Source organism: Pseudorca crassidens, chromosome 17, assembly GCF_039906515.1.
Source record: "Pseudorca crassidens isolate mPseCra1 chromosome 17, mPseCra1.hap1, whole genome shotgun sequence".
Taxonomy (NCBI): domain Eukaryota; kingdom Metazoa; phylum Chordata; class Mammalia; order Artiodactyla; family Delphinidae; genus Pseudorca; species Pseudorca crassidens.
The window spans coordinates 66,652,934-66,725,022 of record NC_090312.1 but is presented as its reverse complement, the minus strand read 5'-3'; the positions used below and the strand labels follow the sequence as shown (position 1 = coordinate 66,725,022).

The following is a 72,089-nucleotide window of genomic DNA, read 5'->3' as shown; positions in this document are numbered from 1 at the left end:
TACCATTTTAGTATACACTGAATTTTCCAGGGATGTGACTACTATATAAAATGAGGGAAGGTTTTGATCAGAACTTAATGAAGACTTATCTTTTTTACCATGTTTTTGTGTGAATTGATAGCTTGTTTCCTTTTATTGCCAGTGAGTATCCCATATCATTTAAGAGTAACTTGAAAATTTAATGATTAAAAAATAAATGTGATATTCTCATTATAACAGCAATGAGAAATAAAAGGAAAATAATTTATAATGAAATTATGCCTTTCTATCCATAAAAATTCTTGAGTTGAATACACTGGGAGACGAAATGAAGTAATCTGATGATTGTTGAACATATTCATAATAAAACACTTGGAATGAAAAGCATAAAGACAATCAGAAGAAATAGGAAAGTGTTAGGACAAATAGTAACAAATCAGTGAGTAATTTGTATGTAATAAGAGAAAGATGGAAATAACCTTAATTGAAGTAAGAATATTGTGCCAAGAAAAGTTACTGACTGTTGAATGAGAGACATAAGGAAGCATGATTGATATTCCTGTAAATAAGCTGAACTTTATTTTAAAATGTAGCATCAAACTAACTCTTGATATGATGTTAGAAATGTTTGCCATTTCAAAAGAAGTGTTTGTCATACAAACAGGCTTTTGATAAGTAAAATAGAAAATGTTTTTCTCCTATCTAAAATTCCACCATATGTCAAGGCAACCATTAAGTCTCTAGTTCTCAAAAGTAACCTGAAAAGGCTACCTTCAGTATTTGATAGGAAACAGATATCAGGTTGTAACAAGGACAAAACAATAAATGATTCTATATCCAAGTAGTATCTCAATCCTTTGCAGACTGTATCAGAAGATAATTAAAAAACAATAGATAAGACAAAAATAAATTCAGGTTTTAAATATGAAATTTCAACAAAATAAATTACTTACCATTGTGCTATACTAAAATATTTAGTATAACAATGCTATGGTATTTTTAAACACTTATTAACTTCATTAATAATGAATTAATAATAATGAAATCATTAATAATGAAATCCTCATGAAATCTTTGCATTTTCCATGTCTCTGATAACTTAAGATTTCATTCACATAAAGAAAGGAGTCTGAAATCACCTCTATGATACATACTTAGTTTCATTACTTTTGCTGTAATTGCACTATTCAGTGAAAGACTCTTCAGCTACTGTTCAATTGAAAAAGCTATAATAATTATTCTTCTCTCCAAAAACCGTGTGCATGAACGCCTTCACTAGATTCAAACGTTTGGTAATTCAACTTTGCTCTCAAGGTCATCTTTTATTTTCAATTAAATCTTTCTTCAAAAGTTGGCTAGGGCTTCCCTGGTGGCGCACTGGTTGAGAGTCCTCCTGCCGATGCAGGGGACACGGGTTCGCGACCCGGTCCGGGAATATCCCACATGCCGCGAAGCGGCTGGGCCCGTGAGCCATGGCCGCTGAGCCTGTGCGTCCGGAGCCTGTGTTCCGCAACGGGAGAGGCCACAGTAGTGAGAGGCCCGCGTACCACAAAAAAAGAAGTTACCTAGTGCATTCCATCTTTATTTCAAATTAATTAATATACCAATCTCCAATATTAAATTCATAAGAATTTTAAAGTCCAAGCAGCATATTTATTTAATAGCCTCCAAATAAGTACAAGATATTTATATATATATATAATCTAACTATCTCAAAAGACAAACACTATGAAAGCTCTAGGTCAGCAAGGAAACTTTTAAAGTAACTTTAATTGGTTGATGAACCAGATAATTCTATTCACTTTAATGAAATCTAGTGCACATCATTACAGATTTAGAGGAAACAACTTTTAAAATGCATAAAAACCTTTGTCATACCATTTAATATTTTAATTCTGTTGTTTAATTTTTATGGAATCCAAAATTAACAATAATATCAAATATTTAACAAAACACTATAAAAGAAACATAGAAATTGTATCACTGGTGTTTCTCTCCAACATGGTATAATAACCTCGCTTACAATTGTAATATTAAAATTTCTCCAGCAGTGCATGGCTCCTGACAGCGTTATCATCTGTGCTATTCTGTAATTGTCAACCAGAACTTTATTCTTTTAATGAGTTTCTTTTTAATACTCCAGTTACTGTGTTTACAATTTTCAAACTTTTCCTTAAAATCTTAGAAGTGTAATATATTTTTGCCAACTCCAAAACTGTTTCTTTGTAGAATGTTTATTTAATTGTGACGGTTTTCTTCGTTTCATTAGGGGAAAAAAATGTATTGACAGAGTAGGTACACTATGAACGGTCCATTTGCGAGCTAATTTTACTTTCAAGTATTCAGTTGAGTGTTTTCTTTACCACAGTTTTATATTTGACATTTGAAAATAATGGCTAAAGGCATACATATGTATATATACACATACAAACACACAAACACATATATATATTTGAAATTCATATTCCTTTCTTCTTGTCTTTCTCCCCTTCCCCTTTCGCCTCGCTCTTCTCCCCTGTCTCTTTCACCTCTCCCTGCCCCTTCTCCCCCTCCTTCTCCGTGGTTGTCCAGTATCACTGGCCACGGGCTACACCAGGCCACAAACATCTTCCCCACTCCCCAAACAAACCTTGAAACTAAATAATTCCCCAAACGCAAAACTCTAACAAATTTCAAGAATGGTCCTCTAGAGGGCGCCAGCTTTCTCGCTACTTTAGAACAAGGTTGGAGAAGACAACGGGGTTTTACAAAATAAGACGTCGCTTTCTCAGAAATTCTTTATTCTGCTGACTCTGGGATGGTCACTTAGATCACCTTTCCCCAAGGTTCTGGTCTTCTGCCATGCTGCCTGGGCTTTCTCTTATTATTCTCTCAGTGTCCTTATTTCTCAGCATACAGCACACTTCCAATCTGGTGCTTCCTTGCAAACTAAATCCTCGGGGCTATAGCTTTTCCTCCTTCAAAGGAGTCTCTCAAGGTATTCCCTGAATGACTTTCCCTCTTTATACTAGATGGTAAAGTACTAATTTATCTTTTCTCCTACATTACATGTTTTTTAGACTTTTTAATAACTAGGAAAGGGACTAACAACTAACAATTGACAGCCTTGGTTCTCTGGAAGAAAAAAAAAAAACTTACAAATTCCAAATCAATGATTTACAAATTGACTTTAGACACAATCCATTTATAAATAAATGACTCTCAGTAATGACCAAGTGGAATAAGACAGAGGAAGAAGAAAATAACAAAATTTTATTTTCATCATTTGTACCAAAGTGCCTGGTTTGCTTTCCTTTGATTGTAACATGTTCTGTCACCTGATCCCCACTCCCTAATATGCCCTGTTGACCAAGAGGCAAAATTAAACAAACAAAACCAAAGAGGAAAGTGAATCTTCATATAGTACCTTCTTTTGGACCTCTTTAAAAATGAGCCGAAAAGCATATTTCTGCTTCAGTGGGTTCCTCCCTCCACCCCAATACAGTGCTTACCAGACATCTCAAATTTCAATCTGAATAGTAATTATACACAAGTGTAGTGGTCAGGGAATACTTGAAGTGTTTTTAGGGTAAAAGAATTTCACTACTTACCAAAGGCAAAAAAATACAAAAAAAAAAAAACTTTAGCCCTCAGAGATCCTATTTTAAATCTGTCATCTAAGGTCTTAGCTTGGGAACTCTTCTAATTAATCATAATCTATTTTAAATAGTTTATAGTAACATTTATTTCTCTCAAAGATTAAAACTACCCTAAACCAAATGCCACATGTTCAACATTTTATGTTTGAAATATACTGAGTTACCAGAAGAGGGAGCAATCTATCTAGTCTCTAAATGTTTCATCTGTCTACCTTTCTAGAATTTGTATAAGCATGAAAGCTTTGAAAACTCAGTACAGTTTTACGTGAATGTGTTTGGTATTTTAAATTTTATTATGTATTTAAATAAAAGGTAAGAAAAATTAGAGTTTCTAAATTGTATTAAGAAACTGCAATACATTTTGAGAACAAATCACTTTTCAATTACCTCCCTTTTGTGAAGAAACTAAATAAGTTATTCTTAAAATTAAGATGGAACCATAGAAGAAAGAGAATGTCAAAAGATAGTTTAATGACCTTAAAGTAGTTGTTGCTCGTCATTTCTTTTTTCCACTGCCCGGATGCAATTTTTATTATTTAACTATTCACAGATTAAGCAATGTTGGACCATGTTTTTGATATTTACTTCTTGTTTTTGCAGTATCTTAAAAGTATAACAAAAATATAATGGATTAATGGCTGATGTAAACTTATTTTGGACTAGCCATTCAAAGATTAGAAGAAAGGGATGATATCAGATATAAGTTTTCCCTTCTTTTTTCACTTTTCATTGCCAATTATAATATTCAACATTTTTTCTTAGATGACCTTGTCCAAAAATGTGTCAACAATTATTTTTCAACTTGAATGATGAGGAAAATATTTATTTCAGATGGTTTGCTTCATACCTAGACTGTTGTCCCTGGTAGATAAGATGCTTTTGAGATTAAATTTCTCTGTTTATGCCCTTAAAATAAGGAATTGCCTATGTTACATATTAGAATTATGGAAAACATATGAAATATAGAATCATGAATATACAGGAGTAACATAAACTGCACCTGTTATATTTAAATGCAGAACTGAGTTTTTCAGAGGCTCTACTCTATTGAGGAAAGGTGAATTTTGGTGACTCGATATCATGGATAAACTATCAACCTAAGGCCTGTGAACCAGGAAGGACTAATCTCCCCTTTATAGCTGTTCACGGGGCTCCTCTGTCCACAGGAATATGCTTTGCCATATTGCTGAATCTGTTCTTCAGTGTCTCTTTTGAGCAAAAAGTCTCTCCTCCACTCATTCAGTCTTGGGAGAGAGCCTTGGGAAGAATGGATACGATCCAAGGGTGTTACTGGAATTAGAGGTCCACAGGGCCAGGTTAGTGTGAGCATGGCTGTGGTTTGGTTTTAAGGGTTTTTTATTTTATTTTTTTGGTTGCCTTTTGAAGCTGTCCCCATCTGAACCTCCAGCTCCCTCTTCCTCGTGGCCTAGATGGAAAGGCAATAAGCTGAATTTCACATTAAGCCCTGTTTTCTTCTATGCCAAATATGCCCTCTGGTTAAACAGCCTATATGTTATGTCACTCCAGGAGGGTAACCTAGGCAGGCAATGATTCTTTGAACTGCCAGGGTTCCATGTAGCACATGCAAAGAAATATTAATGGTGACCCAACAGTCAATCGAATTCACACATGTTACATTCATAGCTCCCCTTCAGCGTGCAGTTTAGTAACACAGAGCTTTCATAGTGCCAGTCAGATCTTTCTAGTCTCAGTGTTGAAGCATCTTCCTAATACCTTATTGTGGAGTAATGAAATTCTCTCCAAAGATAATAAAAGCCGTTTCTGTCAGGCTAAGTTACTTTAAACATCAATGAAATGCCATTTGGAGTCTAATTTCTTTAACAGTGAAAGAGCATGAGCTTTGGCGGGAAGGTGGAGTTCTTTTCTACAATTTCCACTGGCGAGGAAACTTGAAATTCTGGCCAGTTTTCAGGGAGGCTTGACAACTAAGGTTATTACAATGCCAACAGGAACTCACAGGACAGGGAGGGAAGCTCCTCCTCTCCCCAGCCCTTTATTACCAACTTCCTGACTTTGAACTCCCTTGGCATGTCTTAGTGGGCGGAGGGTAAACTGAGTAGAGGCAGATTAGCTGGAGTGGATGAAGATCAAGCTTCAGGGTCCATCATCCGCACGGGCCTTTGCCGTACCTCAGAAAAGGCACTAGCAATATGTTCACAGGGTACTGTGTTTCTGTAAAATTTGCAAAATCTTGTATTTTGATGAGTTAAGAACTCACCTAGATCACACTTCACCTCCTGCAGGGTGATGTGCACCTGCATCATTTTTTTTAATATTCCACACATAAGCAACATCACGTGACACTTGTCTTTCTCTGCCGGACCCACCCCACTCAGCATGGTAATCTCCAGGTCTACCCATGCTGCCACAAATGGCATCATTCCTTTCTTCCTAATGGCTGAGCAATATTCTGTTGTATATATGCACCACATCCCCTCCAACCATCCATCTGTTGATGGACATCTAGGTTGCTCATCATCTAGGGTGATGTTGAAATGGCCCCAGGGAGTGTTGGGTAAGGAGAACTTGAGTTGAGCAGTCATCCATCTAGTTTAGTATAGGCAGGGTAGATTTATGTCGCTCAGGATCTCTTCTAGATATAGTTGTTATTGCTAGCTGTCTGTATTAGAAATGGCTTCTTTGATCAACCATGCTGGAGGAAAGACTAAATATCTTTCTATTATGTCTTTAGGAAATATTGAAAGTTTGCTGTCATATGAAGAGGCAATCAAAGACTATGCATCCAGTGGCTAAAAGATTATGTATTGAAAGGTTTCATGTAGTAATTGATAAATACATCATGATATTTTCCTAGATTTTGTGATATTAGTGTTTGTTAGCTTTTTTTAAGTTGCATTTTGCTGTCTTCTACTTTATTTTCTCATTTTGAAGAAAATATGCAACATTGAATTATTTTCTTTCATAATTTTGTTTTCCTTTTCTTAAAGAGGGTCTTGATATTTGCCTAAGCTGATACCTTTTTCACAAAAGCTGACTTGGGCCCTGACTCAGAGTACAGATAGACTCCTGACTATAGCTGGTGAACCAGATGCTTCCTGTCAGAACCTGGACATCTTTTACCAAGCGTCTTTTCATAGCTAAGTCATTTTTTCCTGCCCACAACTTTATAGACTGCATTTTCTCCAATCAGGAGTAGGCAAGAAGTAAAGCACATAAGTGCCTGATATGCATATTCTTCTGGTCTTGTTTTTGCTTCTCTCTCTGGGACCCTAAGAGTCTCCCTGCAAGACATCCTAGTGTGCTTCTACTTCCTTTCCATTAGAATGACTATTAATAACAAACCCATATATGTCAGCCTGGGATCCTCTACTCCTTTGTAGGGTAACACATTTACAGGAACTTCCATAGAGAGCTGTCAGTTCTGGTTGGCTTCTAGGTTTCTGTGTGGACCAGTCAACATCCCCATCAACAAGCACTCATTGAATGCTTAGAAAATGCATACACTGTGCTAGGCCATGGGGATGTGGGGAATTCCTAATCAGAAATTGTTCCTTATTCTAAAGGACATTGTCCATCTCTTAGTACTGATAAAGTTCATTGTATTTAGCATCACATTTGACTCTCACAACTCTTTGCAATAGGTGGATCTTTTTTTAGAGATGGATAAACTAAGATTCAGAGAGCCTCAGGGAGCTTCTGCGACTCTTCTGAGTTCATGCTGCTCAAAAATGGCAGCGCTTGGACTGGACTTCTTTGTCTGAACTCCACACCACGCCTTTGCACTGTGCCACAGATGTTGCCTACAAGTGTGTCCCCTGGCTCCTTGTTAGTTGGTAGAACGCCTTGCCAAAGAAAGTTTGGAACATATCAGATCTGGGTTCTAATCATGGCTCCCCCCAGTTGCTAGCTATGAGTCCATTAACATCTTCTAGTTTCTGTTTTATTGTACGTTAAGTAGAATAATAATTATCTCAACTTGCTGAGAGCATTTATAGAGATACTAAGAACGTGAGTCCTGGGATATGACTGCTAAAGGACAGAGGTAAGGAGGCTACAGAAGGCACACAATCTACCAACTACCGTCTTGACTCATATCTCTCTGTCTCTCTCTGTTTCTCTCTCTGTCTTTCCTTCTCTCTGTCTCTCTCTTTCAATTTAAAAGGTAACAGACAGAGGCAAACAAACCTTCTTTGGAACTGTATTCCCTGATTACATTCTCCTAACATCATTCCTAAAGGCAACCTCTACTCTAAGCTGGTATATGTCATTCCCATGCATGTTTTATAATTTCTTTACCCATATTTAAATTTGTATCAGTAATGGTATGTGCTCAGCAGAGTTTCTGGCATACAGTAAGTCCCAATAGTGTCAGTATAACAGTCCCTCTTTTTCTGCATCCTGGTCAAATATTAATATTGTCAACATGATGGTTTAAAACTGGTATTTATTATTTTAATTTGCATTTTCCTCATTACTAATGAGGTAATAAAATTCATAAGTTTATTATCCACTCAATTTTTAAATTCTGTTCCTTGGTCATTTTCTCTGGTTGGGTGGTTTGTGTTTTTATTAATAATTTTTGAGTTTCTTTGCTTATTCTGAATACAAATCTGTCAGGTATATGAGTTACAATCACCTTCTTTGAATCTGTGGTTTGTTTCTAAATTTTTTAATTGTTCTTTTATCATACCAAAGCTATTAGTTATTATCGTTAGTAAATACATCAAGTTTTCTTTTGGGTATTGTGGTTTTTCTATTTCGTTTAAGAAATTCTTTCCTCACCTGGTATTAAAAAGCTATTTCACTTATATTTATTCTACAAGTTTCAAGCCCCCCTCATGTCTTTAATAAAACTGACACTGTTTTTGTTTGTGATATGAAATAAGTATAGAATTTCATTTTTTCACAATGAAAATGATTTTTCACAATGAAAATGATTTTTCACAGTGCAATTTATTGAATGATCCAGTCCCACCCCTTTATAATACCACACTTGCTATATACCAAGTTTCCAAATAGGTGTGGTTTTATTGTGTTCTAACCCATTGGTCAAACAGTCAATCCCTGAACCAGAAAGCATTTTTAATGACAGGTAGAAAGGACTTTGTTAATAGCATGTAATTAACAAGAGGCTCTGTAGCCAACCACGTGAACAACATTTGCTACTTTTCCTTTAGGCCACACTTAGAGATCTTTAGCTTCCTAACTTCCATTGTGCATAAATCATCATGGGTTGCTATTTATAAAGATTGGCTCCTTGTCCAACTTAGTGAATGACTTCTTGACTTACTGACCACTCTAATGGGTATTTAAATCTTTTAAAAAAGACACATGACAAGGATCCAGCTGAGCTTCCACATTACTAATCCTGGTGTGCACTTATGGATGTGATCCCTGAAAAAAAAAAAAGGTGAACTTGGAGAGATAGAATCGTAGAAAACCTACTGGAAGTGTTCCTTTTTAAAACAAATTCCACCAAGCTTTGCCAACCATGCTGCTCCAACATGTGGTAGTAAGCATTGCTTTTTCTAATACCTCATCTTTTTGTGTCTTGAGCAGAAGAGAAAAGCTCACTCAAGTTATCTCCTTTGGGTCATGACTAGAATTGTTTGCTACTTTTTCCAAGATCCAAAATTCCAAAATCTTTTGAATTTGCAGCTAGAACCATTTCACTTCTTCAAGGTTTATTAGAGAGTTAGTTTGGGAGAGTTAGTGTCTGTGTAGATGTACTTTATCATGCTTTGGGTTCAGAAATGAAAAAGAATATGATTTTGCTATATGGAAAGAATTGAAATCCTCATACATTCATGAAATTTTTACCCTCATAAACTAGGCTCAGTAAAAAAACAGTTAAAATATATCTGAAAGCCTTCCACCTAGATAGAGTAATAAAGTGGAACCCATTGGCTCCAGTTTTATAGTCAGACAGTTCAACCATCCATCTCATTAAAAACTGTATTTCCCAGTGATGTTTCCCTGCCTTCTCCTTATACTATGAGCACCTGTGGCAGGTGAGTTGTCTGGTTTTGATAATCGTCAAAAGGCCATCACTGTCAAGGCATGCCTGAGAACCTCATCTGATGCAGCTTTGAGGACCAATACTTAGATTTCATCCAATTAGCGTAATAATTCCTTTAGAAGCTCAATCACGTGGAAGGGGCACTGTTTAGAGTTCTAACCATTCAACTTTTACACAGAATAAAAACAATGTTGATTGACTGGATTTTATTTGTAAATGTATTCCTCTTTTAGAAAAGGGATACTTCATCTATAAAAAATGACAAGGTATAGAAAATGTCCATGTGTACTGAGCCCTCCATTCTTTTGAACTCATTCTTATACATCAGTTAAACTATGACTCTATCAGACTTGAATCCAGAAGAAAAGATTATTTATTGTACTAGAAATCTGGAAATAGCTATGAATTAAAAAGAAAATAGTCTTAGTAAAGTTGACAAAATAGGTGGAAATATTATCTCAGAATACGGAACCAATGTCGTTAGTTGTCCTTAGCAGGCATGATGGCCTTTAAGTTTGCCATATTTAAGTAAATGAGTATAATACTGAAATGAAGTCTTGAACCCTTTTGTCTTCTGAGATATTATCTCCAGGGGTTAAACCTCAAGCCTAGACTGACCTCCGGCTTCCAGTCTTTTCTCATAGTCATGAAAGACATGATTCTTGCATTTGAGAACAGACCAAATTATGACATTTTCCTGGCAGAAAACTCTTTTAAGTTAGAGAATTTTAATTTTAAAAAATTGACAAAGTTTTGCCAATAATTTGGCTTAGTAAATGTATATGCATAAACAATAGTGAATGGTTATTTCTTTTACTTTTCAATAAACACAAGTAAAGAAAATTCTTTTAATATGCTTTTTAATTATCATTAGGGCAGTAATAATTTGAATTACTCATTTTTATAATCACCCGAAGGTATTTACCACTGTATAATAAAACACATGGGTAAGTGAAAACTAAACTAATGAATAAAATACATTTCAGGGGTTTGTTGAAGCTCTCTGTAGGTATTTTCATGATGTTGATTACCAATGGAAAGCAACCAAAGTCATGTATACTTATGAATCAGTAAGTCATAATTACTGAGTATTCATGAAATGCCAAGACAGAGCTACTTCTGTTTAAGGATATTATATTCTCCCTTAGACAGCCACAGTAGTACAGTGACGCCAGGGTTGTGCCACAATAGTAAGGTATATTTTACCAAGGTAAATAGCTAAAAAAATTCCCCCCAAGAATGATTCTTAACTAAATGCATGTTTAAAATATAAACACATTAATGTTAAAAGTAAAATGGAACTTCACAAAAAGAAGTTGTCTTTTAAAAGAGATAGTAAAAAAGGGAAGACTGGATAGAATTGTAAAAAGGCAAACAGTGGAAGAAAAGGTATATTGTATAACTTTGAATTCTTTTTCTTCGTGTTTGCATCCCTTCAATTCTGTTCCTATCCTTTGGTTTAACAAAGCAAGCCAAGGGCAGACTTAAAACAAATTGTCAGAAGCCAAAAGTGGAGCAGGAAACCTGGTCTGATAAAGCAAAGGCAATTTGTTCAACATGTGGGAGCAGTGCTTCATCTTATTAATAGATGGTCTGTGAGCTGAATTGTCACTAACAGATAAGCTATTAATTTAAAATAGAAATTGAATCCGTCTTATGGGATTTGCAGAAGTAACATTTTTTTCTTACATATTCCTTTCCAGGTGTTCTTCTTATAACTACAGGCAATCTTAATTTTCAAATATTCCAAATGTATAATTAAAGTTACAGTTTCAGCTCACATTTAAAGTATTAGATCTTGAATAAACTTGGAGAGACTGCTACTTTGGCAAAACGAGAAACGTGTCTTGAATTCTTCTGATTCCTTCTTCAGCCGCCCTGCCTGCCATCTGGACAACAGCCATTCTTCACATCTCAAAACATGCACACCTACTTCTTCCTTCCTGGCACAAGCATGACCCTGCTTTTCAGGACATAACTTCCTTTATATAATACTGTTGAGGGCAGAAAGCCTTTGTACTTCATTTTCCCTTTTCCAGTATCAAGAAATATGCCTTACCTTGTATTTGAGCCTATACACTTCCTGTTGTTCATTTCTTCATTCAAGTGAATATACTTTTTTCCACCATCAGTCCCTTCCAAACTCAAGAATCCCACTCAGGATTGAAACAGTCTTTCAAGGTTGTTTTTCTATCATGGACAAAACTATGATATTTAAAATATATATAACATTATTATTTCTTAAAATATAAGATTATCCTGGAGTTGACTGAAACAGAAATTTACCTAGCAATTTTTTTTTTTTTTTTTTTTTTTTTTTGCATTACACGGGCCTCTCACTGTTGTGGCCTCTCCCGTTGTGGAGCACAGGCTCCGGACGTGCAGACTCAGCGGCCATGGCTCACGGGCCCAGCCGCTCCGCGGCATGTGGGATCTTCCTGGACCGGGGCACGAACCCATGTCCCCTGCATCGGCAGGCGGACTCTCAACCACTGCACCACCAGGGAAGCCCACCTAGCAAATTTTTAAGTCAAGAAATTGTTTAGAGAAGTGATACGATTTTTCAAAGGAAGAGCAATCTCTCACTCTAGATAATTATGGAATATCATGATACATTTCATCCTTATTTACTCCTACTGGTCAGATCATGTAGACATGGATCATGTTAAGATACATCAATCAGCATTTTGCCAAGGCTCATAGAAATGTTCTCAAATGTTAAAAGTCACAGATGAGGGTATTTAGCCATGAACAAAATTTAGAAACTTCAAAACAAAATGCTTGGCACACATGTTTTCTATTAGTTTGCTACTTCTTAACTCCTGTTCCCTACTTCCAATTTTTGCATTTTCTAAAGATTCTTTACTTGCACTGGAAAGAGAAAGAAGCAGTGTGCTGGGGCAGAAGTGGTGGCAGACAGAGAGATGTCATGGTAAGCACATTAGCTCTGAGGAAAAGATTTACCATCAAATGCTGTGCAGGTCACTTTATCTTTCTGAACATCAGTAATATGTGTTTCACAGGGTCGTTATAATGTTGATATGTTAAATATAAAGGTATGTATCAGTCAGTCTTTTGTTGTGATAGTTTTGTGAAGCACTCAACATTAAAATCTTGGGGATTATAGAAATATTTATTGAGTGTCTAGGGAGTCTGACAAGTTGGCTCTGGTCTCAGCTGGATCTCAGGGTTTAGACTGGTTCAGTCCTACCTGAACTAAAGGACCAATGGCCACCTGGCCACGCTCTCCTCATGACAAGAGGCAGAAACTCCAAGAAGATGCCTCCAAAAGTCTTAGCTTTTACTCATAAAAGTATGAGTCTGTTGAGCAAAGCAAGTCACATGGCCAAGGTCAAAGTCAATGGTAAGAGAAAGATTTGTAGGCAAATACAGTTGACCCTTGAACAACTTGGGGCTTAAGGCCCCGCAACCCCACTTCACATAGTCAAAAATCCTTGTGTAACTTTCCAGTCGGCCCTTCCAATCCACAATTCAACCAACCCTGATTGTGTGGTATGTAATATTTATTGAAAAAAGCTGTGTATAAGTGGACTGGTACTTATTGTTTAGGGTCAACTGTAATTCAATATAACACCAGCTGGAATATGTGTGTTTTCAATGAATGTTTAAAACATAATGAAAACCCACTTCCATTTTTATACCTAAAATGTCACATTTTTATACCTAAACTCTAGAAAGTATATATGAAATTAAATTCTATATTATAAGCTTCTTCTGAATATAGTTTGCTATGTATTTCTTTTATATAAAAGAGTTTATATTTTAAAAGATCCAAATATCTGGATCATCAGTATAATTAAACCTTCCACTTTAAGAATAGTGTCTTCTCAAGTCTAAAAAACATGTTCTTACTCTCAACCTTCATTTTCTTTCCATGTTTTAGGGTCTACGGAAATCTAAGAGTATAGCTAGAACACTTCTATATAAGGACAATTAGGACAATTTCTTGAAAGAGTTAGGATTTGTGATGAAAACTTGAAAGGAAGGGGCAGAGAGGTACATGCAGCAATTGAGGATGATGTTATAATTTGGGGCAGAATTTGGGCAAAGAGCACAAGGACAGGAATATTCAGGAGGCAGTGAAATGCCAAGAGTTAGTACCCCAGTTAAGGGAACAGCACGAAGCAAGACAGGACCAGAATACCTTCTGTGAACAGTGCAGTTACACAGTGTTGAGGTTATGAACGTTTCAGATCTGTTTGTGAATGCTGTTTATTTAAGTATATTTCCTATTTGTCCATGTGCTCTGTTTATTATTTATAAAGTTATGATTTACAAAAACCGGTATTTGGTAGTTATTTCATTTTCTTTTCTTTTAATTCCAAAGCATTTTGAAAATCTCTGTTAATTCTTGTGCTTATTCTAGCAGAATACCTAAAGGTAACATATAGCAAGTAAACAGTAGCACATTTTCTTCCATATTTGCAGTGTGTTTCCCTACAACTTACCTAACTAAAATTAAATTTTCTTAATCTCTCTTGTTATCTAGTGAAATAATGCTTAACATTCAATTACTATCTACACATTTACATATATATAATTTTTATATTTTATAATTATATAAAAATCATTTAATTGTGGATGTTGTATTTGCAGAAAAACATCAGGGATTTTCATTTTTCCACTTTTGTTAAATATGGTTCCTTAAAATTGCCATTAAAAGTGGGCTGCAGGGTTTTTGCCAACTATTTCTTCATGGGTTAGCTAATGGTAGTTGAGAAAGTTTTTATCCTCCTTTTATTAGGATGAAAAGCCTGTCTCTGACATTAATGCTGTAGATGAAAGGGTAGATACTTTTCCTTTTATCATGCCTGCCTTTCAACAGCCCTTCCCAGTAAACCTGAAAGGCAACCTCTAACCCAGGCACATTGTGAAGCACTTCTGCAGATCTAGAAAGAGAAGTGATCATCAAAAGATGAAGCTGCAGCCAGAGTCCTCATGCCACCCTGAATGTACTTCAGAGACACTTCTTCAATTTAAAACGTTTCTAGCATTGCCTACTGTTGTGGATATTCTGATTTACAGAAATTAAAATATAATATTTCAACCGGGATGGAGTTTTTTATATCAATGAATAGCTCTTTTCAGTTTTGCATCTACAGCTGAAGCTGTAATCTGCAATGCTGCAGATGCTAACAATACACACGTGCCAGATCTTCATAAAAAGACATGCAGGGTATTCCCTGGTGGCGCAGTGGTTGAGAGTCCGCCTGCCGATGCAGGGGACACGGGTTCGTGCCCCGGTCCGGGAAGATCCCACGTGCCGCGGAGCGGCTGGGCCCGCGAGCCATGGCCGCTGAGCCTGTGTGTCCGGAGCCTGTGCTCCGCAACGGGAGAGGCCACAACAGTGAGAGTCCCGCGTACCGCAAAAAAAAAAGAAAAATCTCTAGGTGAAAGTCATCTCCAGCATGATGTGGAGTTTTGTTTGCATTGTGTATTCTTGTGTTCCTGCCTACAAGCTTGTACATCCAGAGACATGTGTGTACTTTTCTGGTCAATAAGAATATTTCAAAAATCCAAATTCAATTGTTCATTTAACATATATTGTAAGTAATACAGAGGTCACATAAACATGATCTGTTTTCTCAAGGAGGTTTTAGCATTGTTGGAGAGCTAAGAAAATATAGGACTAGCCATAATTTATATAATAGAAATTGATAAGATTTAGAGGAAAATAAAATAGAGAAAATGGTTGACTGGATCAGTGATTTTCTTTGTGGAGAATGGTTAGAGTGTGAATATTCAGAAGAGAATGAATGGAAGAAACTTCAACCAGTGAGAACTTTACCAAGAAAGGCACAGAAGCGTGCACAGAAATTATTGAACATGTTTTTTTCAAACGCGTAGAAGCAGTATTGGTGGTAGTAGATAACTTAAAAATGAATCATTGCATTTAGTGACTGCAGATCAGTCAAACTTCAAATGGATGACAAAATAGGTCCTCTGCAAATCTAAAAAGAAGCTTAAAATAATTACTTTCCTTTACATCAGGGGACAGATTAAGGAATTTTCAGGTTATGGCATCAACATGGATCTCAGCACTTGCATCTCTAAATAATCTGATTAAAGCATCGTAACTCTAGATTAAAGAACAAAGACATTTTTCTATCCCTTAATTCTGAAATTTACCTCTTTTCCAGAACAAATTCACGAAGAGTTTATAGTGATGCTTATAAGATATGCAAGCTTTTAATATAATCTCTGAAATCTTTCTATAAAAACTCAATTACTCCCTTGTCATAACATAAAAACCCATTCCAGATGGATCAAAGACCTTACAGTAAAACATAAAATAATAAAGCTAGAAGATAACATAGGAGATTTTTCTTCATGACTTTGGGATAGGCAAATATTTATCCAACAGGTCTTACACATCACTAACCATAAAGGAAAAGATTGAAAAATTGAACTTCATTAAAATTAGGACATTCTGTTCATCAAGAGACATGATTAACAGAGTGAAAAGGCAAAAAAATGAAATGAATAAGAAATTTATAATATACTTTACATTTAAAAAGGACATGTTCACAACACTTACAAAAGATTCTTACAATTCAATAAGAAAAATGTATACAACTCAATTTACCTACTTAAATTGTACATAAGTATATGTTAGTACCCAGAAGTTCTACTCCAAGCTATACAGCCAATAAAAAAGGTGTGAATATGTGTACAAAAAGGCATGTACAGGAATGTCCTTAGCAGCATTAAGTCCTAAACAGGACTATTAAAATTCAACAACAGAATGGGTAGAAAAATTGTAGAAGGCTCATAAAAAATAAGTAAAAGAACAAAGTATTGCTATGTACAACAACATGGATGAATCTTGCGGATATATTGAATGAAAGAAACAAGATACAAAAGAAGCCAGACAATGGGGGCTTCCCTGGTGGCGCAGTGGTTGAGAGTCTGCCTGCCGATGGGTTCGTGCCCCGGTCCGGGAAGATCCCACATGCCACGGAGCGGCTGGGCCCGTGAGCCATGGCCGCTGAGCCTGCGCGTCCGGAGCCTGTGCTCCGCAACGGGAGAGACCACAACAGTGAGAGGCCCGCGTACCGCAAAAAAAAAAAAAAAAAAAAAAAGAAGCCAGACAATGAAATTGTCTCCTGTATGATTCCATGCACATAAAGATTAAAACCAATTTTGGGTAAGAAATTAGAATATTACTTACCTTTGGGGAGAATGCACCAAGAAGGAGGCACAAAGGAAACTTCTAGAAGATGGTTATGTTCTCTATCTGGATCCCAGTGGTTTTCACACAGTGTGTTAACTTTGTAAAATTTCATTGAGCTGTACACTTAAGATTTTTGCACTTTAATGCATGTATGTTACATTTCAAAAATAAGGTTATAATGATTGAACACTTGTAGTTAGAGTAGAAGGACTTATATGTGACTATCTTGAGGTAGAGACAAATGGCTGCTTTGGAGAAAAATGGAAACTGTGTTCTACTGTAAACAGAACAGCTGTGAGAGGAAAATTCACTAAGCACTGCAAGAAACATTATAGATTGTTTTTATCACGTGTATGGCCAGTTATTTCTATCTTCTACTTAAAAATTAAACTCTTATACTGCACAATACTTTGATTAAAGCCCATTGAGTTTATAAAATAGCAACTATAAATCCTCTACTTTAGTTCTCATAATAATAATATTTAACTCTTATTGGGTACTTTCTGTTTATCTGTTTTAAGTGCTTCCATGTATTAACTAATCTTAATACACAAAGTGAAAAAGTGAGATAGCTACAGTTATTATTTTCTTTAAAGGGAAAAGGATCCAGGGCTGGTAGAGGCCAAGTAGCATAATCAAGGTCCAAGGACTAGTGACACGTCATGAAACTAACTCGGGCATCTTAATTTAAAATTACATGCTTTAAAACATTGTACTACACTGATTCCACCTCACGAAACATAACACAAATTCTATTCTTACATCCTCCAGTGGAAGATGGAGGATGTAAGAATATGTAACGATATGGTGATAGAAGAGTCAGTGTGCCTCAGTTTTTGTTTTTTGTTTTTGTTTTTTTGCGGTACGCGGGCCTCTCACTGTTGTGGCCTCTCCCGTTGTGGCACACAGGCTCCGGACGCGCAGGCTCAGCGGCCATGGCTCACGGGCCCAGCCGCTCCACGGCATGTGGGATCTTCCCGGACCGGGGCAGGAACCCGTGTCCCCTGCATCGGCAGGCGGACTCTCAACCACTGCGCCACCAGGGAAGCCCAGTGTGCCTCAGTTTGAGATTGAGGTTTGGGGTCATGAAACTATACAGTGGGTGAAATACCCAGAGATGAATATATACCCGAGTTTGCAATCATGGGGATAGAAAAAACACATAAGAATATACTTAAAGATAATTCCTAAGTATGCACATGAGCAGAACATAATAGCAGCAGCAGCATGGAGAAAACATGACATTGCCAGAGGAAGGTATCTTCTTTGTAGAAATGTATCTATTAGAATGCTTTAAGCTGCAAGTAACTGAATTCCCAAGTCAGTGTGGCTTAAACAATACATTTACTGCTTTTTATGGCTAGAAAAACAGAGGCTAGGTGTTCAATGATTGTTCAGTGTCAGGGAGACTCAGGCACTATCTGCCTTTCTGCTCAGCCAAGGTGATAAGTCTGTCTTAGGCTTGTCCCTCTTTGCACAACAACAGGTGCATCTTTCAATTTCACAAACTGATACATCAGTGCCTGAAGGGACATTTCCTCTTTTTGCATCTTTTTATCACAAAAGAAAACCTTGCCAACCTTCTCTTCACCCCCAAGCAGATTTCTTCCTTTTTTTCAGTAGCCAAGGTTGCAAGGCAAGCCCATGCTAAGTCAATTACTGGTAGCATAGATGGAGTGTGATGATTGCCTTTGACCAATCAACATTCACCTCCTAAGGATGCCAGTTTGAGAGGATGTGAGAGGGCAAACACCCCCAGTAAATTGGAGGCTATGGGCTTGGAAGAAAGGGGGTGGGAGTCTGGTTTTGAGTTAGGCAACCAACAGTGTCTGCCACAAGAAAGTAGTAATGCTAAAAGCGACTGTGGCTTTATAAGTAACAGCCTTAGCCACAAACCAGAGTGCCCCTTTTACATGAATTCTGTGACATTTTCTTCTGTCTACACACAGATTTCTCAACAACAAATTAAAAAGTGAACACTATCATCTATGAGTATACCAGGATATTGTGTTTGATTACTCTTGAAGATGACATTTTCAGCATATATATTAAATCAGACATGACACGATGTATTATTGAAGTGTTAATATTGTGAATGTTTAATTCTTTTATATAAAAATATGACCTGCAGTACCAAATTGGAAGCCGACAGAAACACTGAGACAAGGAATACAAACTTTTTTTTTTCCTTACCTGGAGAAAGTTTTGGAATTAAAACCTTAAAACCAAATCTAATTTTCTTTAATGTAAGCCTTTAGGTGTCTGATTTGTATATTGTGTGGAAAGGTTTATGATAGAAACATTCAAGAGTCAGTGCATTTTTCATTTCTTAGCATCTCAATTCCCTTCTTCACAACTTAAATTCTCTTTGAACATGTTACAAGTAATGTTATTACTTTTAACTGTTTTTTATTTGATACTCAGTATACTTTTCAATACCACATTAAAATTTCAGTATATAAACGTGTTCTTCATCCGATGTGACAAATGACAGTTCTTTTACCACATACTTTGGGGTCTTCCATCAGTTTCCAGGAAGGAAAACCAATGCATGAGAGTTATAAGTAACTCTGAAAAGTGCAAATGTCAGTCATTTTTTGTGCTTAAGCTGCTACAAAATTGCAAAATTACACCTTCTATGAAAGTGGTACATGCACCAAAACTTCACTTTCTGTGCCCTTCTGATAGGTCATGTTTCCCTTTTGTCTCTTTTCTGTATTGTGAGATGAAGGAAGGTCTCACATTCACCAGGGGCTTAGATTTGAATTTTTTGATCTGATAAAGTGTAAACGGGTGGTGTGGAAAGAGACAGGTTGCAACTTGGGATGATTTGGGAATTACTATCAGAATGTTTTACTTTCTTTGACCATAGGCCATAGACGCTAGCATTTAGAGAAAAAGAAATTGAGTTCATGGCTCACTACAGAAGGGAAGCAAAGGTAAGTAAATTAAATAAATGCTTAATAAAAAACATACCTGTAGAAGAGCACCACATTAATTAGGGTGAGCCTTTGTGAATTTAAAATGAGTAATTTTCCTACTTCCAAGTATAGCATGAACAACAGCGAAACTGACTCAGTTCACTATCAGTTCTAGGTTTGGATTTTGAATTCCTGTCAAGGTAGCGCTGATAAATTAACTGAGGCTACCCTTCATATCAACTCCATAAATGATTACATCATTAGGAAAAAAAAAAGTTCTGTGGTCACCTTAGGACCCGAATGCAACGCATTTTATGCATGAAGTGGAGCTCTCAACTGTCAGGTAATCCTGAGTCACAGATCACCCACCATTCTATGAAACCTCTTCCCCATTTGGTCATCATCATCAAGGTTTTAACGGAGCCAAAAAGAACAACTTCCCAATTCTAGACAATGGGTCTTGATAATGGAAGTGATGCCCTGGAGAAAATAAAAGGAAAAGACTTCTGCTCCCCAGGCTACCTTCTCCCCAGTCCCCTCTTCCCGCCCCAGTTCTCCTTCTAGATCTCCAAAACCCAACGTGTTAACCCCACCTCCACCCTCTCCGCAGGCCCTCTAGGGGGCAGCTCCTTTTCTGTAAGGGTTGTTAGAGCCATTTTAGCATCGAGTCAGGAAGGAACTAGGAGAAGGACCTCTGAAAGCAGGGGAGCTGTGAGGGGCGGAAGGACTTGGGGGCCTGCTTGCATACGCCTCCCACAGGGTCCAGACCTTCCACGCCCGGGTCCCTGAAGCCCAAAGCACACGCACAAAGGCCAAGTGTCCCGGCTTCGCTGGGCCGAGGGGTGAGGGGCGTGGGGAGAAGCAGGGCGGCCTCTCGTCGCTCCCGCCGCGGGCCCCCGTCCAGGGCCGGGCAGAGGTGGGGTGGGCGAGGAGGGGGAGCTCACGTCACGTGCGCGCGCGCTAGGACCGCAATAAATGCCCGGGAGCTCGAGGAAGCGGCGGAAGCGCTCGGCGCCTGGCTCTGCGCGGGGCGGCTGCACCGAGCGGGGGAGCGAGGTCTTCTCCAGCCTTCGCCGCCCAGCCCGGCCCGGGTCCCCGCCCCTCGCGCCGACTGATAAGGCTCCGAGAAGCTCGGGCGCCCACCCTGGAGAGCTAACCGGGCAGCCGCTGTTCCGCCCCAGCCTCGGGCTCTTAACTTTGGAGCACTTTTTGCCTGCTCCTCCTTCCAGGTCCAGGGAGGAGCCGCGGAGGCCAGGGCCCACGTCCCCCTGCAGGCAGCGCCCCCGTCGCCCGAGGACGCGCCGTGCCCGGGTCCTGCCCGAACCGGGCTGTCTATGTGCAGTCGTGCGTGCGGGCTGCGGGAAGCCGGCCGTCTTGTTCGGCTCAGCTCTCGTAGGGAACTTCACGCTGGAGAGGTAAGGGCATTTCTAAAACCGCACCGCCTTCTCCAATCTACTTTTGGCTTCTTAAACTCTACTTAAAAAAAATAAAAAATCAACGTGCAGAGAATGGTCGGTCACTGAGGGTGGGTGGGCTGCTCGGAAAGCCACGGTGGAGATTTGTGGGAGCTCCTTCTGAGTTTGTGAGTTTCACCTCCTCCCGTCGCGCCCTTTGGTTTAGGTTAAGTGAACAGTGCGCGCCTGCGGCGGGTGGGAGGAGAGGCTGTGAAGCTGCCCGCGTACTGCTGGCTTTATCGGGTGCGGACCACAGGTTAGGCACACACTTTCTAGGAAATAAAGATTTTCTTCTTGACCTGTGGCTGTATAAGAAGAGACTTCCCCCAGCGACCGTAACTATTCACTCGCATTAATTCAGGGGTCCCTCTAGAAGTACCCATGGATATATGTGTGAATAACAGTTTGTACCTCTTTACAACATTCACCCTCAATTTCATAATTTCGTTGACATTCTGAACCAGAGATGGGACACTTGAGATAATACCTTAAAACAGAGAGAGAAACGTGAAGCTCTGGATTGATTGATAAAACATTCTAGGGACATCATACCCTTTGCAGGCTGTATGTAATATCTAGCCATTTAAAGCTTTGTAATTCAGAAATTATTTTCAAGCTTTGGCTCCTCTCGGTTACTTTTGCCATTTATTTTTGGCGTCATGCACATTATCTTGGAAAATGTTGCTGTCTATTTTGTGGAAACAATTGTGAAAAGTCCTCTGGAGGAAAAATGGATGGGAGAAAATTTATTTCAAAAAGTGCATGTCCATTTGCTGGCATTGTATAAACAAATCAAACTGGCTCCATCCCTTTGTAACTGTTGGATTAGTTTTGTTATTAGAAAATTAATATCTGCTGGGATTTTCACCCTAATTACACTGCATGTCCTTATAGCCAGACGGAGTGGAAGAACCTTTCTTGGAGCTTTTCCCGGGGACATCCTGAGATCATTCATTATGAAGTGTACTGCGCGGGAGTGGCTCAGAGTAACCACAGTGCTATTCATGGCCAGAGCAATTCCAGCCATGGTGGTTCCTAATGCCACTTTATTGGACAAACTTTTGGAAAAGTACATGGATGAGGATGGTGAGTGGTGGATGGCAAAGCAAAGAGGGAAAAGGGCCATCACGGACAATGACATGCAGAGTATCCTGGACCTTCATAATAAGTTACGAAGTCAGGTGTATCCAGCAGCCTCTAATATGGAGTATATGGTAAGAAAAATTTTCAAATGGTATGTACATAGAAATGTTTAATAATGCTTTTAGCTTCCATGGTTAAATTCCATCATGCTAGTATTTAACCTTTTACTATTCGTCCTCTATAAAATTTCAAAAAAAAAAAAAGATTTTCTTCAAGAGTCTCTTCTTCCGCATACTCTTTTATTAGTGCTCCTTTCATTCTAAGAGCTCTTTGAATTTCAGAGTAGAAGTAAATACCTTTAGGTCTAATGTTCCTACTAAGTACTTTAAATTCTACTCTTAGGAGAAAGATTCCTATCCTGAAAGTGCTGATGGTTGGTGTATTTGCTTTTAAGTGACTTAGAATAATTGTTTCCTAATTCCTAACCGATGGAATCTTCTTATGAATGGTGGATCTGAAAAAAATCAAGGATCAGTAATTTGAAGATGCTTTCCAGATGGCTGATATACATATATGGATAGATAGGTAGATAGATATAGATATATGTCATTTCTTTTTTTTTCTAGAAAAGAGTATTTTTATTAACTGTCTAATGCCCCCATATTACCTTTTTTCCCTACATTTTTTTGAATTTTATTTTATTATTTTTTTATACAGCAGGTTGTTATTAATTATCCATTTTATACATATTAGTGTATATATATCAATCCCAATCTCCCAGTTCATCACACCACCACCACACCACCCCCTAATTTACCCCCTTTGGTGTCCATACGTTTGTTCTCTCCATCTGTATCTCTATTTCTGCCTTGCAAACTATATCATTTCTAATGGTCCATTGTTTCTTAGAAGTATGTAAATGACATATTGTAAAGTGTACATTTCTGTGGTTGCTTTTTGTTAAGGAATACTTTGGCAATGGCTTTTTTTTCTTCTTCTGGATTTGTTTGTGAACTTTGACGTGTGAAAATAAGCCTGGGTGAAGGATTAAATAAAAATATGTGACTTATCCATAATAACCTTATATTCACTCAGAGTAAATTAGCAAGTTGGGGAAACAAAATTACTTTTTAAAGACTATTAGTTATTACTCTTGTAAGACTATAACTCATTAATATTAGCATACTTCATACCCTAAATATGCAGAAAAAAATTCAAAAATCTATACTACTTGCATGAATTAGGAATGCACTAGCAAAGGCTGATAATAATCATTGGTGACCGGAAACTTAAGGAACAGTGGTGCTAACATTTCTCCTTTGGACACATTGCAGGGTACAGTTAATTTGAACACATTCTGGTTTTTACTTTTATTTTTGCACTTACATTAGTTTTGATAGGTATTCTCTATTTAGGTAACTTTCATGAAACATGGAAATTCTAAGGTAACATTACCCATTACAGAATATTTCATTATATTATTTTAACTTTTTCTAGCAAAATATTTTACCCTAAAGAAAGTAGGTAGCACTCAAGAGAACTCATCAGAGATTAAGAATCAGGGCCCAAACATCAGGCCATCAGGGTTTAAATTCTGGCACTGATACTAGCTAGGTGACTGTAGGCAACTTATAAATTTCCCTCTACTTCAGTTTCTTCATGTCTAGCACATGCACTCACCTCAGAGGGTTGTTGTGAGGATTATGTGAGGAATGAGATGACCTGTGTAAAGTTTAGCTCATTATCAGGCGTATTGCAATTACAAGGTCCCAGTACATGTTACTAAGACATATAACCAATTTTATGTCTCCTTATACTGTTTAAATAGAATATCTGACGAACTTGTTCGCTCTTTTCAAAATTCTGTGCACGATATGACATCTCTAATGTCTCACATTTCTGATTTTTGTGTATTTTAAAGTGTTTGTTCAAAGTACAAAATTCTATGACTTCTTCATCTGTGAGCTTTCAAACAGAGAGAGCCAGTTATGGAGCTTTTCCAAGTAGGCCACTGTATGCTTATTCCATGTGGATAGGTATTCAGTTGCTTTTTATTTAAAATAAGGAAGAACTTGAGAGTTTAAACCCGCAAAAAGAAATCTGAGAATATTTGTGTGTGTTTTAAGTAATATGGGAATAATGAAAGAACATTCTGTGATTTGTTTTCATGTCTGACTTCCAAAGAAAATAACTGCCTATTGTATGATGTCTGGTCTAAGATGTTTATATGAGTTTCTTTTTAGTTTCACTGGTTTCATTCTGTCCTTGAAATGTAGATTCAGAAACCAGCCAGGGTTTATGTTGTGTTGCCCTTAGATACTGTTAGTACTGGAACTATGTCCTGGCCAATAACTGGGCTGCAGAGGAGTTTATTTCCCAGTGGTAGTACTGGAACACATTTTCTAGAAAACATATTTATGGGAAATGAACAATACTGTTTTATTTGAAATACTGTTGGTTTATATCTTACATATTAATAATGGAAGTACAGATGTAGATCAACCCGTGAAAACAAAATTTGTTCAAATAGTTGTTTAAAGTGTATTTATTTTGATAAAACAAAATTAAAAACTAACTAAAGAGCCACTTCCTATAAAATCTGCAATGCCCTATGATAAGTGCCACCACTTTTGGCCACTTACACTCTATGTGTCATATTATGTTAAAAATTTGCATAGCCAGTTACCTTATTTACATTTGGTGCTTATTTTAGTGTACTCTTTGTGCTTGAACTCCGGCAGCCAAGTCACATCCACGTTTATTAACATCACAATGCTACCCGTACTCTAATGCTCATTTAATAGGGTTAAAAATGGCTTCTGCAAGGTCACCTCTTCCCTTGAAGAGCTTATAGGCTGATTGAGAAGAAAGAATAGACGTATTTGAAAATTTTCAAGTGAGCAAGGACACAGAGTTCTTTGTTCACATGTATGAATAATGCCAGGGGAGCACAGAATAATGGAGAATAATTTAGGAATATTCCTAAGCGAGAGAGTTAATCAGTGGGGAAGATGAGGTTTATGTTGTTCCTGGAAGGTGATCAGGACCACAAATTGTGGCCAAGAGTGGAGGCCATTTCTCAGTTAGAAGAAGAGGAACCAACACACATGGAGTAAGTGGCAGGCTGGTTGTAGGAAACTAGAAGCAGAATAGGTTGATGGAAGCAAAGCCCTGTGGCAGAATCAGGAAGGGGAGAAACGAGTTGTTAATGATAGAAACCAGTGAACTTAAGGAGAGAGATTACCAGCATTTAACTTAGGATACATTGAAAACTGGGGCTTTTAGGTCATCAAATGAAGCTGTTACTGAAGAGGCAATGGATTTTTGAGGGAAAAACACTGGCGCTGGACCTAGGTTCTCGTGTTGTCTCTGCTGCTTACTGGTATGCGAAGTCTGACGGTCAGCAATCATTTTGGGCATTGCTTTTCTCATCGGTAAAATCGATGTAGGAATATAAAACCCACAGGCTGCAATGAGGTAAGAGATTTGACCCTGTTGAGCACACTCTTAGTTTTCTTCAAGCCTTTGCTTTCCATGGGTTTTGACCCCATCACTTGGTTCTTTTATTTTTCTGGTTATTTCTTCAGCATATTCTTGTTTGCTGTTCATCTCTTAAAACTTTACTTTTGGCCCCAACGGTTTTACTTTCGGCCTTCTCCCTTCCTACAGGACTTTATCTACTCCTTTGACTTTAAATACCATCCGTATATTGATGGCTCTGTAGTTGACACTCCATCCAACTGTCCTCTTTGAGCATTGTTTTCCTATTTCCTACTGCCCACTGGGTCCTCTCCATGTAATTTGACTCCCCAGTTACTTCAAGTTTAAGATTTCTAAAAAGCAAATGAGCTGCTTTTGTTCCATCCTTGCCCACGGTCCTACTTTTCTCCCTGGATGTCATGGACATCGGCTTAGTCCTCTCTAAACAGAAGACAAACAAACAAAAAGAAAACTGGGCACATCCTCAGCTGCTGCCTTGCTCTCATTCCCCCTACCCACTTCCACGTAAAATTCACGCACAAACATAAATACACAGTTACTTGCCAGATTCTCTAGATTCTGTCTCAGAAATGTCTTTTGAATCCACGTCTTCTGTTTCATCCTAACGGATGCTCGCGGTCTCACCCTCCTCCACCATCCCCGTGATGGGTACCGCAGCTTCCCCTGCAATGGACTGTACCGTCTAGTCCTACTTTATTTCTACTTTAGTCCGCCTTCCTCTCTGTTATTCAGTCTGTCTTTTCCCTCAGACAAATCTCTGGTGGTCACTCAGCTGCCCAAAGCTTCTGTGAACTTCTGGCTGCTCGCAAGCTGAAGCCCACCTTGAATAACTTACAAAAGGTCTAGCCCAGTATGCCCCATAGCCTCAACTCCTTTGCGTATCTTTGAATCTGTGTTCACACTTAAAATATACACTGTTCTTAGAGATGGTGGTGTTCCTCATGCCTCTGTGCCTCTTTGCTAGTTCAGTTTCCTCTGTGCCCGGAATGCCTGTGCATCCTGTCTCCTCCTGACAAATTCAAGAGTGCGCTCAGACTCTGTCTTTCTGTAAAGCTTCCTCTGATGCGCTCATTCCCCTGCCCCACTCCTTCTGTGCTCCTAAAGGATTTTATTCAAGCCTATTTATAGTATTGAAATTTTGTTGCAATTCGATATATACGTGTCTATTTCCCTTTCCAAGACTGAATTCCTAGAAGGGTAAGGATGTACCCTGCTTATATTTATAACCCTGTGCCTGATGCAAAGACGTACTCAGTAAATATTTGTTGACTGAACATTGCTGAGTGATAGTAAATATGTGTTGAATAAAGGGAGGGATGGAAGAATAGGTAAGATTATATATGAGATAAATATGAAAGACAGGTGAGAAAGGGGAATTAAAATAATAAAAGTTCTGGAAGGTAGGATATCACCAACACCAGAGATAGTGACATGGAAACTGGAAATACCAGAGATGAAGGAATAAATAATCCAGGATTTTTTTTTTAAATATTCATGCTATACTAAAAATCGTCCTGTAATATAGAGCTGCTGAGATAATACTCAAATGCTCTGGAATTTAAATAATAAATTAATTTAAATTAATTTAAATAATCATTTAATTACATAATTAAATTAATGAGTATTTACCCCTTCTAACAAATTTTTAATAGAGCCTCTAAAACTTATTGATTGGCTAAAATCCAAAATGGCTCACTGTGATAGAAAGCGTACCTAAGTCTAGAATGTATTTTAGCAACATAAGGACACGTTACCTAAAAATGACATGTGTCATTATATCATGCTAATTATATAAGCCATTTTCCACTATTATAACTATTTCCATGTCTTTTAGAGAACTGTTTTTTAATTTTAATTTTATTTATTTTTTATACAGCAGGTTCTTATTAGTTGTCTATTTTATACATATTAGTGTATATATGTCAATCTCAATCTCCCAGTTCGTCCCACCACCACCATCCCCCCGTTAACAGATACTCTGCTCTGTGCCTGCTTGCTCTCACTTCACATATGATGAGACTAGGGGCAGAAACTCTGCACAGCATTTTTCCAAATGTAGAACAAAATATATCTGGATATTTATCCTTTTGCTGGGCAACCAGAGGCTCCAAGCCAAATAGCCAGTGGTACTTGCAGTCCATGGTACATATTGATGCAAACAATGGCTTAGTTCCAGTTGTCACATATATTCTTTATATGGTCATGCTTAACACTGGAAATCCAGATATTTTTCTTCTGTGCTTCAGTGCAGCAGATAATTCCAGAAACTGGACAGGGGATAACCTAGTTTGCTGAACAGGGTGATGCTAGTCTGAGTTCTGCCCTATTTCTGACTTTCTGTAGCATGAATCCAAGCCTGAAAAAGTGATTTTTAGCTTGTGAGTTGCTCTCACAAAACAACTCTCATAACTTCACATTTTCTGACATTATTTGCCACCAATGACATATATCCAGAATAAATGCAGAGAATGAAATGATGGCATCATAACTTATTTACCAAAGCTCAGCGTCTACACATTTCTCATCTTGCTAAAAGTGGCAGGAATTCACTATCAGGAAGGTTTTATTGCAACTCTTGATTCCTAAAACAATGATTCTTCTCTCTGTATACTGGCACTTGTCTGGTAGCTTTCAAAAGTTAAATATTTGCATCTCTTAATGACGTACAGTATAATCCATATGCACTTAGAGGTACATGAAATATCTTTCTTGCTTCAAAGAATGTTGTTATTATTTAAAGTTTATTCTATATTTAAAATAACATTTAATTTTCTTAAAGTGTTTTTATTTTACTTCACTAATGTTGTTTACTTCACTAATGTTGTTTAGATACAATAAAGCTATGTTTTGTTTATTCCTCTACTGAATTGAAAAGTTTTCAAAACCTTAATTTGATACATAGTTGTTTGTTTTTTTGTTTGTTTGTTTTTTTAAAGACATTGAGACTTTAATGTAGTTTCCTTTTTGGAAGTTCCACTGTAGATGGCAGTACCTATAGGAAGAGAGTGACATTGTAGCTCAGTTCTACTGAATTTAGTAGTGACATTGTAGCTCAGTTCTACTACCCTGGAGTTCTGGGAGATTAAGATTCCTCATTAAATGTAAGCAGGAAACCTGGGATCTTAGAAAGGCAAGAGACGACAAGCAGTTTCATTAGGAGAGTGGAACACCCGGAGCCAGAAAAGTGTCACAAAATTTTAAAATTGTTATTGTTGCTTATTCCTTCATTCAGCAGGTATTAGGAATTTATCAAATGCCAGGCACTGTCTAGGACCCAGCAGTAAACATAACAAACATTCTTCCTTTCCTGGAATAGGTGTAAAGATCCTCATATCCCAACTCAGCCAGGGGGCCCTTGTGGCTGACACAGAGTGAGTGTGGAAGTAATGCAGAAAATGAGGTCAGAGCTTTATCTGAGGAGAACAGATACACATCACTGTAGTCATTTTAAAGACTCACTCTGAGTCTGAGTGACAAGCCCTTTGAGCCATTTGAACAGAGGAATATCACGGTCTTACTTATACTTACTCAGAATCGATTTGGTTTGTTGAGAACAGACTTTAAAGTGGTGGGAGGTGGGGCAATGGTGTGAGCAGGCATTCGAGGCTATTGCAACAATCATTCCAGCAACTGATGGTGGCTAGGAGTGGGATGGTAGCCTTGAAGGTGAAGAGAAGTGGCATGGTGTGAATCCACACTGAAACTCCTTTGTAGTCATGACATCAATATTGATAAATTCAAGGAAGCCTTGTTGCAAGACCAGTGCAATTGACTTGGCCAGCCAGGCAGCCAATAGGCTGGGAGTTACTGCATCTGGTGCAAGATCTAAACCCACCCAAGCCCTGGCTGCGGTTTTTGAAAACTGGTGGCAGTTTCCATTCTGGTTTAAATATCGATGGGGAACTTTCAGCTTGTACTGACAGAGATTACAGAGGTTACAGAGATTCTAGAAATCAGCAGGTTACTGATACCCATTTTGTCAACCCAATTCCAAGAGATGAGAGGAGGTGGAAGCAAACTCTGCCTCCTTGCTTCCCAGGATAAAGGTGCTTGCTGTTTCTCCACGTGGTCTGCCCTCACCTCCAGTCTATTCTCCCACCCCCCCTAAAAACAAGAGAAGGTGAGAACTTTAGCAGAACAGGTCAGTGGCCCAGTTCCTGTTCATTAAGTACCAGTTGCACCATCATGGGGTGTGTTGTTGGGATTTTATTCCATCTTGGAGGTAACACAGACAGATTTTGGATGTGGGGTGTGGCTGTACAGATATTGCCTGAGGAACTGGAAGTATTGGAGTTACCATTTTTTAAGACAGGAAAGGATGTGGATAGACCAGCTTTTGGTAGAGAAAGCTGGAGCTCAATTTTGGATAGATTAAATTTAAGATTTCCCTTAAATATCCAAGTGAATTTGCCATGTTTGCAATTAGATATATATAGTCTAATCTGGACCATACAGTTAGGATTCATCAGAATTTAGATGGTATTTAAAGGCAGTAGAAGAGATGAGATCATCAAGGGAATGAGGACAGAAAGAAGAAATGTTCAAGAAGTGAGCCCTCGACATACTTTACAGTGTAGACGTAGGGAAGGAGAGGAGCTGCAGCAAAGGGAATGGAGGACCAGGAAGAAAACCAGGGAAGCAACATGTCCTGAAAGCCAAGCGAAGGAAGGCAGAAAGGATTATCAACTCTGTTAAATGTTGCTTACAAAGATCAAGTAAAATGAGGACCCTTGAATTTTGAGATATGGAGGCCACACTGGAGGTCTGATAAAACAGTTTGGGTGGCATCATAGTGAGCCTAGGATGGTTCAAGGAAGAATGAACCACCTCCTCTGGGCCAGGTGGGCTCTGCAGCCTTAACTCTCTTCTAACCAAAAGTTTTAACTTAGTTTTAGAAGAGGTAGTTTAGTTAGGGAACATATCCCAAACTTCTAATTATGGTCAGTAGGAAAATGCAATTTCTTAGCTTAATTGTTTCTGTAGTTACCTTTACTGAATGCCTTCATTAAAAGCAAACGTGGTCATTTATAATCATTTATAATCACAATTAAGAGTGACGTTTAGTTCAAGAACATTCTTTGCTCTCGTTCAGCTTTGTTCTTTCACACACTTCTTTTAGGAATTTATACAACCATGTAACTGTACATGATTTAAAATTTAAATTCTCGTATTTTTGATGATTTTGACTAATTGAATTAAAGTTTATGAAACTAGCATAAATCTATGCTCGTTTTATATGTTATTATGTCATATATATATATAATATATATATAACATAAAACATTTAGTTCATTGGAAGAAAATGTGAAAATTTAAGTGGTAATGACTTGTCTGGTGAAGGTATTACGGTAAGTATGCTTAATAACCCTTTCCTTATTTTTCTAAGTATTTGTTGTCTTCATAATTTCAAGAAGTTACAGAAAGGCATTTATAATTGATTAAAACAATTTGTTATTCTCATTGATAAATTTGTGATTAGAAAAACATTTAATTCAACAACTACTGATTGAGCATTTTTGTGCCAGGCACTGTTTTTTGGTGCTGAAGCATACATTAGTGTGTAAAAAGTTCAACAAGCTAATGAAAATAAGCAAAGTGAGATGATAGAGAATGATAAAGGTGGAGCTAACATGTTAAACAGTTGTGGAAGACCTCTCTGAGTTAGTGGCTTTTGAGCTGAGAGCTGAATGACGAGAAGGAGTCAGCTAAACAAAGCTCCAGAGATCTAAGCAGAAGGAATACTGGGCAAAAGGTCTTTAAGTCAGGAATGAGGTAGGAGTCTTCAGGGACCACAAAGAAGGCTAGGGTGGCTGAATTTTATTTAGAAATGAGGAAAGTGTTAGAAAATGAAGTAGACATATAAGCAGGGGCGAGAATTCCTTTTGGGTCATTGGTGAAGAGAAATTTGGATTTTATTTTGAGTGAAACGGAAGGTCATTGGAAAATTCTTGGCAAGGGATAGACCCGGTCATATTTCCTGTTTCATAAAATTACTCTATGTTATGGAGAGTGAGCTGCAGGAGGGTCACAGCTGAAAGCAGAGAGATAGTTAGGAAGCCACTGGTATCTTCTGAGTGAGAGATGATAGTGACTGAGACCAGGGTGACAGTGGTAAAGATGGAGAGAAGTGGGTAGTTTCAGGGTATGTTTAGATGGTATTGCTGATAGTTTTCTGATAGCTTTAATGTGAAGGGTGAAGGATAAGGATCTTAGATTTTTACTCAAGCACGTTGGTGGATAGTTGAAGCATTCATTGAGACAGGAGGAGAAACAGGAGAAGGTGGCCATGAAATCAGGCGTTTCTTTTTGGCCAAGCTTATCTTGCGATGCCATGTCATCCTCAGTTGAGTTTAATGGTCAGTGGAGAGGTGGGACTTGAGATAAAAATGTGGAAATCATGTAGATGCTATTAGGGACCATCTTAACTGACTGAACAAAACCATCTGAGAAGATTTTTATGGACGGAGGTTGAATGCCTTGAATTGAGCCCTGGCCCAGCAACATATGGAGGTTGAGCAGAAAGGAGAAGCTAGCAAAGGAAGCTGAGAACAAGTGGTCAGTGAGGTTGGGGGAAAAGACAGGCTACCCTGGTGTCCCAGAAGCCAGGAGAAGAGAGTTCAACAGCTTCCATACTGCTGAGGAGTGAAGTAAGAGGAAGAAAAGTCAACAATGGTTTTGTGGACACGGAGGCTGCCGGTGACTTTGATAAGAGTCATTTCAGGGGTGGAGTATGACCCGAAGTCTCACTGAAGTGGGAGGAAGAGAACGAAAGGTGGGGAAGTTGAGAAGGAACTAAGTAACTCCTCAAGATACCGTTGCTGTGAAGATCTGAGAAATGGAACTAGCTAGCGCTACACGGGTATATGGCAGTGCTCTTGGTTTTGTTCTTTAAAGAGCATGCTTGTAAGTTGATGGAAATGCACAAGTTGAGAAAGCACTTGACATGGAAGGGAGAAAATATAACTCCAAAGTCAGTTCATTTATTTTGACAGGAAAGGCTGAGGTTGTAGGTGCACAAGCAGGTCGTTTGGTGTATTTCATGGAAAAAGAATTTTCATGTGGGCGCTTCTGTCTTTCCCAGTGAAGTATGTAGCAAGATCGTCAGCTGAGATTGAGAAGGCAGGAATGGAGGGGTGTGAGGATAGGATATTATGAAATGGTAATTTTGGAGTTACTATCTAAAGATCTCTGTGGAGTCAAACGTATGAGATGTTTGGAAGCACTTTAAGTTCATTTGGTTCACCATGCTTTAGGTTACAAAATCTAATAGATAGGGAAGAGGTTTACTAGGGTATGTGTTACTAGAGTATGTAGTAGTAAAGTATTTCCAGAAAGCAGGAAGATTTAAAGTAATGATTTCTCTGGTTTGCCGTAGGTCACCCCACTCTTTCCAGCCACGTCATGTGGTGTCACTTGCTTGACCTCTGAAGACATTTGACTAGGCAGCTCCTGGAGATGTGAAAGACATTAAAGGCATGTTAGCCCGGGTGGGGGGAGGGCGGTGGATTTTTTAAGTATTCAGATAGTACATTATACAGATCAAGTACAGATACAGATATAGACCAAATAATGTGTTTGAGGTTCAAATTGCAGAGTGAGGTTTAATACACGTAGTTGGATGGGAACTCTAAAAATTAAATTATGGGAATGACCCAAATATGTGACTTGGATTAGTGGGTTATTAAACTCACCAAATGTAAGAACCTGGAACTATGATCCAGTGAAGCTTACTGTTTTTTTTTTCTTTTAACTAGTTAACAGAATCAATGAGGTGCAATTAAGTCAACTGCTTAGATATAACTTATTGGGAAAAAGGCAACAGATTTTCTCTAGTAGAAACTCATTATCCTAAAGGCAATATATGAATATGGATACAATCTACTTAATAGTCTATATTGAATGCTTTATATTTTGTTTTTAATCAAAGAAAAATTTGAAGTCAAACGTCAGGAAATTGAGTAGCAAGTGTTTTTCATGGGAAAGCAGCTAGGTATGATTTGGGGAATAGAAAGAAGGGGTGCTTTAGTCTAGTGCCACTCAGACTTTACTGTGCATACGAATTCCCTGGAACCTTGTTAACATACAGATTTTGATTCAGTAGGTCTGGGTGGGCCCCAGTATTCTGCATTCCTAACCAGCTCCCAGGTGAAGAGGCAGCTGCTGTCTGGGATTGGAACTTTGAGTAGAAAGCTTTAGGCTCTCCGGAGAAAGCGAGGTCTAAATTAAGACAAGTTGACGCGAGGATCCAGATTCTTTCTTTTTCATCTCAACTCTCACACTCACCTTCTCCTTTTTATAGCAACTCTAGCTATTAGTGCAGGAAAATAGAAACTCCTTTTCACTCACTTTCATGAAGTGCTTAGAAACCACAAAGATAAAGAAGCTTGAACAGTAAGAGTCCCCAAGACTCAACGTTTAAATCAGCTTGGAGGAGGGGTAGAAAATGACCCCAAGACTCAATGTTTAAATCAGCTTGGAGGAGGGGTAGAAAATGACCCCAAGACTCGATGTTTAAATCAGCTTGGAGGAGGGGTAGAAAATGACCCCAAGACTCAATGTTTAAATCAGCTTGGAGGAGGGGTAGAAAATGACCCCAAGACTCGATGTTTAAATCAGCTTGGAGGAGGGGTAGAAAATGACCCCAAGACTCAATGTTTAAATCAGCTTGGAGGAGGGGTAGAAAATGAAATGTCAAATTTAGCTGATGGCACAGTTCTGCAGGATGGTGGAAAGTGAAGTGCAGTCAGTGACAGGAGAGACTCTAAAGGCCATATGAGTGAGAAGGAAGTAGAATTCCAAAGCGAGCAAGAAAGGAGGTGGCTGTGTGGGGCTGGGAATGGTCAGCTAGATCAGTTAATGAGCTCTTAGATAAGACCCAAGAACGAGCATGGGAGTTACTCTTTATAACTCTCCCCTTTGCGTTATTGTTGCAACTCAAACAGTACAAAGTAAGCAAACAGTTCAAAGTAACCATCTAAACAGGGGAATAAAATATAAAACTATATCTTATGTTTGCTGAAGACATGGCAAATCCAAATCTGAAATACTGAAAGATTGACTGATATGCTCAAAAGAAGCTACAGTGAGATCAGATGTTGTCCAGAGGCAGGAAACCAAAGAGATAAAAAAGGTGGGGGGGGGGAGGGAGACTTTTGAATGAAGATGGAATAAAAGCATCAGAACTCCTGTCTAGAAAGAAAGGGCTGAGAGAAGAGCTTTGTGAACTGAATTCCGTGAACGTAGTGAATACATCTAAACAAATAAAAAGCGGTGCTATTTCACAGGAACATCTGTACTGTTATTCCGTATACCTTGGATTTTTTTATGCTGTAGGGATCTTGCCAAGCCCTGTTGCTTTTGCAGATGTTAGAATGACTTATGTGCATCTCGTTTTCTCTCTAGTGAATTTCTGCTCTTCCTTCAAGACTCACCTCTAAAGACGAATCTGCTCTTGTCTAAACCCTCCTGTACGGAGTTAGGTGCACTTCACCCCAGTTCCCTGGCTTCCACAGCGTTTCCTACCTGCCTTTGCCTCTGTTATTTACATCCTTGTCTCTTTCTCTAGCCTTACTTTCCTTTGTGGGAAGGAACTGTGCTTTCGTAATTTTTGCATTTCCCCGGCTGAGAGGCTGACACATGCTGTAAGCTCAGTTTATGCTAGTTGAAAGGGAAAAAATGGAATGAATGAATGAAAAAATAAAAAGATGATTGGATTTTCAACAGTGATTCTAAAATGGGCAGAATGAAAGAGGATTTGATTTGTTTTGACAAGAAAATACTATTAGAAAGTTGCAAAAGCATTCATTTCAAAGTGTTTATGTTTTATTTTTAAGTACATTAGCTTTTTGGTTAGGGTAAAATCATTCTAATAAGTATGACAAGTGGCTAAATTAGCATTGGATTTTAGTGACTTTTCAGAGTTATATTGGGTTATGGACACCGCTGTCTCATGAAGTGGGGATGCCCAGACCCTTCAGCAAGTAGGGATAGAGTCTTCCAGGAGATACAATGATCAGAATGCTATGGCTTTTGCTGGAGAACTGTTTTCAAAATGTAAATCAGAGTGTGATAAGAAGTACAAATGAATATATTTTAAACTGTATATAAATCTAAAAGTATTTCAGAATAAAGCAGTAACCAGGAAAGTCTTCTTAGAAGAGGTACATTTTGAAATAGTGTTTGGAAGACGTTATAGTCAATGTGTGGTAGGGGCCGTGGTTGAGGGCATTGGATGATGAGAACCTTAACTGGTAAGATGTTGATATGAGAATATGTGTACAGTTGATTCAAAGAAGAGGGCATGGCAGTCATGATCTGTGAGAACAGCTGAAAAGATGAAAATAATCTTGCTCTATCAAGTGCGACTCATGGCAGACTTGAGCAACATAGCCCTATACATTTTCCTTCTCTGCATACCTATGAAGAAGCATTTTATTTGACATAATTTGGTATTAGTTTGACTTTTGTAAGTTATACGGTTATTACAAAGGATTTCCAAACTTTGATTTTATTAACACTTTTTAAACTATTCCTCTGTGTGTGTGTGTGTGTGTGTGTGTGTGTGTGTGTGTGTATGTGTGTGTGTGTACACTAAACTAAGCCTAAACTACACAGGTACTTACTTGGAGGCTTCAGTGGAAATATCATCCTGGAAATTTAATGGGAACAAAGGTCCTGACTTATAGAGTTGATTATCAATAGATTCAAAGCAAAGCCAGGCATAACTTACTCTAAACTTCGTTTTATAACTAACAGTGTGTTAAATTTGAATTCTAAGAAATTTACTTTTTCACTGGAAATTAGGTGACAGTGATTATCTTTTTTTAATCATTCAAAATTTGGGATTTAAATTTCTTCCTTAGTCTCGTGAATATTAACAATGTGCCATAAAAAGATTATGTGAATCACAGCAAATGAAGCAGATTCTTAGAGGAACAGAGGAATAAGAGAACATTTATTAAGATATATTAGGTATCAGGTAATATGTTAGGCAGCTTACTAATACACATTCTGTGAGATGTTTTTATTCTCAGATATTATTTCTCATTAGGAAAACAAATGCCACAATAACAAGGATTTAACAGGAAAAAATTAATGAAGGCTCTGTATGCAGAGTTGTGGGCAGGGCTTAGGCGAGCCACAAGGATGGGGGACACCCAGGCATGAATCGTGGTACCACAGCCTGGCGAGGACCAGAGCCTGATAGTAGGGCTGTATGAAAGGACACAGGCGCCATCACTGTGAGGCAGAGTACTCAGGGGATGAGTGGGGTTGAAGAGGGGGTAATACATACTTAAATTCACCTCTCACCCTCTTACTTCCTGTCCATGTCTTCTACTGGCCAAATTCAACTAGAACCCAGGAGCCAAGAGCGCCTGAAGTAACTCAGGTTGTAGAGTTGAGCGTCTTGGAACATAGAGTATGGCAGCAAGTGGCTGAGAGTGACTATGTGGGAAAAAATGAAGAATATTTAACACAATATTCTTTCTCAAATTTTCAAATAAAGACTTTGGTAAACCGTATTTTTTTTACATCATCTTCTTAGTCATTGTTTAGTTGTTGAAGACAAATGTATAGGCAAGTTCCTAAGGGACACCTAAACGTCTGATTGACCATGCTATGGTTACTAAACCAGCTTTGAGTTTCCTAGCAGCCAAGGAAAACAGGAGACCATATGGTTTACATAGCTCTCAGTGACTGTTTGGAAGCATAATAATTTATCGTTCTTGAAGCAGGAATTAGTGAAAACTTAACACAGAATTCCCAATATAGGAACAATGAGCAACTTACTATAGCAGTTTCATTAAAAGTATGTAAACATATGCATTTAAATGTTTCTTATATTAGCCTTTGGTTTAAGTTGAAGTAATGGTGTTAAATTTTAGGTTTCGGTTTCTATTTGTCCAAAAACTTTATCTTTTACTAATTTTTCCAAAAAGAAGTTTTCATTCGTTAACCCATCTCTTTTTTCTTTTTGAAAATTAAAAAGACATCCCCAAGTACAATAAATAAAAGCAATTAATATTTTATTTACTTGCAAAACTTGTTACTTTCAGTTTGCTATTTAAATATATGAACTGATGCATGCAGAGTGATTTATTATGAAAGTTTATCTTTCCTAGCATGCATATTTTAGGCTTGACTTTTAGATTAATCATATATCTATCTAAATTTATGAGCTATAAATAAACTAAAACATAGGTCCTCATTTTTATAAATTGGCTCAATATTTGTAGATGAAGACTTAAATAACTGATAGGTGGTACTGTACTTTCTCAAGTTTCCTTTGAGGTCTCCTTAAACATTCAGAATATAGTCTTGCAGATTAACTACTTCTCTCCTAAATGACAACAAAAATAATGAAAGCATTATAGTGTTGAATTTATCGCAAAGTCAATACAAAGATAGATATATATGACCTTTACAAAAATAATCCGAGTTCAGCTTTTCAAGAATTACCTTTTGTTTAGCCTAGGTACATCATGAACACCCTTTCACCCGAGTTTATATCACACATGTATGTTTGACGCAGGGAATTTAGGTTCCTGTATCTCTGATCCAAGATATTGCCCAGGACAGGCCAGCTGAGGCTAGAGATAATCGATGAGTACATATTGGCAACATATTATATGCCAAGTATATTAGGTGACATTAGGAAAACACAGAAAAAGTATGAGACAGTTTTTGATTTAAAATTCTAGTTTGAGAATTAAGACCGAAAGTAGTAGAAACAGATCTAGGAGAACATACAGTAATTGGTAAATTATATGTTTAAGAAGGTTCAGAGAAGGGTGAGATAAATGGAGTATGTATTGTGGTTGGAATGACTTCCAAGAGGAGAGTGATTGTGAACAGGACTTTGGTGAAAGGATAAGGTTTAAGTAACTAAGGAGGCGGGGAAAGAAAGAACAGTCCTGTAGGGGAAGATTTCTGATGGATTCAATGGCCGAGAAATATGAACAGACAGGTACTAGAATCTTGCTTCTTGAAGTATTCAGTGTATGGTTCTGGCACCAGTGTTAGAAATGTCATAACTTTTTGATTTCTCTCCTGACCTACCAAGTCAGAATCAGATCTCCTGATGATTTACCAGCACTTTAACGTTCCAGAGAGCCAGCAGTAGAGGACCCATGTTGAGGAGTGGGTTATAAGTGTGGTAGGTAAGTTATCGCCAGACTTGAGAGGGCCTTGGCAGGGAGATGAGAGATGAATCAGCAGATATTCTGTAGAAATGTAAGGATTTTGTTGAATTAATGTCTAGGCTGCCTCACAAAGACAATCTGCCCTACACCATGCATTTGGTCTATCTGTATAATATTGAAACAATGGGTTTAATTAAAATGATCTTGTCAGTTTATCCACACATTAAATTTTCATTCCAAAAATTATTTTAATTTTAGTAAAAGGAAGTGGCAATTCCCTAAATTATCTTTTTAAAGACTTTTAAGGCTTTGTTTTGAAGTAGATTTTAAGTAAAACTCTGCCGCATCTGCCTCGCATCTCTGTAATTTACAGGAGACCCTAATATGTGCATTGCCCTGAGGTAATGCTGCTGCTTTCTCAGTACCTGGCAAAGCCTCTATGTCCTGAAACACAGGTGTTCCCTTTGAAATCTGAGCCTCGTGCATTTTCCCTGTAACTACAGTCTTTTCAAAGGAGGTGAAGCACAGAAGTTAAACACCTGAGGTAATATCTGAGTTGTAAGGAATGTGCTACTACTGTTTTCCGTAGTGCTTTTTATACCAGATGACTTTGTCACAGAAACCTCATACACTCTTTCGGCGTAGATTGAATGATTGATTAATTGATTTCATTGACGTCTATTTCTTTGTTATAGTTCTGATAATTCCACCATCGGGGAGAAAAGAAGGTGGCTAAGATTTTATAATGAGGCATTATTTTTGGAATTTGAAGTTTTGTGAACCGTCAAATGTGTTACTTCCATAGAAAAACAAATTCTTTCCTGGAGATCAAGTTATTGCTATTGAGAGGATAACACTGACAGCTTATTCCATAAGATTTTGGGATTGCACTTTCTGGTTTAAGTAGGAAAACAACAGTGATTTGGGAGGGATTTATGTTGTGACATATGATGGATATTTACAAACCTGTTTTTCCAGAAGGTATGACAGGACAAGAATTACCTTTCTTTTTTTTTTTTTTTTTTTTGTGGTACGCGGGCCTCTAGCTGTTGTGGCCTCTCCCGTTGCAGAGCACAGGCTCCGGACGCGCAGGCTCAGCGGCCATGGCTCACGGGCCCAGCCGCTCCGCGGCATGTGGGATCTTCCCGGACCGGGGCACGAACCCGTGTCCCCTGCATTGGCAGGCGGACTCTAAGAATTATCTTTTAAAGGTTGTGTTTGAAAGAGATAGCTCTATGTGTCTTTGATTTTCTTTAACTGCTTCTATATTCATGAGCTGGTTGAAAAATCCTGGTGTTCCTTTTAGCTGTGTAGAAAAATTACGTGTGGAAGTCTGTGCCTTATTTCAAAGATTTTACCATTTGGTTTTCAGGACTAAGCTGAAGAGAGACCCATTTTGAACTTCTTACTGAGAATGTCTTCTTGTCGTATTCAATTATGTTGAAGTTTTACTGGGAAGTTTTATGGAAGGTTTTCAGTTGTATTTCTCTGTTTTGGACAATATTAAAACTTTCTCCAGTAGAGGTGATTCGGAAACAGTTCTCCTCTAGACTCATAATTAGAAGCTTTGAAACCTTCTTGGCTTCGCAGTCTTGAAAATCACAAATCAACTTTTTCTTCTTAGCTAAGAAATAGCCTCTATTGTCATCAGAAATATTATTTTATGTTTGAAAGTTTTCATGGGATTCTACAAGCAATACAGGGCACTCTAGAAGAGACTATAAGTACAAAATAATAGAATTTTAAAGCTAAAAGGAATTGAAGAGACTTACTCCAGCTTACTAATGTCAGAGACAAGGAAACAGAAGCCAAGCTTGACATAATCAAAGAGATAAATTTGAAAGTACACAATTTAAATGGGAAAGAAGACTCTTCCAGGGTGTATCATGTATTTTAATTAACCTTAGTTTGAATAATTGGAACAAGTGCAAGCTTAGTTTTATCTCTGTCTATATAAAAAAAGGAAAGAAACACTTATCATTAATGACCTTGCTTGCATATGTCTAGAAGAAATAGCCCTAAGGAAAGAGTATTTTCAATACTCAAAGGTATTTTCAATACATGGAAAGCTGGAATGGTATCATTACTTCTGACAGCCAGTGACTGCTCAGAACTGAGGTAGACTTAGAGACATGAGGGTGGTTTTCTGTATGCATATGTATATGTCTAAAAAGACAAATCTTTGTGGGATTCATTTTCACATTTTATTGCAAATGCTTATATAGTTTTTTAAAAATAATTTCATTGTTATTTATCGTTTTTAGTAGGAAGGTAAGACCAGAGCTTTCAGCCTAGATCTGGATTTCCAGTGTAACTGCATTTTCAACACCACTGTGCTTTGATGTTATTACTTTGCCAGAGAGCAATGCATATTTTAAAAGTCCATATTAAATTGCAAATTGTGTCATGGACTGGTGTTAATTGCCATTAATTAAGATACCTAATAGTAAGATAGTCAAAGACCTTTTTTTTTTTTTGCCTTTATCTTGGAAATCCAGTAAAGCTGTATCAATTCTGCAAAAAGTTATAACGAATTAAAACATTATTTCTAGAGAATGGTAGAAAATCTTGCAATCCTATTTCTCCCTGCTTAGAATGACACTGAACAGTTATTAAATTATGTGAGAGTTTCCAGGCAGGAGATTATTTCTCTGTGCATTTAAAGGTATCAGATCATGCTGGTCAATTTCCTGTTAAAATTTCTTTGTTTACTCATATATTTTTTCATTGCTGAACTTAACTATATAAAATAAACTACTTCACAGCTTCAGTGTCACCTAGCGTATTTCCTTTGGTAGACTAACTATCATGATACCTTCACCAAGAAGTGCTTATCAATACCTTTGTGGATAAAGGGATTTCCATTATCTCCATCCCTACCTCTGATCTTTGAGGATTTATGTATGAAGAGTCTAATTACACAAATTTGCATCAAGCAGATAATATCACAAAACTTTACTTCATGTGCTTTAATGCAATCTAAAATAATAATAATTAAAAAGTTCAGATTAATGTTTGACATATTTGAAAAAGAGTCTACTGTTCACTTTAGTTTTGTATACTAATATTTTTGAAGCCTCAGTTTTAAGAAAATGGTCTTCAGACAAATTCATAGTGACTAATTAACATTGGCTTTCAACTCTTGTTTAATGTACTACAATAATAATTTTGACGCTATAAAGAGTCAGTGATTTCCAGGACATGAATCTTAGAATTATGTAAATCTGGAAAGAGCTACACATTTACAATAATCAAAGAATATATTTGAAAATACTTAATCCTTTGTAAGAGAGAAGCTATTCTCAATATCAAAGAGAAAGAAAGAGTCATATTACTAATGACTGTTTTTGCCTGATGTATAGGGATACAACTTCTGGTAAGCTAGCAATATTAACCCTATTAAAAACTACAATCCTGAGTGATTTGCAACTGTCATTGTTATTATAATAGGATAACAAGTATTCTGATAGGAATATGAATTGTTTATGCCCACCATATTTCACAAACGATAGCAGTCAATGGAATTTTCTGTACATGTCTAGCTGCATAATTTTTGATTTTTACAAAGAGTATTTTAGTGCTGAAACGACTATATGTTTCTAGGTTTACTTTCGAAAGTGCTTTGTCAAGTTTTAAGGTTTCTTATGTACACACACACAGGAAACGATAGGGCCACTATGGTGAACTGGTTGAAAAATGTCACTGGAGACAAAGTATGTTAATAGTATTCTAAACGTTTCTTTTACTAATAAAACTTCAGTTAAAGACTTTACTATGTTCTCGGAAGGAACAGCTTACTTATGTAGATGGAAAATAGAGTGGTTTTTATTTCTGCACACCTCAAGTACCCATTCTATAAAGAAATGGTAATTTTAAGTGTGGCTTGGCTTTAAATTAGTCCTGGGTGAATAGTTCAGAGAGAAAAAATGAAGCCGGTTAGGCCATCTTGACTTAATTTGCAATCTAGAATTTAAATAGAAATGTATAGAGAGTAACCTGCATTTAAATGGGATGGGTATGAATTATTGCCAGTCTTAAAACATTATGTTGTAGCATAAAAATATACATTCCATGCTGTTGTCATGTTAAATGATGGTATTTCTTACAGGACAGCTATATTTTCAGTGATTTGTTTAAAAAGAATGTCCTTGATTTGTATTATTGAACTTGCCCTAAACACCAATGCTTGATTAGATTTTTCAAGTAATTACTTTTAAAATTGTCACTAACTAATATTTATTAAATATTGATAGCAAATTTTAGTTGCATGCCCTCTGCCTCAGTTCTTATATTAAAATAATGTATGTCCCTATTTTAATATTATAATAGTTAATTTTATATGCTCCACCCCCCATTTTTAATGGATTAAATAGAAGACAAGTTATGCTATAAAACAACTTATCCATAATATATACTCAACAATTGATAACTCAGAGGGACCTGAGTTATCGTCTATGTCAACTGACACATTTTACAAATAAGAAAACATAGCTTAAAGCATTTTAATGATATGTCTTAGATTTCTTTTCCAGTTTCTACACAACAGATATATAAACAAACTTTGGAAATACAGCATATTTGTGAATTTGGAAATGGTTGTATATCTTCTCTAAAAACGATCCATCTTTAATTTCGTAAGAAAAACTGACATCTAAGGTTGTAGAATTGTGTGTAAAACAAGACTAAATTGACCTTGAATAAGGGTCTTAAGGACTCCCTTGGTGGGGTTTCTTGCTCTGGGTCTCTCACTTGTTTGCAGTGTCCTGGACATGCAAACTCACAGATCTCTTGACTGGTCTAGGAAAATTCAGACAGTGGGAACTCCTCTTGCATCTCTGTCTCTGTGTGGTCTCTCCATCTTATTTTTTTCAGCTACCTATTTAGGGTAGCTGAACTCCTAATTTGTGGACTCAGGTCTTTTAAGATGTGTGTCTTTAAAAGAGAAAGAATCAGATAGAGTCTGTATTTCCTAACCTAGCTTGGGAAGTCTCACAGCACCATTCTGTTTGTTGGAAGGGAATCACTATCTAGCTTAAATTGAAGTGAAGGGGAGGGAATTCAACTCCACCCTTTGTGGGAAGAGTGTTTTAAAACCATCCCAGTGGTTTCAAGCCTTTTTTTTTTTTTTCCATCTAGGAACGTTTACGTTTTTCTTCTGGTTCCCGGCTGCTCTTTGACTATGAGTTTGCTGTGTTGCTAGATTAGAAACCTATGGATAAGTATAGTTTCACTATGCTTATGACTAAAGTATTATATGAGAACCTGATTTCCAAGATTGAAAACAAAAATTTGATTGTCTCTTAAGGACAGCTTACTTTCCAGGGAACTCTACTTTGGAACATGTTTGCTTTTGAGAGATGACCATCTCTCCAACCTTCTGAAAACAAAAGGAAATCAGCATCTTACTCATTTTCTGGGACTTCAGCCAAATTCTTTGTTTCTTACCTAATTTGTCTGGGGATATAATGACAGCAAGTTGAATTATGCCTTTGCATATTACATAATACGTAATTATAAAAATTAGGTCTAACTTAAGTAATGAATTTAATTAATAGTATGCTTGTATTTGGCGAATAAAGTGCTTGCCTGATAAATACTTACTGATGTCTGTATCACAAAATCAGTCATCTTGAACATTTGATATTAATTCAAAGTGAAATTCAAGTTTTTACGAAAACCGGATACTTTTGCTGCTGTTAATTTTTTAGTGGCATGTAAATACACTTTTTTGTGTGTGTGTTTTTGCTAGATAATAAAGATGCACTATAACGAAAATATACTTACCCTAATTTTGTATACATTTTACTTTTTGTCTTTGAAAGCATGATTTTATGTATTTCAGATCCACAAGTGAATGAGGAGGAATGTTTAATATAAAAAGATTATATGAAGAGTGAAGAAACTTCCCTTCCCCACACGTACTTTTTTTTTGGTGCTTCTTTCTAGTGTCTTGTCCATTTGGCCTATAGTCATGATTAGGTTTCTTCCATCCTTAAAAATCAAAGAAAGTAAAATTCTCTCTAGAGCCTGGCATCAAATCTTTTTTGGCTTCTGCCCATCTTTCTTCTTCGTCTCTAAAGTATTAACAAAGTAAGTCCCACTTGCCTTCTCCACTTTCTCTTTCCAGTCACTTATTAACCTTCTGTGCTGTGATTTTCTGCCTAGGACAGATCTGAAATTGCTCTTAACAATGAATTAGCACCTAGCAGACCTCATCTTCCTTGACTTCTCTGTAACATTTGACCTTAATTGCCCACTCTCTTCTCCTGGAGTCTCTTGTCCTGTCACTTTTATAATTTAATCCTCTTTCAGTTTTCTCTTAACCTTTCTGATTCCATTTTCCCTAGTTCATCTTACTAACTCATTGTTTTTTTCTCCCTTCAATTTTGATAACCCCAGACTTTTCTTTTCATTTCTTTTCTCATTCTGTATCATCTTCCTGAAGAAATTGATCTCTGAGTGAATAACTTCAAAATCCATATCTTCAGAGTGTATTTCTTTCCCCAGAACCCCAGTCATCTATTTCCACTTTCTTCTTGACATATATACTGCATGTATCACAGACACCTCACACATCATCCTTGAAATATGCATTGAAGTGAATAGACATACACTTCTATTACAACAATCTATTTCTCTTTCTGTTTTTCTTTCTCACAGTTTGGTAACCTCATCAGTCTTCACCCTTTTTTTTTCCCCCTCACCACCTTCCTTCAGTCATCTGTCAACTTCTACGAATTTAAATTCCTAAACATTATTTCAGACTGTCTGCTTTTCTCCAGTCTCACTGCTATCACCTTAGGTTGTGTCCTCATTTTCTAGTTCCAGGACTATTTTTCTACCCTCTTAACATGCCCAGAATCCTATAATTGTGCCAATATTGAGTCCAGTTCTATCCAGCTCTTTGTTTTTACCACCACACTCACTATACTGCCTGATTTTCAAATTAACAAATTGAATATTAAACCCAGGACGTATGAAATTATTTCAGTAATAATTTTATAATTTTAAATATCACTTTATAAATTATTTTTAAAATATGAATTAATATTATTGAATTTTGTACACAAAAATGCATTTATATTTTATAGGATACAGATTCATTAACCATTCGTGTATTGAGCAAATGTTTATTAACCACCTTGCCATATGGCAGACACAGATAATAGGCAGAAGGTACCAGCGTGAGTTAACTAACTGCCCCCAAGCAACTCACAGTCCCATGAAAGAGACATGTAGATGAATACTAACACTGCTGTGTAATAGCTGCTAAACAAAGGAGCATAACAAAGCTTTAAGAGCCCAAAGTAGGGAATAGCTTACTTCTAAGGGAACTGAAAATGTGTCAAGAATGTATTACATAAAGCTGTATTGTGAAGTAAGAGTTAGAGCCTGTTTGACAAATAATTGGGAGAAGGAAGTCTTAGGCAGAGGAAACGATGCCAGCAAAAGCAAGGAATAACATGATTTATGACAGGGAACAGTATATAGAGATTTGTTGGATGCGGTTAGAGGAATCACTTAAGTGTATTTGTGTCCACTTAGGTAATTCTAATCACTTGTAGAGCAGATTGGAGGGATGAGAGGTGGATGAAAAGAGATTAATTAGGAGGCTAGTGCAAAAATCTATATGAGAGATGGAGAGAACCCAGACTAAGATGCTGACTTTGCTAAGAAGAAGGGAGAAAACATAAGAACTGAGTAACACTATATTCTAAAGAAATATCCAAACTGTATATATACATTACCTGTTCGTGTCTGTATTTTGTTTTTGTTTTGAATTGTAGACATGGGATGTAGAACTGGAAAGATCTGCAGAATCCTGGGCTGAAACTTGTTTGTGGGAACATGGACCTGCAAGCATGCTTCCATCAATTGGACAGAATTTGGGAGCACATTGGGGAAGGTAGCTTAAAATACAACTTCTTGTTTCTGAAAACATAAGAACTTGAAATGAAATACTTACTAATTCATCATTGTAAGTTTTCAAAGGCTTAGTGCCTAAAAGGAAAACAAGCAGTCACACCAAGACAAATAAAAAATAAATATCCTGCCAGAATGATCAGTAGTATTTTAAACTTATTTTTGTTTCAAGTAATTGATATATTAGTGATGTAAAGTGCAAAAGTATTTAATATTAATAAGTTACCCAAAACTGCCTCTCTACCCAACTTCATCAATCTTTTTGGCAATATTTGGTTTTATATTTTCTCCAGCCTTACTTGATTTTTGTGGTTATTTTCTTTCAAATAGATATAGACCCCCAACATTTCATGTACAAGCATGGTATGATGAAGTCAAAGACTTTAGCTACCCATATGAACATGAGTGCAACCCGTATTGTCCATTCAGATGTTCTGGTCCTGTATGTACTCATTATACACAGGTTTGTTTTGGGTATATTACACTTTATTCGTTTAATTTGAGTTCGTGTAAACTAACAAAGTTTTTGTGTGTGTGTGTGTGTGGGAGAACTTAGGATACTGAACATTTGCCTTCCTTATGTCATTTATATGGTTATTAAAAATATATTAATATTGATTTATGTAGAACAAGCTTATAAATTTTTATAAACAAGAATAGTTATCGAAAAAAGTACAGACATTTCCTTAAAAATATTATTTCAATGATTTTACATATAAAATACTTTAATATGACCCCAGTAAATGCAAAAGGGAAGAAATTTACCATCTTCAAATTCAGATGTCAATTTTTTTATTTTCAAAAAATAAAAATATGGTTTTATTTACCATGACATTCAATATTCACATGTGTGCAGCATTTATCATGTTTTTAAATTTTCAGTGTTTGGATTGGGTATTGGACATGTTCTAAAACTTCTAAATCAAACAACAAATGGCAGATTTGACTAGATAAAGCTCACTACAGATCTGAGTTTCTAGAATTTCTATGACTGATTATTAGTGACTATAAAGCAAATGGTTCTGTATGCCTTTGCATGGGACAAGATTAAGATCAGTATTGGACTCCCTGATAGCCAGTGGCACAGTGAAAATGTCACATTGTATAAGAAATTTGAACACCTAAACTTTTGCTCCAGTACTTTCTTCTTTAAGATGAGAAATTCTGTTCATTTGGTAGGTAAGTTTCTTCACAGGAAAATTAATATGGCATTTAGGACTGTGAGGATGTAACATTTGAATTATTTAGTAATAAATAAGATGTTTATGTCTTATATCTGGATAGAGTTATATACCTGTGTATCTCTTTTTTTTTAAAGTTAAATTAAGTATTTCCCCAAGTCTCAGGAAAAATATTGTTTCTGACATTGCCTCATTTCATTTTGAATAGTAACTGTTGGTTGTCCAGTTCACTTTTATGCATTTTCTCTCAGATATGTTGCTGTCTTACTTCATCTCAGCCTACTTTTTCTAAGCCTTGCTTTTCTCTAATGTAGGTGGTGTGGGCAACAAGTAGCAGAATAGGCTGTGCCATTAATTTGTGCCATAACATGAACATCTGGGGGCAGATATGGCCCAAAGCTGTCTACTTGGTGTGCAATTATTCCCCAAAGTAAGTAAACAAAACACTACTTGCATATGTAAGTATTTCTTAACAACATGAAAATAACTTTATATTTTTTGATTTTTTTCCTTATTTTCAGTGTGTATTATTGAGTAAACTGCATTGTTTTAACTGAGTTTATGTCATATGGCAACAATTATGGTTGCCTGATGTGTAAAATTGGTGCTTAAAAGGAATATGAAAATTGAAAATATAATCTTTGTAAAGATAGGAATCATATTTTTAGGGCTTCAGTTTTATTTATTGCACTACTATATTGTGTAAATGTTTAATAATTTTGGTTTATTAGAGATGAGAAACTATAGACTGAGAAATGTATTTTCACCTATGTAAAGACCCTTCAAATAATTACATTGAAAATATTGTACAACTGAACTTAGGGTCAAATCTACATCTAAAATCTGTTTTTATTAAAACAAATGGGATATAGATGAATATTCCATAGCAGAGGTTAGTGTTTTGCAGAAGTTTGGTTTTTCAGTTTTTAGCAATATACATAACACATTATTTCGAATATTTTCAAAAGAATGAGGTAGCAGTGTATGTTTAAACTTAGTAATGAGATATCACTTCCCATCTGTCAGAATGGCTATCATTAAAAAGAACACAAATAACAAATGTTAGTGACGATGTAGAGAAAAGGGAACCCTTGTCCGCTGTTGGTGGGAATGTAAATTAGTGCAGCCACTGTAGAAAAACAGTATGGAGGTTTCTCAAAAAACTAAAAATAGACCACCTCTTAATGGAGTGGATTATCTTTTGAAGGGGAAACTGGTGGGGCCACGCCCCCTACAAACATGGCCGGCCCTGTTCTGCTTGCCCACCTAGTTTTGGAGGAGGCTGTAGAGAAAATCTGTGCTACAAAGGTATGTGATATTGTGTTGTAATATTCAGTTTGATTTATATTTTCATCCAACTTCTGCATTAATTTGTGTTTGAAAGCCCAAAGCACATTTAATTATTACATGAAAAGTTTCTAGAACTCTATTTCAAATATTTAGAAGTCATTTAAAATATTTTTTTAAAATTTATAATATTAATAAGTCTATTATACCAACATGTATTTAAAGGAAAGATTCATGATTATTCCAGATAACCACTTAATTCTACTTTGAAATTATCCCAGAGTGACAAGTATATTTTCATTTTTAAAAGCCATCTTGATATAGTGTTGACTAGAATTATTTCCATAAATGTCATGATTTCTGAAGAATTTAGCAGTTTAACACAATTTATTTTAAGCACTTTAAGAGTTTTTGCCTAAATACCTATCCATGAATCTTACTGAACCATGCCCAATGAATTATACTAACTCTCTGCTTCTTACTGCAGAGTATACAATTTGTCATGCCAAAATAACAACAACAACAAAAATATATATATATAATAGTATTATAAAACTGTTGTAAAAAATACTGTCTCAAATGTACTGGATGTCCTCAAAAATAAATATAAATATGATGTCCTTTTTGTAACACATGAAGATAAAACTTACCTGACAAAGCTTTGTGAAAGTCATGCTTTTTATTGGGCATCCAAGTGAACATTTTTACACTCTTGTACTACTTTGTTCTTAAAGATGACTAAATGAAGAATAATGCAGACCAGGTGTATTTGAAAATATGTGTAAATGCAGCCACTTTTCAGTACTTATAAAGAGATATCTTTTTTCCTTAATGATTGAGTTCTCACTAGCTATAATAAGTAGACAAGAAGTAAGCATATAGTTCACTGTGTAATATGAGCCATTTTTAATTCCTGAAAGCTTTTTTCATTGTGCCTGAGTCTGTTTTCCATCCCCCAGACCTCCAACCTGCTTGCTCCATTGCCAATGACCACAGTGTCTTACTAAAGCTGACTTTCCTCTGAATTCATACTTCCTTTTTCTAGATTCTGAATTCTTAGACATACATGCAAATAACCACATTTTCAAAATGTGCCCGTCAAGCCCTTAATACAAGCCAACCTGGAAAAAATATTAAATTCAAAGTTTGCATATTTTCCATTGTTAAGTTTAAATTTCTGCACATTGAATTTCCTTCTGCAGTAGAAACCTTTCCATGGAAACTGATATTGTGGTAAATAGCACAATTCTCCTTTCAGGAGAATTTTAAATGTGATCCTTTGGAGAATTTTAAATGTTATCCTCCTGAAAATATGATTTCATTTGAGAAAACAAATTCAAATTCACTAAGCCCGACTTCATTAGATCACTGTGTAGACCTCATGATGTCATTACGAAAGGTAATCACTGATACCACTTTAAAATATAAGTAAAGTTTAGAAATGATTCCATTTAACGTTAGCATAAATGAGTCAAGGGCTCAAAGGTTTATGCATCTGTTTTATTTATTCCAATGCAGTATGTAAGATCACCACCTTAAGCCAAAACTTGTGCCAATATACAGTACTGATTTTTCTGGTAGCTTTCAGTGTTAAACAGGCATATAAAGGTATATCATGGGTAATTTGTGCACATTTAAGATGGATTCATATTTCCTAAATCCATTCTCTCTAACAGAAGGATCAGATAGCTATTACCCTCCTCAAGAAGAAGAAACAAATGAAATTGAACGGCAGCAATCACAAGTCCATGACACCCACATCCGGACAATAGCAGATGATAGTAACAGAAACGAAGTCATAAGCACACAGCAAATGTGTAAGATCTCCGCATTATTTATATTTTAAAGTTTACATTGCTGGCATATTCAACTATATTTTATTAATCTGAACATTTTTAGAATGGCAAAAACTTGGCGTTAGACTGTATGGGATGAATTAGAGCAGCTGTTGCATCATCTAAATTATTATTATTTTCTAAATTTTAGCTCAAATTGTTTCTTGCGAAATAAGATTAAGAGACCAGTGCAAAGGCACAACCTGCAATAGGTAATATTTATCATTACTCTCAAAATTAACTGGCAAGATATAAAAAATATTTTCATTCTGTATGGACATTCAGAGAAGCTAAATTTTGTTCCCCATTTCTTTTATTTAGATATGAATGCCCTGCTGGCTGTTTGGATAGTAAAGCTAAAGTTATTGGCAGTGTACATTATGAAATGGTAGGTATTATAAATGTCATTATTTGAGGATAGGATCCTTTCATATAATATTTTGATTTTTTAATGGGAAAAATAACAATTTATATATGTATAACTATTTTGCTCAGAATTGTTTAAAGCCATACATAGTAACAAGTTGTATCCTATGCAGAATTCTTATCATTTTAACATCCTTTTATCCCTTCCTTTTCTCCCAGCAATCCAGCATCTGTAGAGCTGCAATTCATTATGGTATAATAGACAATGATGGTGGTTGGGTGGATATCACTAGACAAGGAAGAAAACATTATTTCATCAAATCCAATAGAAATGGTGTTCAAACAATTGGGTAAGTACCTAAATAATCTTTTGGACCAGAGGTTTTAAGTTGTAACAATAAGTTACATTCATTTAGAGCAAAGCGTAGAAGAATTTAGTTTATAAAGAGAGAAGGTAATTTTCAAGGTTCATTTCAACTACGTAATTTCCATGGGCAAAAAGAAGGAAAAGTATCTGAATTCAAAGTTGAACCCTTTTGCTTATAAAGATCATGCTAACATTCTAAATTTTCTAGTTTCATTAAGAATGTACAAATTTATAGTTTTTCCCATTGTGAAGCAATACATTTCTCAGCTATGATAAAAAGTGCCTGAGAAGGCTAATTGATTTGCATATTCTTCCTGCCCTGTTTGGGAGAATTATTTATTTCATGCAACAGTAACTTTGTTAATAAGGTAGATTACTAGGTAAAAGAGCATTTTGCAAAGTCTCTAAATATGTAATACACTATGTCACCTTTCTTTTGTCTGTTAAAATGTGATTTGACCCAGTATAAAAGCGTTGATTAACTTTTGAAATGTTTGTCATATTAAATATGTATTATTATATTATATTATGTATTATTATAAAACAACATATTTTCATATATACTCTATAGAAAGTAGAAAAATGTAGGCTTTTGAAATATCTTTGTAGTTTCTCTTTCTCCTATGTAAAATAATAGACATTACTGAACCTCATAATGGAATGCCTTTTCTTAGGAAATATGATAGTCTCCCTTCCTTTGTAATGAACGATTGCATGATACTCCACAGTATAGAATTCATAATGATAAGAAAGAATTTGTTAAGAATCCTTGTAAATTGGTGGAATGATGCCCTCTGTACACAATTTTATTCAAAGGCCTGATGTGTGGTTTTTAGCCATTAGTGATTAATCTCTTAAGTAAAAGCTTTACAGAAACACTTATGGATTAATTTATTCACTCAACAGATACTTATCTTAAATAAATAATAAATATTAGTTTTTAGCTTTGGTAAACCAAACATTGGGTGTTGCATTAAAGAACATTTATTTCCTATTATTTACCATTTTCTTTTAACTTGTTTTTTTAATTGTTTATTATATAAACTCTCTTGAAACGTGTGTGTGTCATATTAAAGTACCATCACAAATAAGCATTACCTTTTGCAATAGATGTTTTTTATGAAAGCCTGGGTATAGATAAACTAATTAAAATACCTATTCTTATATGCTTGCTTTTTAATAAAACATATAAGGAGGAATTCATTCATTTATTGTAGACATTTTACTAGATACTAGGGGGAACAAAAAAATGAATGATGCATATTCCTTTAAGGTCCTTATTATTTAGTAGTCTTTTTACACTGCCTTGTATTGACTATTTTGAAAGATTAAATTGTTTGCTTCCATGGTAACAGGGAATGAGTATATTGAGAGTTTTCATTTTAATAGGAAACAAATATATAGATACAAATGTGTATTATTTTATGCTATTATGTATAAGTTTTTGAGATTGATAATGAAGAGATTTTTCTCTGATATCAAGAATGGTATTTATTTGGCTCATACTTGAATGTAATATGAATTTAGCATAAAACAGATGATTAATTCTTATACTGCTACATGTCTAGGTATAGAATTCAAAGTTGAACCCTTTTGCTTATAAAGATCATGCTAACACTCTAAATTTTCTAGTTTCATTAAGAATGTACAAATTTATAGTTTTTCCCATTGTGAAGCAATACATTAAATAAGAACATTTAAGAAAATGTTCTTAAATAAGAACATTTAAGAAAAAATCAAACATTCATAGACTTAAAAAATATAAGAATTTATGTTGATGGTGATGCATGTAAGATGTTGATGATTGAAATTTTTATGTTTTTATCTTCAGCAAGTATCAGTCTGCTAATTCCTTCACAGTCTCTAAAGTAACAGGTTAGCACTTTTTTCGTCTTATTTTCTTACCACTCTGTTGCACATTATTCTTTCTAAAGGATTTGCTTATTGTTTTGTGTTTGAATTCTTCAGTTCAGGCTGTCACTTGTGAAACAACTGTGGAACAGCTCTGTCCTTTTCATAAGCCTGCTTCACATTGCCCAAGGTACTGTTTTCTAGATTTTCTCCGTTTTTAACCTGTAAACAGGGGGCCTTTTACCCCTGATAACTGCTTTTGCCTGAGATTCTGGTGTCTCTAGGACTCAGAAGATGTATCATCTTGAACTGCTAGCAGCAGGGAGCAATGGACACCACAAACTGCATGCACTCTAGGCACTCCTAGTGTAGTTTCTCCAAAAAATGTGTGTGCTTTTTTTTTTTTTTTTTTTTGTCTCCACGAAAATCTTTATTTTAGCATTTAAAAGAAAGAATCACATGTTCATTCCCCTACAGCTCTATGAGGCTTGGCCACCCAGTAAGTTACAAGTTACGCACGTCAGGCACTTGTCTGGTCATTGCATGACTCGACTCTTTAATGGATCACATCAGGGCCAAGCAGCCCCTTTCCCTATGATTAGATGTAAAGGCAGGTACTGTTAAAGTGTGTCAGCATTTTTATTCAAAGCATAACGGAAGTTATAGACGAAGGAATGTTTACTAGATCACTATCTACATTCTCACAAATATATAACAAGGTGTTAAAACCAGAGACTAGAACTCAGACAAGCAAAAAGCTCCTGCAGTCTTTCTTTGACCTGAACTTACCTACGAAGAAATGAACTCAGTTTGAATCTACTGATCTTGGCCTTCCACAGACCAAGTGCTAAATATGGTTAAGGTAGAGCGTGCACAGCATGATCCTAAGGGCAGAACACCTGGTTTTATCGCCATAGGGTGGGCAGTGAATGCGCAGCAGTTCTCAAATGCAAAAATAAAATTTTATAGTCAATGGGGACACCCTTCCTCCTACAGAAGACATTTTTTATAAAAATCAACCTTTAATTCAAAGTTATAAAAACTCATTCATTTATTACTTATATTTAAGTGGTTCTGGTTTAGATGCTAAAGTGTACTGTGTTATACGAATTTTAGGAACATGAAACTTAAATAAGAAATGTAGGCATTTCTTAAAAACTGTGTTGAAGAAGATCGGCTTCAATTGGTAAAGGTAGTTGCAATGAAGTTTTGTTTTTTTTTTTAAGAATACTTTTAGGAAACTAATTGATACTTTTATCAAACAATGATTTTCATATAGTCATTTTGTTGAGACTGATTTACTATGTAGAATGAATTATGTTTTTTCCAGTCTTAGCTTTGATTTCCTTTTAGTGTATGAGTGTGTGTACTTGCGTGTGTGTATGTGAATCCAGAAGAGCCAATCAATTTAAATAAGTGCCACTTGGCAGTTTCTTAAACTCTGGGAGTGAATTTTTAAAAATATCATGTGACTGACTGAACACTGATAATTGGACCCTATGTTTAAATAAAAGAACTTTTGGAAACTTTGAAAAAAGGCGCTGAAGTATCAGGAAGGGAGTAGGATATCTGGAGAAAGAACATTTCCATTCAGAGGGAAAGATAAACTCAAAGGCCCCGAGGATGAGATTATTCTGTATGTTTGAAGAATAACTATTAGGCCAGTGTGACAGGAGCTGGGTGAGAAAGTGAAAGAGGGGTAGGATATAATGTCAGAGAAAGACAGAATACTCAGGGCTTATTGGCTATTATAAGGATCCTGTCACTTGTTCTGAATTAGATGGAAAGCCACTAGAATATTTGGAGCAGAGGAATGATATGATTAGACTTGTATTCTTCAGTGTAAGTGTGTGGCAAAATAGATTGGAGGGGGCAAAATCGGAAGCAGGGAGACCATAGGGGAGCCTATTGCAGTGAGCTAGATATTGGAAGATAGAGCTCAGAGTTACAGTGATTGAGGTGCTTAAGGATGCTGTGATTTTATTTCAGTGTACAACGAATAGAAATTGGGTTGAATATTAGGTTGAGGTAAGGAAGGGAGTTAAGGATAGAATAAAGGTATTTTTTGGCCTGAGCACCTGAATAATGGAGTTGACATTTATTGTTGGAAGCCTACAGAAAGAAGATATTTGCGGACTGGGTGAGAAGATTAGGAATTTGGTTTCAAATATGCTAAATTTGAGATATTTATTAGGTCTACGTGGAGATATTCAGTAAGCAATAGGACATACAGATTTAGAATTAAGAGAAGAGGTCCAACTAGAGATACAAATTTGGAAATCAATAGTTTATAGATGATAATCAAAGCCATGAAATTGGATGAGATACCAAAGATGTGAACATAGAGAAAAGAAACTATGAGATGTCTGTGGCAGACAATGATTCAGTTTTTCCAAGTTATGTGTTTACTAAATTCTGCAGTCATATTGGGTACCAAATTCCCAGATACTGAGAGAGAGATACTTCCTGATGTTTCTTTCTGCTCTGGATACCCAAATTAGAAAGCTTCCTGGCTAAGCTTTTTTTTTTTTTTAAAGAAAAAGAAAGAGAAAAGAAACACATCTGTGCCAAAAGCTGGAAGTAGGTAAAGTAAGCAGAAGCAATTGTGCTTACTGCTGGGATTGTACAATTGACCTATTTCAGAAGGAAAACATGTGTATATATACACTGGAATGCTACTCAATCATAAAAAATAATGAAATTTTGCCATTTGCAACAACATGGATGGACTTGGAGGGCATTATGCTAAGTGAAATAAGATAGAGTAACACAAATACTTTATGATATCACTTCTATATGGAATCTAAAAAAAAAAATACAACAAACTAGTGAATATAACAAGAAAGAAACAGGCTCACAGGTACAGAGAACAAACTGGTGGTTACCAGTGGGGAGGTACAGTATAGGGGTAGAGGATTAAGAGGTACAAACTATTAGGTATAAAATAAGCTGCAAGGATATATTGTAAAACACAGAATATAGCCAATATTTTATACTAACTATAAATGGCGTATAACCTTTTAAAAACTGTGAATCACCATATTGTATACCTGTAACATATAATATTGTACATCAGCTATACTTCAATAAAAAATAATGAGTAGGATTTAGAATGCTGAGTTTACTTTTGTGTATGCATGTCTATGATCTTACTAATAAGAAAGACTGAAATAACCAGCTACTTAATATTTGTAAGCATGTATTTATTTTTTAGAGTATACTGTCCTCGGAACTGTATGCAGGCAAATCCACATTATGCTCGTGTAATTGGAACTCGAATTTATTCTGATGTAAGTACCCTAATCTATGCAGCTCTCAGTATCTATCTATATGCATGCACACGTGTTTAAATGTATATATGTACATTTATATACAGAAAAAGGAACAGATTCTGTGTTGATATACATATTCTCGGAAAGGTCAATCATCAGTAACACTAAAAACTAAATATCTATATGCAAATATGCATGCATAATCATTTATCTTAACTAAATTTTTCTTCATATCCTATCTATATCTCTTATATCAGATACTAAATGAAATAGCTTGGATGCATCCTTGGGAAGGAAAAAGCATTTTATTTTTCTTTAACCTTCCTTTTGGTTCTTCAGTACTTGAAGTATAAACTGGATAATTAAGAGTTTGTCAAATGTATGAACAATATCTCCACTGCCAAATGGGCATTTAGCAGGTAGCATAGAATCAAAACCAGGTAATCATTAAAATACATACAAAAGGAAACCAGTTGAGGGTGTATTGTAATGGATGCCAGGACTGGGGTTGGACGAGGAAGATTAGCTGTGACGGCTTCAGGGCCGATAAGTGCTTTCTGATCCAGGTTTCAAGTGTGGGTTGGTAAAGAGGATTAGCGCACATTTTAGGTGGGGTGAATGGCACCTACAAAGACATGGAGATGAGGTGAGAGCAAGTGAGCTGAAAGTGGGTGTGACTTGTAGGTTTGCTTGTATCTGAGCTGGTGAGATGTGAAGCTAAAAGGGGCTGCAGCCAACTTAGTGTGAGGGATGGAGGGAGGGGTCCGGCTCTTGAAACATGTAATTGGAGAGTCTAAATACATGCTGATAAGTTTAGATTTTATGTGGCAGACATTTGGAAACCACTACCAATATCTAATCCAAAGAGCTCCAAAAGAAATATATTCTTGATGTACTTATTCAGTAGAATACTATGGAAATACAATTGTGAAGAGTCCTGAAATGTGAGTGTTACCACCACTTGGTGAATTCATTTCGGGTTCAGGTTTTTTTGTTTTTCAGTTCAGCTTTACCGTTAAAATTATTCTCCGAATCTAAGTCTCTCTCCCAGCTCCAGGTTTGCAGTATTCTTATCTGCAATTTCAATGTCCTGTTGGTATCAGAATTTGGTAGTCCTCACAATTTGTGCTTATCTTCTTGTCTCTGAAAACATGCTTTTTCTAATTTTTCTGTGAACATCATGGTCATTCTTTACCTTCTGAGTTATTGCCACTTTCTCTGTGAAGTGTATTGCTGGTTCTCCTAACCCAAGTATGGTGTTGCTTTTCTTTTTTATAAATTTATTTACTTTTTAAACTTTTTGGCTGTGTTGGGTCTTTGTTGCTGTGCGTGGGCTTTCTCTTGTTGTGGCGAGCGGGGGCTACTCTTTGTTGCGGTGCGCGGGCTTCTCACTGTCGTGGCTCCTCTTGTTGCGGAGCGCGGGCCCTAGGCACGCGGACTTCAGTGGTTGTGGCACGTGGGGTCAGTAGTTGTGGCTTATGGGCTCTAGAGCTCAGGCTCAGTAGTTGTGGTGCACGGGCTTAGTTGCTCCGTGGCGTGTGGGATCTTCCCGGACCAGGGCTCGAACCCGTGTCCCCTGCATTGGCAGGTGGATTCTTAACCACTGGACCACCAGGGAAGCCCGGTGTTGCTTTTCTTTAACCCTATTACTTTGTTTTTTCCTTTTATTTAGCACTTAACTGATTCTGTTAGGCGTTATGATTGTTTCCCCACCTCTTTTATTAATTTTTAAGTTTCTTGAAGGCAGCAGCTGGGCAAATTATGCATTATTTTTTCATCAACAATTTTACATGTGCCAAGATGTGAACAAGACAGGCCTAGTTCCTGCTTTAACAGAATTTAGAGTACGCAGTGATATCAGACATTTGGCAAACACCTTGAAACATAAATGTTTGTTTAAAAAAAATTAATAAATATATATGAATGAGGAAATCTAGAATCATCAGAGATTTCCAAAGAAATCATTCTTCCCAGTTTGTCCCCTTAAGTAAAAAAACTTTTAATTTTACTCATGTCTGGTGAAAATCTTTCAAAATATCCTATACACTTCTGTACCTATAAGCCATCTCTTTGCTAGAGTTCAGGTTTTTATTAGAACTTATATCCTGAGATCATTTTATCTTTCTATCTCAGTGAAATGGGGTAAGAAATTTTGTATTACTATGTAGAACAAGTTGAAAATATATATTTTTTATGTGCTAAATACAGAATCAGAGATTCAGCCATTAATTAAGCAATCTTCCCATCTCTTACAAAATACATTATCTATTTAAATACAAGATATGGAAAAATGAGAAACAATCTATCAATCTCCCTCTCTCCCCCATCTTTCTCTCTTTCCATTTATAGAGTTACAACTTGTATATTCTATTGCTTTCAGCTTTTATTTCTCATTTATGACAGATGAAATTAATTTCTGCATTCATTAAAAATGTTCCACTGTTTTCACAGATATAGTTTTTTCTTTTCGTGGTATATTAGTTCTTACAATGTGCGGGTAGGAAAAGAAAATCTCTTCTGACCTTTGAACTCAAATCGTAATGCCTGCTGACTGCATAGTTATGGGCAAAACAATAGTTTCAAACCATATTAACTGCTTGGATTTAGTGAATGTTATATCTAAGCACTTTTATTGCCTTGGGAAAAGTGCTGATGATAACCTTTTAACAGAACAGGATAAATACTGAAAAGTGTACAGTTATTTTTAATTCCATCTGTTATGAACCATATCGGACACAAATATTAATTCAGTGAGGGACTTTAAATGGTGAATAAAATGTGTCCTCAGAGTAAGGATATGGGGTTTTGGATGTATGGTATTTTGTGATATAGCAAAAACATGAAAAGTATTAGACAGCTTGGCATTCGGTCTCTCTGATCTAATAAATACTGACTGATGCCAGAGTTCAGAGCACAGTAATAAAGCAAGGTCACGTAAGATACACATGCTTATGTGAACTTAGAAAAGCACATTAGGTCACTCACATGTGCATAGAGATAAGAAAAGAATACACCAGTGGGTTCAGAAAAGACCCATCGGGATATGGGGTAGATTGCTTTATACTGAAACAGTTCAAGCGTTTCATTTTGTAGGATCTTGTCAGGCTATGCTCAGCTATTGACAAATTTTGGTAGAACATTTGGATGAAAGCAATTGTCAAAATCTACAGAAGACTTTAATTGGCCAAAAGAAAAGCGTTGACTTCTAGAATTCAGTCGTGTTAAAAAAATGGAAAGCGTTTGTTGGACCTGAGACAATTTTCTCCTTTATAGAAATTCCATTCAATTCAGATTATATAACTGGTACAATGCAAAAATATAACTTCCTTAGTACCTCATGTCAGACCATTCAAACCAGAGTGATGTACATTGCAAATCTAGGTAGAAGTGATGGTTATTCTTCATCTTTTTTTCTTCTTGGGCTTATTCTTTTGGGCAAGTTTTCTCTACATAGGTTATATTATCTAATAGGAAAAACCTCCTCATTTAATGTATGCCTGTATTTTGGAAAAGGGACTGTAGAGATATACAGAACTATGTTTGAGTTGCTCAAAGTCAAAACTGAATATAAATGAGGTCCAGATAATACCCCCTGTGAACGTTTGGTCGGAGTGACCTGAGTAGGAACTAGCAAAGGCTGAAATTTAAGAGTGATAAGTAGGCCCTTGAAGAGATAAAGGAGCTAATTTGCATTTTATTGCTTGGACAGTAGTAAAAGCTTGCTGTTTGGACAGATTAGCTGATGAAAGGATCTTATCCTTGCAGCCACCCTTAAGATCTACCTTCAGGTGCGACTTGCTTGGCTCTAACTTTGTGTCTTTTAAAACATTCCTTTATGCACAAAACATCATCCTGTAACTGCTCACTGGGTATCCACACAGAGACAGATGTCAGCGACCTTGTGTCCAATAGAAGAGTAGGCTGGACAAGTTCAGCAGACGTTTTCTAATGATGGTGGTTTTTTCCTTTCTTCTTCAGCTGTCCAGTATCTGCAGAGCAGCTGTACATGCTGGCGTGGTTCAAAATCACGGGGGTTATGTTGACGTGATGCCTGTGGACAAAAGAAAGACTTACACTGCTTCTTTTCAGAATGGAATCTTCTCAGAAAGGTAAATAAATTGATATATATGTTTATAAACATATATGTATTTAGATATATCATCTTTCCCATTATGCTGGCTTTACAACCAACTCTCCTTAGCAAGGCTTTGAGGTTTCGTTACTGAGCCAGTGTGCTTCCTTTGCACGCTGTGTAATAGTACATCTTCCAGGGATGGGAGAAGCTGCAGTACCAGAGATGCCTGTCTCCTGCAGGCTTATAAAAATCAACATGAAAATCGGATTATGAGTCAGAACCACTCTTTTGTTAATTGATCTTATAATAAGGAAATTTCTTTCATCCTCTTTTAGATTTTCTAGGTTAGTTTTTACATGTAACTCTTTCTAGGTGAGCGAGGCACTGAATATTTCTCTACTCCAGTTATCTGACAAAGTATTTGACCAAAACAATGAGTCTGATTTTCCCCGGCACCAAATTCTCTTTTTGATTGGAAGTTCGATGCCTAATATGATGTAAATGAACTCTTTCAGGTCATCTGGTATTTGGCTCATTAGTATTATATATTTCAGTGGTTTGAGAAAATTCATGTGACTTACTTTATTGAGTAATAATAAAAGTTAAGAGAAAAAAACCCTGTAGTGATTTTTTTTAAATCATTGGTGCTTGGGGAAGTAATATTAAGTCCCATGTATTTTGTATAGATACAGATAAATCCCTAACTTTTAAACATTTACTAGGTTCTTCAAAATTGCCAGTGGAGGGTTTGCACATATGGTAAAGTTTCTGTAAAGGACACAAAAGGATATGCCATGCAGGATACCTAGATTGCCTTCCACATAAGCCATCCTCATAAAATGACAGCTTTGTACTTAGCATCTATTTTCAGATGAGACTGTATCAGGAGGCCATTGTTAAGGAGGTGGCTTCTCCACAGCCTGACTTAGCTGGCTCATATCAATGCCCTAAGTACTAACTTACCGTTTCTTAAGTCTGAAAAAATGTAAATTGTATTGCCATCATACTTAGTAATATTTTTAACATCTAAAAAAAATTTAGTGAGGAAATTTAATGGTCAAACCTGTAAGATCCTGAGAATTTCTTCACTGAAATGTAAACAGACACACAGAGCTCACTCCCCACACCCTTCCCCCATCTCTCTCCTTCTCTCTCTCTGTCTATATATATGAAAGGCACAATATATAAAGTAGATGGAGTTATAGAGTATGATATGCAGTTTTATAAGCTAAACTGAGTAATGTGGCTTCATTTACCTGTCATATTTCTTAAATTTATTTTAAACCTATAAGGTAGATGATATCCTAAGAAAACTGAGAATAATAATTATTTATGAACATCTACTATGAATTTTCCAGATGCTCGAGGGCCCTTTAAGTATATTGACTCAGCTCTACCAGTAGCCTTACAAAGTCGGTTCTCTAAACCCTAATTTACAGACATGTTAACTGAGGCTCAGAAAGGTTAAATGATACGCCCAACGTCATATAACTAGTCAGTCTCAGAGCTCAGATTCAGAACTAGTTCTGTTGAGTTCAAAAATGTGTATTTTTCCGGTGTATCACTGTGTAAAAAGACACTTTCCAGGGCACTTTGTCAGTTTGTTTCCTACAAATAAAAATGGCTTTCAATTAGCTGTCTACTTGTATGAAAAACCTGGCTTGTGTATGTGTGTGTGTTTATTGTGTAATGTTGTGTGTGCACACTTGTGACATTCTCATCTCTTCTTCTAAAATTCTCCCCTTTCTTTCCTTACACGTGAATAAATATGTAAAAGAAATTGCACTTTGTCTCTCTCTTAGCATTTGTGTTTATCTCTAAAAGCTTTTTTGTATTATTAAGAAAATAATACTTTATGCAAAAAATATGGACTTCAAAAGTTTACATTTGATTAGAATAAATAATAATTAATGCCATTATCAACCAGTTTTAACTTGAGGCATTTAAGCAAAACATACCTTGATTAATATTGTCAAATAAAATATAAATAATTTAATAAAGAGTAAAAGGAATGGTTTTGCATTGCTTTAAAGTCCTGTTTTAAAATACTTCTGAAATGAGATTGAGTGCTCTGTGTGTGTGTGTATGTTTCCATTTCAGTGAAGAAATACTTAGGACCTTCCAGATTTGACCATTAAATTTCCTCACTAAGATTTTTTTGAAACCACAGATGTTAAAATATTAATAAGTATGCTAGCTATATAATTTAAATTTTGTCAGACTTAGGGAATAATAAGTTAGTATTCCAGAGTATCTCTTAAGTATCTCCATCTCTTTAACTTGCAGTTAGCTTTTAACCATGCCGGTCAGTTGTAAACCTGTATCTTAGTATTTCCCCAGTAAAATGGCATAAGAGCCACTTAACTGTACTTTATTGGAACTAAAGGTGGTAATATATGAAAACATGACCTGAAATCTATAACGTTCTATATAAAGGACTATTATTACCACTATGCACCTTACATTTTTTTTAGCAAACTTGTGTACAGCCAAGATTTTAAGAATTATGTCATCCTCACTCAAGCTTTCCAATAACTATAAATCATAGTAGTCTAAGAAAGTTGGCCATCTGGATTCATAGAGCTGCTTTCTTGACTGTCATAAGAAAGCATGATTTGTTTGAAGGATTATATATGGAGATGACATCAATACACTCTGTGTATTTTTTGCAGTTTACAGAATCCTCCAGGAGGAAAGGCATTCAGAGTATTTGCTGTTGTGTGAAATGGAACACTTGGAGGAGGAACACTATTCCAAATGCCATATTTCTGAAGTTTGTATAAAACTGTAACATTACTGTACAGAAGATATCAACTATTTTCAACCCCCCATGAGTGTCAAATGCATATAAATTGTGATAGACTACGTCTATAAAATAAAACATGGGACATTATTAGTTTAGGGAAAAGTAATGAATATGTAATGGTTTTAGAAATCCTGTGTTAAATATTGCTATATTTTCTTAGCAGTTATTTCTACAGTATTACATAGTCATAATTGTTCTACATTTCATATGTTATATTATATGGTGCTTTGTATATGCCACTAGTAAAATGAAACTAAACATTGAATGTGAATGTTCCTCAGAAAATCATCTGGTGCATTTAAAAACAATAATAAAAATAGTAACTCTAAAAATGAAAAAAACACATACTGCATTTTCCCAAGTTCAATGCTATGATTACTTACTCCATATAATATCAAATTATTTTCCACATAATACCTGTATAGTTTTTCTCTTTTATTAAGTTTAGGCATATAGAATATTAAGTCCTGATATTGCACTTATTTTGTATAAAATAATTCCTTAATATCCAAGTGAATCTGTTAAAATGTTTGATTTCTTGGGAACGGTCTTAATAGTAAATGGAATTACGTCAGAGTAGTGGTACGAAAACATTTCTAGTGATCATATAATAAATGTAGGATTAAGCATGGGCAACCAGAGCTTTCTATGTATTGTTCAAACTGGGGTCACACATTTATATTGTATCCTGGCAAATACTCCTGCGGGCCAGGAAGTATAATAGCAAAAAGTTTAACAAACATGAACTGATGTATTGCATCACCATTGCCACTGATTTTCTTAATGGTAAATGGCCTTGTGTATAAATGTTGCCATATTATGGTATCTATAATGGTGATATATTTGTTTGTATGAAAAATGTATTGTGCTTTAAGACTAAAAAACTGTAAAATGTTAATTTTGGTAATTTTTTTTCTGCTGGTGAATTTACTCTTTCCTTGTAAACATATTAAAATTAATCATGTTTCAAAGTATTTTTTTTAGTCCCCTTTGTATCCTTATTTTGATTTAGAAATCATTTTCAGTTAACAAAATTATTGTAAGTCTTTTGAATTTGGGTTTTGACATTAATCTAAACAACACCCCTTATATCAGATGTTTCAGAGTCACCCTGATTATTTAGTTATTTGTTTGTGAAAGCCGAGACAGACAATATATATTTAGAAACATATTAAGGGAAATTTCGAAAAAGAGAGATTTATTTATAAACTAGAAGGAAGGAATCTGAAAGATACAAAGTGATTATGAAAAATTGGCAACAAATACTTCAAATATTTTTAGAAAGGAAATGAGTAGGTGTTTAGGAACAGATAAAAGAGAGATAAATTACAGGAGGGATCAGAGAAAGCAAGAGATCTGGATCATACCAAAAAAGGAAAGAAAAGAGGGGCTCACATAAATAGCTGCTGGAGAGGCAATTGGTGAAGAAACTAACATCATGATCAGTTATCAAGTATTGGCTGGGAATTGGTTCAAAATGTAGGTAATCAAAAAGTAACCATTTATATATTAAAAATGTCAAAACTTAAAGCAAATTTTGTGGGATCATATTTTTTTCCAAAAGACACAGACACCTTCCTAAATACTGTGATTGAAATGTAAACACATATAGTGAGATTCATCTTCTGTTCCTCACTCCTCCCCCCCACCCCGAGTAGGGACGCCCCATTAATTCTGCCAGTATAAGAATTGTTATATTTGTCTCTCGTTTAGCTATTCATCATCAGTTTTCTGTACTATTGCCATGTCTCCAAGTGGAGCCTTTTCATTTTGTTCCTCTCCATTCTTTTTCAGTGCATCATTAATTTTTACTGGAATTACTCTCTTCCATAAGTCCGTTATTTAAGAAAACCAAATCATCTTATAAAAGCATTTAAGACCCTCCATAGTCTTGCTCCATATTGCTTATCTCTGCTGTTCTACAGGGTGTGGCCTGGAGTAAGTTACATAACTTTCTATGCTTCAATTACCTCACCTGAAAAATGGGACAAATAATACCTCATAGGGATTGCTCTAAGAATTAATTGAGATATTATGTATAACCTACTTAAAAGAACATTAAACATACAATATATGGTCAATATACGTTAGTTTTTATTACTAATATCTTTATAATCATTTTTGTTGTTATTTACCATGGGGAAACTATGCATCTGTCATAATACACTACTGATCCTTCAGCATTTAACTAAATGTGAAATCCTCCAGGAATTTTTCTGCAACTCTCCTGGTAAGAATAAAATAATACTCTCTAATATGCCTTTTTAACTTAACCATATTAATTTTTAAATTTTGCCTTATATTATATTTAGTTCTTTAAATTTAAGGATAAGCTCCTGAATATTGGTAATACTCTTATCTATCTCTGTACCCCAGAGACACAGTAATTTTTATCCTCTATAAATAGTGGGTCAGTATTGTTGAATGAATAGTCCAACAATTCCTAATTTTATTCTTGATGACATAAGTAAACATTGTGCATGTTGTCACAGCAGAAATAAAATATTATAGCTAGTTAAAATAGTTTATTGATAAACATTCTAAATGTGGACTTAAAACAGAGTTCAATGCTTATATAATAGTATCAATATTAACATCATTATTTTAGCTTTCAAAGGTTAACAGACCACATGTTAACTATTACTTTAATGTTATGCATCTAATAAAAATAATGTGGGCATTTCAAGTAAAGCAGAGTAATCAAAATTTTTTTCTTTCCTAAATCTGTTGATAATTTACATGCTATAGTGTCTATTTTTCTATTCAATATTGTAACTTGAAGTCTTGACTTTTCTCTAGCATTTCTACTATGTTCTTAAATATAAACTCACTTGAAGAACATGGTGAGCTAAGCAAAGAAACAAAGCAATGATTTTTGCAGACATACCAAACTTCAAGATTTAGGGTTTAAGCTAATTTATTGCACAAAGAATTACATTGTGTAGGTGGATTTAAAACACTTATCTGATGTGGTATTTCAACCCTGGCACCATAATATTTAGGAGTTGAAGAAATAGTTTAGTCAAATTACCTGAACCTCTTTCACTAATTTGCTGGAATTAAAGGCTAAATTATACTTTTGAGATTTTTAAAAGACAAACTTTTTAGAACTCTACTATTATGCCTACCAGTTAGATATTCTCTTTTTTTCTTGTTCTCCGATCCCTGTCATGTTCTGCAAAATAATGAGTGTAAAACAATGCTGATAAGCAAATATCTTTGTACTAGATCATTAAATTGTGAAAACTAATTTTTCAGCGACTACTAAAAAATATCTTCTAATTAAAACTCTAATTGTCGACTATATTTATGACTATGCTGATGAAGATGAAAACAGAGGGTCTACACAGGGCTGTATCTGATAAGCTCACTTTTAAAAAGGGACGTGTATGTAAGATGAAATAGAAATCAGGAATAAACATTTAAAAGTGTATGGATTGATTTAAAATAACATTAGGAGTGTTAAAATCCCAGCCTGACTGAGCTCTTAACTTAGCTAAAACCAAGATTTTTTTTTTTTTAAAGCCGTATGGGAACAACTTGGTTAGGAACAATACAATGAAAAACATGAATAAATGAACAGATAATAGCCCCTCCTGAAGCTTTCTGCTTTCATTTATTCTAGGAGAAGGGATGACATGTATTGAGCACCAACAATGTGTTAGAAACACTGCTTTAGATTTCATGTATATTATTTGATTTCTCACAACTTGTGAGGCAAGATTATTTTCCCAAATTTATGTATTAGAGTGTAGATTCTAAAAGGTTAAGTAACTTATCTCCATGTGAACTCTCAGAAGTTATTTAAATAAAGTTACGGACTTTATTTCAGATATTAATGAACTAGATTCAATCACTTTAAATCAAATTTATTAAGGTATAATTTACATTCAAGAATGTGTATGCATTTATTATACACTTTGATGAGTTGTATTAGTTTCCTAGTCCTGCTCTAATGAAGTAGCACAAAATGAGTGGTTTAAACAACAGGAATTTATTGTCTCACAGTTCTGGAGGCTAGAAGTCCCAGATCAAGGTGTTGGTACAGCCAGGCTCCCTCTGAATGCTCTAGGGAATGATGTGTTCCATGCCTCTCTTCTATCTTCTGTTGGTTTGCTGACATTTTTATGTATTCCCTTGGCATGTGGCATAAACCCAATATACACACGTTATCCTCTTTATGTGTGTGCCTGAGTCCAAATTTCCCTTTTGTATAAGTACACAAGTCATCCAATATGACCTCATCTTAACTGATTACATCAGCAATGACTCTATTTCCAAATAAGGTCACATTCTGAGGTACTGGGGATTGGGATTTAAACATGTGAATTTTGGAGAACACAATTCAACTACATTAGTGTTGACAAATTTATACATTTGTATTTACTACCATTATAAGGAGATATAAAACATTTCCATAAACCCCCCCAATTTTGTGTTGCTTATTTCCAGTCAATCCTCCAAATGCCCTCAGATTTGGCTATCACTGTTGTGCTTTTTATCAGTATTAGATTGAACACCTCTAGGGGTTCATATAAATATAATTATATAGTATGTACTGCTTTGTGCCTTGCTTCTTTTGCTCTGCATAATGTTTAATGTTTTTAAGATTTACTCATGTTGTTATATTTATCAGTAATTTTTCTTTTTTAAACATTGTATAGTACTCTGTTGTATGAATTTCCATCAATTTACTCATCCATTCATCTACTGCAGATGAATGTTCCATGTTTTAGGTAATATTGAATAAAGCTGCTACGAATATTCATGTACAAGGCTTTGCCTATACACATATTTTCATTTCTTTTAGATACATAGGTAGAAGAATTGTTGGGTTATGTAGCAAATATGTGTTTAAAATATTTTTGCTCACCTTTTTTTCAAAGTGGTTGTACCATCTTACAGTCCCACAAGTAATGTAGGAGAGCTCTTGGTTGCTCTACATGTTTGGCAAACTTGATTACATTTAATCTTTCTAATTTTAGCTGTTCAATACATGTGTAATCCTCTCTCATTTATGGTGGTTTTACTTTGCATTTACCTCATGAATAATAATGTTGAGCATTTTTTCATGTGCCATTTATATATCTACTCTGTGAAGTGTCTATTCAAACCCTTTGCCCATTTTTAAATGATTGGTTGTCTTTTATTATTGAATTATAATAGTTTTTTATATATCCTGGATATAAGGCTTTTGTCATATACATCCATATACATATAAGGATATGTATTTTAAGCAGTATATATGTAAATATGTATTTGCTACTTTAATGATGTTTTTTGGAGAGCAGAAAATTTAAATTTGATGGAGTGCAGCTTAATTTTTGTTTTGTTTTGTGTTTTATTACAAGTGTTCTTCAAAAGTCCTAATTTTGCTTTAATTTTTAAAAACTATTTTCACTGGATATAAGATTCTGTGTTGACAGTTGTTTGCTTTTAGTATCTTAAAGATGTCATGTCATTGCTTTCTGGCTTATGTATTTTCTGAAGAGAGCTTTGCAATCATTCTATTTGTATCCGTCTCTGCATAATGGTTCTTTTTCCTCTGGCAGCTTTCAAGATTTTCTCTTTATCACTATGTAGAGATTGTTTAGTCTCATACTGAGGTCTAATCTTTTTGGGGTCTCTATGAAGTGCTCCCACTGATACGCAAGGAATAGCCACTCCGGATGCTCAGAACTTGTTTCCTGGGTCCTGGTGAGCTCTGGAAAAGCTTTCATTTATTCTTCTCTCATTGCTCTTTTTTGAGTCAGGCTGGTATTAAGCAAACACTCCAGGGGATCCTATGAACATTTGTGAACCTGGGCCGACCTTGCCCAGCGGCCATCTTCCTAGGGCTAGCGGCTCCCCCAACTGCACTCTAGAAGAGGAGCGAGGAACTTCCTTGCAGCCAGACTCAAGGCTCTGCGCCGTGAAGGTACGCAGAGCCAGAGTCAGGCCTCCCACGTGTCTCTCACCAGCCGACTTCCCGGTACTGCCTGGGATGGCAAGACTAAAGAGTTCCCCTGAGATCTGGCCCGGAGTCCCCGGCCAGATGGGCCTAGCCCATCCCTACAAGGCGTCAATCTGGCACCGATCCGAAAGAGCCCGGATGCCGAGTCGCAGGATGCGCATGCGCAGTTTGGCAGTTCGCTCGCCCCGCCCCCCCCGCCCCCCCCCATCCTCACGGAGCACCTGCTCTCAGGCGTCCAGGAGCTGAAGGGCTGTGTGAACAGGGCCGGTCCAGCCTCGCAGCCCATCTTCCTGGGGTCAGCTGTTTCCCCCACTGCACTCCTGACGTGGAGCAGGTAAGGTCTTTGGAGCTAGACGCTCCGTGGCCCTGTGCCGGCAAGGTACACAGGGCGGCCTCTGTGGGAGTCAGGCCTCTGAGGCATCTCTCAGCAGCAGAGGACTTTCCCACGGGGCCCTGGACAGCAAGACTGAGGAGTTCCTTGGATCTGCTTCAGGGGAACAGGCGTCTCTGTTTTGGGGCGGGCTGGACCTTGGCAGCGCCTTGCTGCTCCGGAACTCCCAGCCTGCGGCCTGGCCTCTCCCGCCACTGCCCAGACCCGGCTGCGCAGCGGGCTGGACCTTGGCCCGACCTTGCGGTCTTAAAAATAAGCCAAATCCTGTATTTGCACTTAGCCGGGAGGTGAGTGTTCATCTATAGCTGTTAAATACAAATAACCTTTTTTTTTTTTTTTTTTCGGTACGCGGGCCTCTCACCGCTGCGGCCTCTCCCGCCGCGGAGCACGGGCTCCGGACGCGCAGGCCCAGCGGCCATGGCTCACGGGCCCAGCCGCTCCACTGCATGCGGGACCCTCCCGGACCGGGGCACGAACCCGCGTGCCCCGCATTGGCAGGCGGACTCCCAACCACTGCGCCACCAGGGAATCCCCTTTTATTTTAACTTAAAGAATTCCACTGGAAGTCTTTAATTGACTTCAGTTATCAAACATCAGAGAAGAAAAGAATTGGGAACTGTTGTCACTGCTCAATAATAGGATTTTTGCTCCTACTTGGCTCATTGCTCTGGCACTGCTGAGATGTGCAATGTAAGGAAATAATTATGATAATGTATCCAGAGCAGATGTGCTGGAAATTGTTCTATAACTTTGATACAGTTTTAATCGACAAAAAAAAAAAAAAAATCTTAGCTTCCTTTGAGAACTATAGTTGGACAACCTCTGTCTATGTTGTATATGAATTTATGTGTGTGTAAATTTACATTTTTTATAGAATGATGGTGTGTTAGATAAATGTCTTAGTGTTCATCTAACTACCATTCATCATCTCAGTTTGCAGGTGGAAAAACTGAATATGCACTGACTTGGCCTAAGTTTTATAGAGCTGTGAATAATTTTAAGTAAGTTCTTCAGACTTCCAATCATATTTTCTATATTTCCCTGAGATAAAGCCAGGAACAAGCACACAAACCCAATGTTAGAGTCCCGATGCCTAAATGCTTTGAATACATCCTTGCACACTTCAGAAAGTATCAACAGTCAGTGATTATACTACAAACACTCTACCAGTAAGGGTGAGTACCACACTAATAAGGAATAAACCTAATTCGGTAATTTAATGTATCAATTTAGAAGCATATTTGTTTGTTGCATCAGAATCTCTTTTTTAAAAAGTAAAAAAAAAACAACAAAAAAATTCACAACATATACACTAAGTCTGTAAGACATTAAAAAACTACCAGACAACTGGTATTGCTGTGTGAAATACTAAGAGGCCTATCAAATGATTTTATAAATAGGACTAGTAATAGCCATTTTCATAGAGTGCTTATTACGTGCCAGGCATTGTCCTAAACAGTTTATATGGAAACTCACACAGTCCACACTACAGTCCAGTGAGGAGAGGGCCATTATTATCATGTTCATTTATAGATGATAAGAGTTCAATAACTTCCTCAAAATCACCCATAAAGTAAATATTGGAGCCAGGATTTGAACTCCTAAAATATGGCTCTAGATTCTGGCCTCTTATTAGTTATTTCTCTCCCACAGCCAGCATCTTTTATTAGCTGTATACACAGCCTAATCTCTTTATGCAAATATACTTTTCAGAATGGGTACAAGGTATGAAGATACTTTTATCATAAGCAAATGCCCTATAAAGTCATCTACTGCAGAGGAGGCTTCAATAACTAGGCCAACAAGCTCCCCACCTGGGTAAGCGACATCACCTAGACAAGTAAGTTTCCTGTTTTTCTGCCCCACGT

General features: G+C 36.4%; 1 protein-coding gene across 1 annotated transcript; it reads left to right on the top strand.

The window, feature by feature from the left end:
• Positions 1-20,721: 20,721 nt before the first annotated feature.
• Positions 20,722-64,927, top strand: CRISPLD1 (cysteine rich secretory protein LCCL domain containing 1). Its single transcript, XM_067711194.1, has 15 exons — positions 20,722-21,149; positions 22,083-22,402; positions 46,702-46,820; positions 47,168-47,300; positions 48,333-48,448; positions 49,226-49,326; positions 50,982-51,122; positions 51,292-51,352; positions 51,462-51,528; positions 51,726-51,856; positions 53,705-53,748; positions 53,842-53,914; positions 56,939-57,014; positions 60,975-61,105; positions 63,744-64,927. Exons 2-15 carry the CDS (start codon positions 22,145-22,147, stop codon positions 63,793-63,795), a joined length of 1,503 nt encoding a protein of 500 aa, XP_067567295.1. The 5' UTR covers positions 20,722-21,149; positions 22,083-22,144; the 3' UTR covers positions 63,796-64,927.
• Positions 64,928-72,089: the final 7,162 nt, after the last annotated feature.

Coding starts and splice junctions, on each gene's coding strand:
- CRISPLD1 (XM_067711194.1), top strand. CDS start 22,145: ATGAAGTGTACTGCGCGGGAGTGGCTCAGAGTAACCACAGTGCTATTC. Junction 48,449..49,225: donor GTGTGCAATTATTCCCCAAA/GTAAGTAAACAA, acceptor TATCTTTTGAAG/GGGAAACTGGTGGGGCCACG. Junction 49,327..50,981: donor AGAAAATCTGTGCTACAAAG/GTATGTGATATT, acceptor TCTCTCTAACAG/AAGGATCAGATAGCTATTAC.